This window comes from Malania oleifera, chromosome 1, assembly GCF_029873635.1.
Source record: "Malania oleifera isolate guangnan ecotype guangnan chromosome 1, ASM2987363v1, whole genome shotgun sequence".
Classification (NCBI taxonomy): domain Eukaryota; kingdom Viridiplantae; phylum Streptophyta; class Magnoliopsida; order Santalales; family Ximeniaceae; genus Malania; species Malania oleifera.
Window position 1 is genome coordinate 48,393,154 of NC_080417.1, and position 72,089 is coordinate 48,465,242.

The window sequence follows — 72,089 nt, forward strand, 5'->3', positions numbered from 1 at the left end:
TATTATTCATTTTATAGAATGTTGGTTCAACAACAAATAAAAATTATAATTTAAGTTTTGAAACAACAAGTGATAAACTTATAATTTTATTTTTGTATATTAATGATAAATTAATTATATTTTAAGAATTAGGTAATTAGAACATGAGCTTGTAAGTTGTAAGGAGGATATGTATATCAAATTTTGAGCTCCAATACTTACTTGATATTATTCATATTATAGAACATTGGTTCAACAACAAATAAACAACTCAAAGTGCATGGCTGAATATGGGCAATGAGAGTCACTAGTCAACAATATAACAGTCATACGTTATAAATATACACTAATAACAAGATTATTTTTAATTAAAACCATTCAATAACCATCCATTTGTTGCCTCCTACTGTTACAGGCTCATATTTTTGAAATTTCATTAAGACATTATTTGACAAATAAATAATGCTTGCATGAAATTCAAGTGGTAACGCCAAATAAGTATTACGAATTCTGCATGCACAAATTGTATGATCTATTACAATCAATACAAATAAATAAGTGACTTGAAATTCCTTATGTTGAAGTGTTGAATTTAATAAATGCTGATAATAAGTGTTGGATTGGGAAAGTCATGAAAATTATAAGTGGCCTTTGATTGTATTTAAATAAGTGTTATTATTAATTTTAAATATAATTTAAATTAGAATTATTAAGATTTTTAGTTAACAATTTCAATAATAATTATTTTTAATTAAAAATAATCTTATTATTAGTATACATTTATAGCGTATGATTGTTACATTAGTTTATGGTAAAAATAATATTTTTAATTAAATTAAAAATTTTAATTTATTCTATGTGAAAATTTAAATTAATAAATGATTCTTCGCTCCAAAAATTAAATTTATTATTATAATAATAAATAAATAAAAAAGGAGAGCACAAAAAATTGAAACAATCCATGTTACAAATTGTAGTTAGAAAGATTTTTAAAATGACATACTTTGGATTATTGATAAAAAAAAAAAAATTGAATGCACAGTAAATCTCGCTGTTTGATATATCGAGATTTAAACTAATCTCAAATGATAGCCCAATTGAGCGTTGACTCATGACAAATAAATCTCACTACTTGGTACAGCGAGATTTTTCTAGGAAAAAAGCTAGTCTTGACACGTGGCAAATCTCGCTGGACCAAGTAACGAGATTACGTGAGCGTCATTTTGGGAAATATTTTCCCGAATATGGTATTATTTAATATATTATTTTAAAATAATGATAAACCGGGAAAAAACTCCTTAAACTTTATATTTTTCTTGTTAACTAAAATACTCAATATAGTGATATTTTAATATTGTTAATAGTTATTACATTTTCTTGGCAGCGTATAAAGATTTAAAAGCAAAGCAAATTGCCCATGTATACATAACACAAATTGGTATATATAGCAGAAATTATTAGTTATATAATATAATTTTACAATGTATATGTATTTTATTAAATAAGTAAATTTTTTATACATTATAATATTATATTAAATCCAATATATATACTCCATATACCTAATATTTTTTCCTACATATAATGTTCTTTCATATTATACATCTAATCTAATTACTAGATTTGTTCTCATAATAATGAGGATAGCTATCTTTCAAAAATCAAATCATTAAAATTTTTTTAAATCACAAAAAAAATTATATTATTTGCTAATAGATATTCACACATAAATATATAAATATAAATGTTTATATTATTTCAAAAGCCCTCAGTCACTGTTGAAGCATATAAAGAACATCAAAATAGTTATCTAAAATCTATGATGATTAAAATATTATAATAGAAAAAGGAAAGATAATTGTATGCAATCTTAAAATTTTTTAAAAAATAAACTTAAAAAACCCTATCTCTATCTTATTAAAAAAAAGAGAATTATTTAAATTTAAAAATACTCCTATTCCTATCTTATTGGGATTTTTTTTTTTTTTTGAAATGATAGTGCCTGAGACTTTTTAAATACTCGACTAATCCACTGAAATAATGGATCCGCCCCTCTATCTTTCTCCACTTAAATATAAAAGTATTATCTCAAATGGAAAGTTGTAACTCTCAATATTCGAACCGTGGTCATTTAATGAGAAGAGTCTTGCATTTATCACCTAAGCCACCCTTACGGGCTATCTTATTGGGATATTTTAATGCAGAGAATGAAAATAATATAGACATAAATTTGTAAACTAAACTAAAAAAAGTAAAAGAAAAAAAAAAAAAAACCTCTTTTACTCTAATCCCACCACAATTCTATTCAATCATTAATCAAGGAGAAATAATAAAATTAAAAATTTTGAAGCATCCATTGCAGCCTTATCGTTTTCATCTATCATACCTAAAGTCAATAGGTAAAAGATGCCGCAAAACTTAAAAAAATACTTGGTGAGTATGAGTACTACGCCTATAACCATATAATTTTTTTTCTTTTAATTATTTTAACTAATCTCATGCTAGATTATTATTTACAAATACTGAATATGGATATTTAAATCGAGACTTATATAGTAGATTGTTGGAGCCCATTGAAGCATTAGACAATAGAAAAAAAAAAGATAATCTATTTTTTATTCATAAATTTATTTGAATATAATTAGCTACTGTCTTATTAAAATATATTTTTTTATTTTTTAACTTTTAACTTTTATTTCCGAAAAAACATTAGCGTTATTTGTTGAGATTAGTTCATTAATTTCATAAATGCAGAAACTGTAAATATATTTTACATAATAAATTGGGAAATTTTCTTTTTCTATAAAAAATATTTTTATATAAATTTTCAATGTGAATTATTGAATATACCATTGACTTATTATTTATTACTTTGACTTATTGTGAAGCTGTCAACTTCTAATTATTGGAAATTTTTTGTATTAAAAGTTTTTTAGATATATCCACTTGTTTGTTTTTGGAAATTTTTGCAGCGACAATATTTAACATCACATTTATTTATATTATGTTTGAATTGATGTTAAAGAAATGTGTAATGATAAAGAATTTAAAATTTTTATTATTATAATATAAATCTTATGTAGTGTTTGAAAGCATGAATTTCGGACCTTAGATTTAGATTTGGGTGGATTTGGATTAATTTCAATACGATTTTATATTATATCTTATCTAAATCTAATACGATTGGATTTGAGTGTAAGTCATTGTCTCCATTAAGAAAAAAAAATCTTAATTCTACCAATGTCTTAATTAATTAGACAACTGTTATAAAATTTGTAGTTGTACATAAATGATGAGTTACTTTCTTATTTTTGATATATTTTTTATAAATTATCTTCAATTTTCTCAAATCTTTAGTGGCCTTGACATTTTAAGATTATAGTTCAAAAAAATAAAATTTTACTAATAAAATTATAAAATATGTATATTTTACCATACTTTAGCATAAGCACTACTAATAAGGAATAAAATATTATAAATTAAAAGTGCAAAAGATATTTTAGAAAAAGATGTCAAAAATCTTATTTCAAAACAATTTTTTGCCAGATGGCAAGTCATTCTTTCAATTTTTGATTTTCAAATTTAATTTATTAAAGGAACTTCAAACTCAATTCTAGATTTTCTTGCAAGAGATTTTTTACAGAGAAAGAATACCTCGACAAACAACCCATGACTATTATTCAAAAGTCACCTCCTCAAAAGATGTCCCAGTCTAAAACAAATATTCACCCCTTATCAAACCCTCAACAGTTCAAACTTCTTCATTCAAAAAAATTTTGGAAGCACAACAAAGTTCTTCTTCTTCCCCTCAAAAGAAGACTGCAAAATGGTACATTACAAAAGATATCATCGAAGATTTGTTTCCCATTGAACCTAAATGGAATTCATCTTCCCCCTTCGACCTTATAAAAAATTATTTCTTCAGAGGATGTCACTTTGTCACTCCTGACCATCTGAAGGATTAAAAAATTTTATGAATTAATTTTGATTGAAACAAACTTTGTCTTCATTGATCATAACAACAATCTGCAAGACGTTTCAAAAGTCAATTTTTCAAAAATCAAAATTCTAAAAATTATTACTCCTTCTAAACTACAAAGATTACATCGATGTTTGGTTCAATACAATGTTCGTTCGAAATTACAGTCATTCATGGTTTATTCATTTTGATCAAAAAATTTTAAAAGGCTTTCCGAAATGGTTTTTATCATGGTTCAAGTTCTTTGGTCCTGAAAACTGTATTTTTCCGAAAGCAATTCAAAATGATTTTGAATTATTTCAAAAGAATTTTCATCCTCCTCAAGACCAGTTTAATCAGTCTTTCATACTCCTACTTTTTTGTTCATATTTCATGATTACATGGATTTTTTGTTGGGACTACATTATAGTTCCTCCATAAGAAAACTCAATCTATTTTTCAAAAGTTGTTTGAAGAATTTATAAGATTAGATGGGCGGGACAAATTCACCATGCCAAAAGGCAAGGTTAGAGATTGGCTTGCTTGAGCTTCTGGTCAGAATTCTCCTGCTATCCCTGAAGGTTCTTATCTAAATGTCAAAGACAAGAAGAAGGTCTTTGAAGATGAAGATACTATTTCATTATGCTCAAGAAAGTCAAAGTCCAATAGTATGAAGTCCAAATCAATCAAAATGATTGCTCAACTTAAATCATCTGATTCAGATTCATCAGATCAAGATTCTCCCAAAACCGTTGATCTCAATCTCTTAGATTCAGACATCGAAAGCTGGTATAATTTTATTCATAAAGTTGATCCAACGACCGAGAAAGCTTCAAAATCAAAAGATCCCAAGTCATCAAAAAAGAAAGACTATTAATAGAGAAAAGTTACTACATCAACATCTATTTTTCAAAAGAGGACAATGACTCATCATCTCATTATCTGCCATTATCAAAAGAGGACAAAAGCTTCAGTCAAGACGTTCTTATTGCCATCAAATGCATTTGCTCAAAAGGCTTCATTTTACAGCTAGGTGTCTTTTCTCCAGCTTTGTAATTAGAGTGTTCGTAAGCGGAGTGTTTTACAACTGTCCACCTTTAGGCCAGCTTTGTAATTTTTTATTAGTCTGTTCAGAAAGTGCTGTGTGATAGTGGACCTTCCACCCAAAGGGGACCGTCCATGTGTCGTTATCACCATTACTTTTGTAAAGTCTTTTGTTTTTAGTGTCGGTCGAAGTCCTATATGGAATTTTTAAAGTAGTCATGAGTGGTCGATGGGGGCCCAAAGTGTACTCACACTCATTTCTCTTTTCGAATTCCAAATGTTTGAAGTTCGGCCTCAAGTCTGTAAATAAGGTCTTCTTTCTCAATTGTAACTCACACCAAGTTTGGGGATTCTCTTAGAGTATCCTAAGCCTCGAGCTTCACCAAACTTCTCTCTCTCTCTCTCTCTCTCTCTCTCTCTCTCTCTCTCTCTCTCTCTCTCTCTCTCTCTCTCTCTCTCTCTCTCTCTCTCTCTTCGTCCTTAGGTTTCTGTCATGTAGAAGATTGATCTTAATAAAAATTAAATTTAAGTGTTTTATTCAATGTTTTTGTTTGTTTGAATGAATTTTATTTTCATAAGTATGCTCTGCGACAAGTAAAAGATACTACAAAACTTTAAAAAATACTTGGTGACTATATGAGTACTACGCCTATAACCATATAATTTTTTTCCTTTTAATTATTTTAACTAATCTCATGTTAGATTATTATTTACAAATACTGAACATGGATATTTAAATCGAGACTTATATAGCGGATTGTTGGAGCCCATTGAAGCATTAGACAATAGGAGAAAAAAAAGATAATCTATTTTTTACTCATAAATTCTTTTGAATATAATTAGCTACTGTCTTATTAAAATATATATATATATATATATATATTTTAACTTTTAACTTTTATTTCCAAAAAAACATTAGCATTATTTGTTGAGATTAGTTCATTAAATTCATAAATGCACAAATTGTAAATATATTTTATACAATAAACAGGAAAATTATTCTTTTTCTATAAAAAATTATTTTTTTATAAATTTTCAATGTGAATTATTGAATATACCATTGACTTATTATTTATTAGTTTGACTTATTGTGAAGCTGTCAACTTCTAATTATTGGAGTTTTTTTGTATTAAAAGTATTTTAGATATATCCACTTGTTTGTTTTTGGAAATTTTTGCAGTGACAATATTTAATGTCACATTTATTTATATTATGTTTGAATTGATGTTAAAGAAATGTGCACTGATAAACAATTTAAATTTTTTATTATTATAATATAAACCTTAGGTAGTGTTTGGAAGCATAAATAGATTTATATTTGGGTGGATTTGAACAAATTTCAATATAATTTTATGTTACATTTTATCTAAATCTAATACGATTGGATTTGAGTGTAATTTATTGTCTCCACTAAGAAAAAAAAAATCTTAACTCTACCATTGTCTTAATTAATTAGACAATTGCTATAAAATTTGTTGTTGTACATAAATGATGAGTTACTTTCTTATTTTTGATATATTTTTTTATAATTTTCTCAAATCTTTATGGCCTTGACATTTTAAGATTATAGTTCAAAGAAATAAAATTTTACTAATAAAATTATAAAATATGTATATTTTACCATACTTTAAAATAAGCTCTAATAATAAGGAATAAAATAATAGTAATAAATGAATTATAAATTAAATAAAGTGTAAAGTAATTCGTTGAAGAGACTCGTCACTTTATTTATTATTTCTTGTGATTGTCTTGAAAAATATTTCCATGATTAATTGTTATTGTTAGTTTGAATTATTTAATTAAAGATGCATATGAGGAGTGAGTCACATACTCAGATCATTAGATATAACTTTTTTTTAAAAAAAAGGGCGGCACCTCCTATTATTTATTAATATGCTCTTACTTTTGACGGTGGAATACCATGGTTACACGATAAGCAAAAGGGAGATTACAGATAAATAAAATAAAACCCTTCTAAAAACACATCAAACCAAACAAAAGAAAAAACAGACCTATACCAATACCAAAAGGAAACCAACTAAACATACCTCATATAAGTCGTACCCATCTTATTCAGTTTATACAAACCTTTGATCATTCTAGGAAGTTGACTACTATTTGTAAACAAACTATTCCTCCCCATAGCATCTCATCGAGCCAAAGTATCTACCACTTTATTCCCTTCTCTATACAAATGATTTATAGAAAAGTCTATTCCCTCCAATAAACCAATAAGCTGCTCTCAAAAATCCCACAAATGCCATAAGGAGTAGTTACTAGATCTTATCCAATTTACTACAATATTCGAATCGCATTCAATGTCAATATTGGAATGACCCAATTGTTTGCAAAGCTTTATTTCTTCCATCACTGCTTTCAATTTCGCTTCATTATTTAAGTACCAAAATATTTTGAAAAACCAAAAATAAAAGAACTTGTAGAATCTCTAAGGATGCCACCACCACCCGTCGACCCTAGGTTCCCCAAGCTGCTCCCATCAAAATTTAATTTCAACCTCCCTTACCTTGGTTTTAGACATCTCACACCTTGCATAGTTTTATTCCTTTTATTTATAATTTGCATTTCTAAATTATGCAAAATCCGAACATCAGCATTCTTTAGCTAAGCCATATCTATCATGTTCATGCTTAAAACCCCCCACCCAGTACTTAATGGATAGTCACACATCTGTACTACTCTCCAATTTTCCCTCCATTCTAGCCACACATCTCCTTCTCCACAACCTCCAAACTACTAAACAAGGAATCAAACTCATCAATGTTTCCAATTTAGAGTATCGGGAAGCCTTATTAAATCACATTTGAACTCTTTCTTTCTAATTTTGGTGCCTAAAAAAAGGTACACCCACCTCCACCAAAAACTTCCTCCATACATCAGCCGCAAGATCTCTCTTATTTAAAACATGCTCCACATCTTTTGATTGTCTCATCTCACAACAATCACAAGCCGAAACAAGTGAAACCCCCACCCTTCTCACCTTTTCATCAACACTTAAACACTCAAAAGCAACCTTCCACATACAGATACTAATATTCTTTGGTAACCATTTGTTCCAAACCCACCTCGTCAAATCAAATTTTGGAGCTCTAACTCTGATAGCATCCCATGCCGACTTTGTATTGAAGCAACCATTTTTTTTTCCGGCAGCCATAGCAGTATGTTTGAAGAGTTTCTAATTTTTCCAACTCTTTCCATCACTTTTTCCGCTTTATTAAATCCCAAAATCATTTACAAATTTTTCACATCCTACGCATTATTAATAACCAAATCTTTTAATCCGATATGTGAATGTGCACCATCTAGACATTCTGAAAACAAAAGTCCTAAATCCAGAAACTTATTATACCACAATTTTACATCTCCTTCTCTAACCTTCCACTTAGATTTACTTAACAGTTCAGGTATACATTATAGAATTTTCCTCCAAAAAGAAAGATCTGATCCATGTGGCCTGTAAAGAACAATATGTCCTCATTTAACGTATTTAACTTTAAAAAATCTAGCCCATAAAGAATTTTGAGTTAATAATTTCCAACCAAACTTCATAAACAACGATCGTTGCACTTTTGAAATGTCCCTTACTCATATGCCTTGCTTCTCCACAGGAACACACAATTTCTTCCAAGATCTCAATTTCATTTTTTCTTTTCCATCCTTAAATCCTCAGAAAAAAGAGGCAAACATACCTTGTATCTTTTTTATCACCAGTTTCGGGGCATTTGGAATAGCTAACAGATGCAAAGACATGCTCGAAAGCACATGTCTCAACAAAACTAGACGACCTCCTTGAGACAACATTCTACTTTTTCAGCCCTCAATTTTATTACTGATTTTTTGAATTAAAGGGTCAAAATGATAGCCCTTCAATTTACTATCCACGATCGGTACTCCCAAATACGTAAAAGAAAACTTACCTTCAATAAAACTAGTCTCTTGTAGAATTTCTTCCTTCCTCTAAGCACCCAGCTTCTTTGAGAAAAAAAAAAAAACTTATTTATCTTTATTCACCCTTTAGCCAGTCCAATTTTCATATCCCTTGATCACCTCCATTAGCTGTCTAACAGGTTTTTTACCAGTATTAGCAAATATAACAATATCATCTGCGTACATTAAATGCAATATAATGGGTGCACCACTTGGATGTGCAAATGGTAAAATCTGCTTCTTAGACATCTTTTTTTGGATTAATTTAGAAAGAACTTTTTCCATGATGATGAAAATATACGGGGACAACGGATCACCCTGCCTCAAGCCCCTTTTTGACTTGAAAAAACTCTTGTAAGTGTCAGGCATCATACTAGAAAACCATGAAGTAGAAATACAAACTTTATAAACAATGATCGTTGCACTTCCGAAATGTCCCTTACTCCTATGCCTCCCCCCTCCACAGGAACACACAATTTCTTCCAAGCTCTCAATTTCATTTTTTCTTTTCCATCCTTAAATCCCCCCAAAAAAAGAGGCAAACATACCTTGTATCTTTTTTATCACCAGTTTCGGGGCATTTGGAATAGCTAACAGATGCAAAGACATGCTCGAAAGCACATGTCTCAACAAAACTAGACGACCTCCTTGAGACAACATTCTACTTTTTCAACCCTCAATTTTATTACTGATTTTTTGAATTAAAGGGTCAAAATGATAGCCCTTCAATTTACCATCCACGATCGGTACTCCAAAATACGTAAAAGAAAACTTACCTTCAATAAAACTAGTCTCTTGTAGAATTTCTTCCTTCCTCTAAGCACCCAACTTCTTTGAGAAAAAAAATAACTGATTTATCTTTATTCACCCTTTAGCCAGTCCAGTTTTCATATTCCTTGATCACCTCCATTAGCTATCTAATAGATTTTTTACCAGCATTAGCAAATATAACAATATCATCTGCGTACATTAAATGCAATATAATGGGTGCACCACTTGGATGTGCAAATGGTAAAATCTGCTTCTTAGACATCTTTTTTTGGATTAATTTAGAAAAAACTTCTTCCATGATGATGAAAATATACAGGGACAATGGATCCCCCTGCCTCAAGCCCCCTTTTGACGTGAAAAAACCCCTGTAAGTGTCATGCATCATAATAGAAAACCATGAAGTAGAAATACTATTCTAAATCACCTTACAAAACCAATCTGGAAAACCAAGAGTATGAAAAATCTGATCTACCACCTGCCACTCCACTCAATCATACACTTTGCTCATGTCAAGTTTTAGTATCATGCTATAATTGGTGTGATCCCAAGAGGGGGGGGGGGGATGAATTGGGTTTTAAAACATTTTTCACTAATTTGAACAATTACATCGATTCACCACATATCATATCTCATTCAATGTTCATGTGTGTATGTAAAATAATTTTAATAGTGAAAGCAAATATACACGTGTGCAGTATCTTATTTAAATCAAATGTGTGTATGCAAATAATTTTAACATTAAATAAACATTCATATACATGCTGAAATTAAAGTGCAGGTATTTAAATAAGATAGAGAGAGCGACACTAGATTTGTTATTGAGGTTCGGCCGAACCAGCCTACGTCCCCGCCTTGGGCATACCCTCCAAGGATTCCACTATACCTGCTCACTTAATCGGGCGGAGCAGAAGCCTTTTACATCCTCTCCTTAGGGGGCGAGGAAAATATCAGCTCAATTACTAGGTTAAGCCAAGCTAGTCTCACTTACGGGGCTGAGACTCCCCAGCTCAATTTCAGGCAGAACCGAACCGATCTCACTTACGAGGCTGAGACTCCCCAGTTCAATTCCGAGTTGAACCCAACCGTTAAAATAAAAATATTTTTGTACATATGAAAAAGCTTCTAAATACAAGCATGGATGTACACATTAAACTCATAAAAATACACACTCCAATTATATGAAATAATGCTGAGGGGAGTAAGAGTGCTTAACTATATTTAAATCCTAATGAAAAGTTTTCTCCAAAAAGATAATAATATAGGAGAACCTAGAGTTTTGCTCTTCCAATGATTTTTGCACAAATAGATTGTATATGAAAAGTGAGTACTATATTCTCCGACAAAGATTTATGCAAATGAGAAATACTTGAAGAATCTAGGAGTTAAGCCCAAGAAAATATTTGTGCGACAAACAATTTTCTCCCAAAAATATTTATCAAAGAAATAATAAGGAGAAACCAAAGCTATACTCTCAAAAATATTTTCAAAAATAAAGAATAAGTGAAAGTAAGTATGTAAAATAAATGTTCAAAAATAAATATGCTCTCTTCAAGAGTAATTTTGAAATGAAAGAGTGGAAGAGAATTGGAGAGTTTTGTATAAAAATTTGGTCATAAAAAAATGATTTAAACAATAAAAAATATTTTGGGGGAACTTTGATTAACAATGGATTAGAGAGAAAATTTGGGTTAATCAAAGTTGCTAATTTGAGTTATAGAGGGGGCATTTATAGATTTTCAACAAATCTGACCATTGAGGGACACGCTCGGTATTTTAGAAAAGTTTACTTAAATTTTAATGACGTTTTAGCACTTTTAAAAAATTCCAACCCGAGAGGTTCGGCCAACCACTTTTGTGATTCGGTCGACTGTGGAGCCAAGTTCGGTTGACCAGGGAATTTTTGAACTATAGGTTCGGTCGACCAGACTTGAGGTGATTTCCAAGTCTGCGTGGTTCGGCCGACTGGGTCAATTTGAATTACGAGGTTTAGTCGACCGGGTGGCTGGTAATTCTCACGTGTGGGTTCGGTCCACCAGGGCGTTGGCCGTATAGATCTGGTCGGTCGACTGGGAGGTCAACTTGTTGACCAGAGGAGGTTCAATCGACCGGGACTGCCTATATATATCTGGTCGGTCGATCGAGGGGTCAACCTATTGACTCGGTGGGAGTTTGGTCGACCGAGGAACTCAGTGTAACTGAGTTCGGTCGACCGAACATGCCATCCTTGGGCATTTCAGTCCTTTTCCTTTATTAAATTGACCCTAATTATAAGATGTTTAATGTTAATACTATAGAGCATATTTTTATGAATTATAGGGAGTCCTAAGGTCAGTCTAAGGCCTTTGAGAAATAACCTTAAAAATCCAGCGTCGATCAACCGCCCTAAGGTCATTCAGTTCCCTATGGTCAAACTACGATCATCTAAGCATATAATCCATATCATGTAGATGCATGCATTATTACAGACCAGAGATATATAAAAAATTAAATGCAATTACATAAAATAAACATTTTCTTCGCCTTTTTTCTTTTCTGATTTCATGGAATGCTTTTGATCGTATAGTCTTTAAGTCTTGCAAGCTTCCATCGCTATTTCCTTATGTGTGTGTTAAATTAATGGATCTGTTCACATGCTAAATACACACATAAAAAACATGTGCTTTGTCAGCATCAAAACAAGGATCGGACTCAAAAAGTCAACACATCATATTGCCTTCTCTCACCTGCTTATGTAATAATTTTGTCATCTCTTGAGCAAGCCCTTTCACAAAAGCACCTTACTTAAAAGATATTAAATTACCCATCACCAACGATAGCTTACCAACAAGGAATTTGGAGAAAATTTTATAGATTATGTTACAAAGGCTTATCGGGCGAAACTTATCAAAGATTGAGGATCCTTTACTTTTGGAATAAGAACTATATAAGAGGAATAAAAATATCGAGGCAACATATCACCTTTGAAGAACTCCCTTACTGCGTCCATCACATCATTTTTAATAATTTTCCAATAGATAATATAGAAAGAAGACTCAAAACCATCCAGTCTCGGGCTACTATTCACAGAAATAAAAGAAATGACTGCATATACCTCATCCTCAGTCGGTTCTTCCTTTAGCTGTCTTATAGAATCCTCAGAAACCACCAATGGGATAATACTATCCAGATTTGACCTTTGCACTGAACTATTCTGCCCTAAGAATTGCTCAAAATAATTCACTGCCTCATCATGAACCATCTGTATATTTTCCAGCATCGAACCATCAAGAAGCCCCATTGAGTTCACACTAGAGATACGCCTTCTTTGCACAATCACCGCATGTAAAAATTCTGAATGCTGATCACAATCAATTAACCATTTCATCTTTGCTTGCTACGCTAGCCTTGCCTCTTCCCTTCTATACCATACCTCCAATTCTGCTTTAGAAACAAGGAACTTTTCTTCAGCTGATTCTGAGTACTCTGTCTGCAGTAACTTATCATATTTTTCCACCCTTTCCTCCAATTCTTGAATGATACCACCAACACGACCAAAAGTCTATTTATTACATACCCTAAGCCTTTGTTTAATTCTTTTTAATTTACCCTCCAATTTACAAAGCCCTGAATCCGCCACAATATGTTCTCTCCAAGATGATTCAACCATTTTAAAAAAATCCTCATATGAAGTCAACATATTCTGAAATCTAAAAGGCGTCAGCCCATACCTCTCCATACTCGCACCCAGTTGTAATATGATAGGAGAATGATCCGAAGTATTTATTTTCAACAATGATGTCTTAGTTTCACTGTATTAGCACCCTGTCAAGTTTCGCCCAACTTCTCGTCAATCCCTGATGACCATTACACCAAGAAAATTGACTTCCTTCGAATATAAGGTCCAACAATCCACTTCTATTAATACAATCATTGAATTTAGTCATAGACGAACCCAAGTGAGGTCGATCTCCCACCCTTTCCTCATCTGACCATATTGCATTAAAATCTCCCATAACAACCCAAGCCATATCAAAACTCGACATCTCTTGAAGTTGTTCCCATAATTCTATTCTCTCAATATGATAACATTTAGCATATACAATGGTAAAAAGTAGAGAGTCTCTATCCTCTATTATCAAAACTATCAAACATTGATTTGAAGCACCCACCCAATCAACCTGAACATCCTCTTTCCAGAATAGTCAAATCTTCCCACCTTCCTCTACATTAAAAAAAAAAATTAGTAAATTGCAAATACACCGCTCACCTTCGTATCTTCTCCATATATTGAAAAGGTTCAAAAACAGTCAAAATCGAAACTTTTTGATCTTTCACAATTTGTTTCAATCTTCTCTTCGACGTGCCCAACCCTTTTATATTCTAAAGCATAACTTTAGAAATCATAAGTTCAATTTTTGAGGCACTGCTTTAGCCCTCTTAGACTTTCTCACTTGCCCATCATCTTTATTTTCTCCTTCCGATCCACCCACTGTTACATTACTTGGATCAGAGCAATATTCTTTTTGAGTATCAATGCAAACCTCCATATCTCCCTCAGATAACACCTCATAATTATCCCTACACACCACACCCTCCTCACCCCTCTCTCTTATCCACCTCCTCCACTAGAATCACCTCCCCATCCTTATCTTTTTCAACTTCTCTCCCCCCCCCCCCCCAATCATCAAAAACTCTGATTTCCTGGGCAGTCTTAGAACAACCACCTAGTTCTACCTGCACCCGTGACTTATGATCTTGAAAACATTCAGTTTTCTCTCCACTATTCTTCTCTACCAAGTTCCCTTCATCCACTTTATGTGTACCTACATTACTAACCTCATTCCCAACTTCTTTATTTTTCTCATTCACATTCGAAGGACCACTTACATCTCCATTCTTCTTCTCCTCCACCCTCTGATCCTGAATTTGTAAAATATGACCTTCCTCTTCAACTATCTCATTGTATTTTCTACCCACTTCTTTCCAAACCATCCAATCTCCCTCCTTCCTCATACCTACCTTCCTTTTATCCTTAAGCTTTACTCCAAACTTGCATACTACATCAGTGTGACCTTGCCTACAACATTTATTATAATAGAAACCCCTCTTCTCATATATTACCCTTTGCAATCTCTGCTTTTGTCCTACCACTAATGGAAAACCCTCCACATGATCCTTCTACAAATCTACTTCAACACACAATCTTGCACCAGTGGCTCGTGTTCTATATAATGTGGCATTATCCATACCCAAGAATCTACCAAATCTAATGGCCAAATTCTGTAAACAGTTCATTTTATATAAATGTAACGACAAACCTGGTAAGAAGATCCACTGTGGTGCGATCGATGACTCCTTGTTGAAATCAAAATTCACGAACCAGTTGAATAGCCGAAATTGGCACCTTGCCACCCATCTTTCTTCTCGTGGCCATGCATGAATGTAGTCCTTTTCATTCACCAAATGCAACAAAACGTGATAGTTGTCCATAAAACTTATCATTAGAACTTCAGAAATACCCCAAGATTGGATAATATGTCTTCGAAGGATATCAATAGATGACCTTGCAGAAAGAAATTTAAGTACAAACTTCAGATCCTCAGTAGCCTTTTCCATCTCTACATCTGAGAAAACAAAACCTAATTCTCCATTAATTAGTTTCGTCTTCCTCAAAGGGATTTTGAATTTCGAAGCTAGAATTGGCATCTTCAATGCTTCCACAAATGATTTTCCTCCCAGCGAAACCTTCCCCCTTTCCGACCGTATCATCCCCCAAACCACTCCCCGCAACCCATAAACCACCATCGACACCTCCCCTCAACCCTCCGGTAACAGCTACCGTAGATGGCACGACCATGGCTAGCGGCTACTTGTTTTTCATATTGAAAACCTAGAAAAAAAAAACCAACTTTTTATGGAGCGAGTAAATGGATCGCAGCTTTGTCGTCACCGTCTCTTTGTATAACTGAGAGTCGTTGCTTCCTGTGTTAACTCGCCGTCATTGTGTTACTCGTCGTCGCAGGTAATAGCTTCGTCATCCTAGGTTCACTGTTGCCCGTCGCAGCTATGTTGTCGCCGTTGCTTCAGATGAAACCGCATCGCCAGAAAACCCTCACTGCTTCTCCCTTGCACCGCTCATGCTGTGTCTTGCCATCACCGTGAAACAAACGTCGCTGTTGCAGGTAGCAGCTTCGTCGTCTAGGTTCGTTGTCGCCGCCCATCGCAGCTACTTTGTCACCGTCGCTGTGTTGGAACCGCATCGTCCGAAAACCCTAATTGCTTCTCCCTTCAAGTTAACAATGCTAACTAAGAAAAAAGTCTAGATAAAAAAAAAAAAAAAACCTTAAACAAATTAAAGTCTACCAAACAAAACTCGAGATATAAGTTATTTTTTATTTCATATACTTTACCCTTATTTAAATTCCAATTTGAATTACAATGGAACATTATTTAGGGGACCCCACAATCAGCCATTGCGTTTCTTTAATTTAATTCATGGCACCACGTTGGGCTCTCTCTTTGAGACCCGGTCTCCGCATGCCAATGTTCTTGTGCCTCTGTCTCACTGCCATGAAAATAAATAAAAGAAAAAAGAGCCTTCTCTTCTTAATTAATTTCAAATAATTTGAAGTAATTATTTTCATCTGAAAATTTCCAAACAACTGAAGATAAATAAATCAGACAGAATGATTCTGACAATACCCTCCTAATAATAAATACAGTAATAAAACAAGTCGGTGGAGACAGTTTTAAAGGAAACCTTCAATTTCATTTAAGTGGGTTGTTGAATCCCTGAATATTGCGGCCCTTTTGATCCTCTCTTTTTCTCGTTCTCTTTTTCTTTTTGGTTAAATTTAGAGCTCTCTCTATCGAGAACAGAGCTATCTGAAAAGCCTGAGGGATAAATAAAAAGAAGCATTGCTCTTCCGATGCTGATTTATGATCCTAAGGAAGAAAAGTGAAGGTCATTAAGAGACACAGGCACGCTCAATCTTCAGCTCATGCATTACCCATTGTTTGCTGAAAGATCGATGACGGGGTCCCATACGATTTAAGTGTTCCATGCAGGAGTTTTTTATTTGATTCGATTGGGGATGATGGGCTTGCCTGCCCTCGCCGGAAAAAAGTGCCAATGATGCCGTTGCCGGCCGGTGATGAGCTCTGCAGCAGAACTATCAAATTGGGTCTTTCATTTCGTGTCGAGCCTTGGAAATATCGGACACCCAGAAATTAAAGAAGTGATTTTTATTCTGGGTTTGGTGTTTAGAATTAATGGAGGACGAAGGATGGGAGGGTGGAGGAGCGTCTTTGGAAGAAACGCCGTCGTTTGCGGTTGCCTCCGTCGTTTCTGTAATGCTTGCTTTTGGGTTTTTGATTCACGGCGCTCTCAAGCAATTTGGAAAGGTGAAGGACCTACTTGTATCATTGCTTTTTAATTTACGTTATGATTCGTTTTTTAGTGCTATTTGGTAACCCCCTCATGTGTATTAGTTTTGACACATTATACTTGAAAGTATTTTTCGCACTGCTTTTTGCATCATCCCTTCATGTTTAATTGTTTTAATTTTATAGTTGTACTAAAAATTACTCATGGAGCATGGTAAAAGGCAATACGAAATACACCTTCAAGTATTTTATCAGCTCACAAATGGGCATTGCTGGTGTTCAGAATTTGTGCCACTGTTTTTATTTTTAGTGTGCTTTGGTTTAATGCTTCCCTTGTATGTGATTATCAGTGGCTGGATAGGACTAAGAGGAGATCTCTCCTTGCTGCGCTAGATAAAATCAAGGAAGGTAAGAATTGGATTGCACTGACAATTGGGTTTCATGTAATGTTTATATTGTGGGGCGACCAAGATTGCTCATCTTTTTTATGCAATGGCTTTATAGGGAATGTTTATCTTCTTACCTTCATTGTTGATATCTTTTTTATCATTTTTTTGGGCACTTCTTAAAAAAATATTAAGAAAAGATAAAATCAAGGAAGGTAAGAATTGGTTCACAGGAAATGTTTTTTCGTGTAATGATTATTATCTTGTGAGTCTTATGTCAAAATTGCATTATTTGGTTGGTTTTGGCAAGCAGAGCTGATGCTTTTTGGGCTCCTATCATTGATGATGGGTCATTGGACTGTTTTTGTGGCTAAGATTTGTATCAAATCATCGGCTTTCAGCAGTAGATTCTATCCCTGTGCTGTAGAAAGTGATGTTAGTTCAGTACAGCATGTTTATGTCTCGCGTTCAAATTATTTCAATACTTCAGTTTACCGTGATCAGCAGCTGAATGCTGTGCGGCATGATTATTGTCCTGAGGTAGTTTCCTTCCTGCAATCGCACCCATTGTCGTTTGATTCTTAATTCTGTTATGTTCTAGCGATAATTTATAAGCTCTTCTTAATGCTTTAGCTATTCTTTCAGTCTGTGTAATATGCTGGTCATTCCACTGTCATTGTAACCTTCCAAATCCAGTTTTGATCTTGCTCTTACGGTCCAGAAACTAGAGACAAGCTAATTGTATCAGAAAGAATTAATAAGAATCACTTTTCTCAAGAAAATCATTCCCCATGCAATGGCAGAAGTCTTCATGTTGTATTGACAAAGCCTGGTCTCTGGGTAGAGATCATTTAGGCGACAAGTATTATAGATTCCTTTCTTAGTTACTTCTCTGTTAAAAGTTGGTAATCAGAATTTAAAGGTTTCTGGAACACAAATACCGAGGCTTAATGGCAAGAAACGATTGAATTTAGGTATTTGAATTCAAAAATCCCATGCCAAATCAAGGATGTTATATTGTCAAAAGTCAGAACTAATGAACAAATATAATCATAGTTAAAACCATGTTTTCTTATAAAAAAGTTCTTCAGCTGCACAAACTTTTAACTATTATTTGTTTCTCAGGGTTATGAATCTTTTGCATCATATGAAAGTCTGGAGCAGCTTCATCGTTTCGTATTTGTTCTTGGTGTTACCCACATTTCTTACAGCTTTGCTGCCATCGCCTTGGCCATGATTAAGGTCAATATTATTTCTGAAATTTTATTTTATTTTTATCAACCTGGGACGTTAATCTTTTTCAGAAGAATGCTAAGTTTTATCTCCAACTTTATGCAGATCTACAGCTGGAGAACATGGGAAAATCAGGCAAAGTCACTGGCTGCTCAGTCTTCACAAGGTACACAATAATCTAGTTGGTGATCGTGATGATTTTTTTTTAAAAAATATATCCAAAATGTTTGCTTGAATACCTTTCCTAATTATAAATCTCTGCTCTATTTGCTGTACTCTGCTCTATTTGCTGTATTTTGATAGGATCTCCAAAGGCTCTCTCAAACAGCAAAAGAATGAGACGGCTATCTACTTTCATCTTTCATCACACTTCCCACCCATGGAGCCAGCACAGAGTTCTTGTTTGGCTGGTAATGCAGATGCTCAATTTTCAGGTTTTAGAAACTCTGAAAACTTAGCTCAACTGAGCATTATCTGACCTCCTTCATAACGAAACTGATAAAAGGCTTGTTCTGAAACTAGTTGTCTCCACTACCAAATGAATATGAAGCACCATGCAATTAAGCATTGACAAACACAATTTAAAGTTGCTAAAAGTAGTTCAGACGGATGGACTTTTTTTTCTTTTTTTGTCAAGAGCAAAATCATTTTTGAGATCACTGTGATCAAATTTAAAATGGTGGCTTGAGACCTATGGTTGCTTGCACGTCAAAATATTGGTGCCTATTAGCAGTCAATACTTGACATTACTTCAATTAATGTTATATTGACCAGTTTTATTTTTTAGATCACTGTGATCAAATTTAAAATGGTGGCTTGAGACCTACTCACACATCAAAATATTGGTGCCTATTAGCAGTCAATACTTGACATTACTTCAATTAATGTTATATTGACTAATTTCTCTTCATTCAGTCTGCTTTTATTTCTTAATTGACCATCTGTATGTGCTAAACAAATTTTCATGTTTGGTGTTGTTGTAATGTTTTTTTAATTTATTTCTTTTAATTTCAACAATGCCATTGCTTTCTTCTGATGCTTTTGCTTGACAAGTAATTTTTTTTTTCTTTTTCCTCTCTTTTTTCTTCTATGCAATTGCTTTTGCTTGTCTGTGTTTGAACATGTGCACTGGCACCCTCTCTTGGATTGTTCCACGACTTTACATCTACTATAATAATTTTGTTAAGAATTTCAATGTAGCTTTGTTTCAGCCGCCAGTTTTGGAGTTCTATAAATCGAGCTGACTATATGGCTTTGCGTCTGGGCTTCATTACTGTAAGATATTTTCTAGTGACATTCAGATGGAAAATTTCATTTCTAAACATTTTCCGTACAATGAAATTTTATGATATCACTGTGTCAGTTTTTATTCTAATCATATCCTTTACAATGAAATCATAGCCAATTGCTTCAACTTTTTGGGCGTGACTCAAAACCTAGGATTGTGTGGATGAATTAAATCCATTGGAGGCTTCTTGAGAAACTTCCTAGGCATAATTGAAGAATGAACTAGCTTTCATTGCCGAGTTCCAAAATTTAATCTAGAGATCACACTCACAAAAAATTTATATGAAAAACCTACATACTCCTTACTTTCATGATTCTTAAATTTCATTTGCTTAATATTATTATAAATTTGCTATATCTTTTTATCCTTTCTTTCTTGTAGACTCATGAGCTTCCCTTGTCATATGATTTCCATAACTATATGCTCCGAAGCATGGAGGAGGAATTTCGCGATATTGTTGGCATTAGGTACTACCCTATATATTTCTAAAGTTAGAGATTCCTATTCATTGAAATGCTTTGTTCATTTTTACATTTCAAACTCTTAAAGAGCGTTTGACTCAGGTTATCTTAAATGCTTTCGTGGAATCATTTTCTGAAAAAACTTATGCCCAGTAAGGCCAGTATTCTTGTGAGTATAAAAGTTTAGTTTTTGGCGTAATATGGGTATTCTAATGTTATTTCAATAGGATTACCAAAATAGCCTTAATCTATAAAGATGATAATAGTATTCACCTACTTGCAAAATTCATGTGTGTGTATACTAATGATAATAATTGTAATAATTTTTTATGATATATTTTAATAATAAATCATATAAATATATAATAGCAAGAACACCCACAACAACAACAGTTATTTAATCATAATAGTTAAAATAAATAACAATATTTTATGGTTATTATCTTAATTATTAGTGAATAAGAACGGCAATTTTGTTCAAGAGCAATGATGGTGGGATACTTTTGTCCCGTGAAATTGGACTCCCATGGAAATCCATGATTACTTAAGGGAGGGGTGGGTGTTGAATACCCATGTTTTGGAGGCATCTTACATGATCAAGCAATCCAAGATGCCTTCCACATAGAATTCCCATGAGTTCCCAAACATGGATGTCCAACATCCCAAACAACAGATTCTTGGGAGTCCTGCAGGAACAGCTGGGCCAAACGTCCCCTTGTTGATCACATCCCCATCCTTTTCATCAACTGTGGAAATGATTTAGATTTTTGGACATTGCTCGCTTCTTATAATCTTTCTTAGACTGCAATTTTAAGGACCCCTTTGGAACTTAGAAAACATTAGGGAAAGGAAAGAAAAATACAAAGGAATCCACTTTTTCATATTTGGTGATGAAAGAAAGTAAAAAACCAAATCAATGAATAAAAAAATGATTTTGCACATCATTAACATTTGATTTTCTAAATTTTAATGATATTATAATAAATTTTCATTTTTAATATTATGGATGCAGAGAGAAAATATAATGGAAAATTAATTTCCTTCTTATTTTCCTTTCCTTTCCTTTCCTTTTCCCGAACAAAACCCTTGATGCAAATGGACCCTAAGTGATGTATTCTGATAATGCATTTGTATCTTAAATTACATCAGTGCAAGTGGTTATTACAAAATTGAATACTGATTTTTTAGCAAATCAAGTGACAACTCCTTTTGGACAATGCTTGCAGTATTCCTCTTTGGATTTATGGCATATCCTGCATTTTCCTTGATTTTCATGGTAAGTATCTGCAAGATTCCAATATTCTTGTTGAGTATTACTGAATAACTGTTACATGAGGAGATTATCTCTACGACTAATGAAGGGGAGAGCAGGTAGTTTTCAATCAAAATTTTTCCTCATTATTCCTATAATGCGCTCAAGTTTGCAAGTTATCATTTAATTACAACATATACAAACTATGGATGCATAGTAATTTAATTTCAATTTTAAATTTGTAAAATATCTAACTTCCAGTTATCTCCATGTCTCCCTGTTATCTCCCCGTTCTCTCCTTTAACTTCCATCATTTCCTGAAAAAAAAAAAAAAAAAAAAAAAAAAAAACCAGTAAGTTTGGGGCTGTGAAGTAGGCACATAGTGTGTGCTCAAAGCTGATGTATATGAACAAAGTTGGTAAATTACCAACTTTTACTCTGGTTCCAGCATCATAGGGTGGACTACTAGGCAGTTTGAACTCTTAGCTGTGTAAGAAAGTACATTAGGTGGTTGCATGTCAGTGTATTTGCATTGCAGCATAGTGGGTAGTCTTAGGCCATTTGGAGTTGTATTTTCATTGGGCAGATTTCCCATCTGATGGAAATTGAATTGCCTCAGTTGTCTTATAGATGGCATTTAGTGGTGCACAGCAATAAGTGATACAGGATCAGTTTCAGGCTTTTATAAAATATGCTCCTATATATATATATATGTGCATGTGCATGTGTTGTACTGAAGTTGTGATCATGGCTTCCATTCTGTAAGGGTGCCCCAATCGTGGTGATGGACTTGCAAAGAAAACTACTTATAGAAATACAAAGACAATTCAATTTCCACTAGATTTCCAAACAAACCATTAGCATATCTTATAGAATTTTCTATTGTTGAAAACTTCTCTTACTTTCTTATGTCTGGAAGTAATACTAAGAGCATGAATTGCGTGAAACTTAATCAGGATCCAATATCTATTTTTGGGTTTCCTTCATTCCAGCCATTGTAAGTCCTCATTTATTTATTTTCGTTGCCTTCCCTGCGTTTTAAATGTCCAAGAGTGTTATCATTTTGCTAATGTCTCATTGTTTCTCCCTCTCCCTCTCTCTCTCTCTCTCTCTCTCTCTCATGTATGTAAAGTTAATCCTGCTTATTGGCACTAAATTGCACCGCATAGTGGTAAAATTGGCTGTTGAAATTATGGACACCGGTCCATGGATGGAAAACCGTAATTTTAACTTGAGGGATGAGCTCTTCTGGCTTGGCAGGCCCAGGCTTCTACTGTGGTTAATACAGTTGATATCATTCCTGGTGAGTGAAGCTAAAAAATAAATGTGTTACTTCAAAACTTATTCTATGAACTGAGATCTTCTCTACTCATGTGCATCTTATTTTCAGAATGCATTCGAGATGGCAACATTCATTTGGTCAGTGGTGAGTATTTGTTTCAATGGTTTCACTATTCTATGGCAACTGTTCCATGTTTACTGATCAAGTAAACCCAGGTTTACTGCTGAAAGTAACATAAAGATGGCTTCCTTAAATACCATAGATATCTGGGGCAAAGCCTGGGAAAAGGGGATTGCCATGCCTGCAGTAACTGCCAAGACTAAAGAGGTTTTAAGATTTCAGACAAGAACAAAACCGATCTGATTATTTTAGCTGCCCTTTCTTATTCCTTGATCAATGTGCTTCCTTATTTTAGCTGCCCTTTCTTATTCCTTGATCAATATGCTTCCTAAAAAATGATGTCAACATTTATTTTTTTCATTTTTTCACTTTAAAGTTGTTAAAGCTTGATATACATTGTTGACTTACAATATAATAGCTTAAGCTTTTAGGTAAAGTGGTTGTTTAACATTGTACTAGGACTGGTTGCCAGGAGGTCCTGGATTCTAGTCTCATTGCCCGCATTTATTATGTGGGTAAAGTGGTTGTCTAGCAGAAGCAGTTTAATTAGTTTTAAGAACCTCTAAAATAAGTTCGAAACATGAATGTTGTAGAACTGCATGCAAAATTTGAAATTAAGTCCTTAATTACATTGAGGTTTGCAATTGCTCCACTTTGACTAGCATCACATTCAAATAAGTTGTTTAAATTTGAGAAAGTGCTTGTGTACATCTTTCGTGAGCTTTGATAGTTTTAATTAATCTTATGAACACCTTGCTTGTTTTCACGGTAGAGATTTTGTGCGTATATGTGTGTGGTGTCACTAATTTATTTATTTTTTGTTCCAGTGGGAAGTCAGGGGACCTTCTTGTTTCATGGATAATAGTAGCTTCCTTGTCATTCGCTTGACATTTGGGTATATCTTCGTGATGATATTCTATTCAATCCTGATTAACCAAATATATATTTTGTCTTGTTTTTCCTGGAATTTTGATGGAGGCTCATTTCAAATAAAGTCTTATATTTATCACATATTGAAAACTGCAGGGTTGTCTCCCAATTCTGGTGTAGCTTCATAACGTTTCCACTCTATATCATTGTTACGCAGGTTTGTTATGATAAGAGGATTCCTCTCTTCTCTCTCTCTCTCTCTCTCTCTTTCTCTCTCATATGATTGGTTGTGTGGTTGCAGATGGGTTCAAGGTTCAGGAAATCTGTGATCTCCAAAGATGTAAGGAAGTCACTTCATGGATGGCAAATGAGGGCAAAGGCAAGGCATGGTTCCTCCTCTGCACGCATGAGTGCAACATCAACTACATCCTTGAAGTCCCCCTCTGCATGTACGAGTATGACATCAACCTCCTGCTTCAAGCCCCTGATAAACGAAACTAACAACATTGATAACCCTGTGTTTAGAAGCTTAGAATTGAGATCCTCAATATATGAAGATAACTCTTCACCGCTTGAATCAGTGTATGCAAAAGAAGATCGAACTTATAAACCATCACAAAGTGATAGGAAGCTCAGTGTTTCACTTACTTCTGCTCCAATCTTCGACAGTTATGATAGTTATGACGACGATGAGGAGATCGAGTGTGAGAATGGGCCTGATGCCAGTAATAATGAGAAAGATAGTTCATGTCTTCTTAGACCAACTTAAGCTCTCCCCTGATGCTCTCTCTCTCTCTCTCTCTCTCTCTCTCTCTCTCTCACTCATATGCTTAAGATTGTTTGAGAGAACATGCTTGTAGAAGCTATACATGGCTTTGTCATCTCTCGGTAAACTGTGATATTTGTTTAGATATATTAGGGTTGAGGAAAATGAATTTTCTTGCCATTTTTGAGTTTTCTTGCTGCTAATTTTACATCAAGAACTTAGATGTTATATGTATTTGTGCCAATATTAGGTTGGGATCAAGCATAAATGACCTTGTTAAAAAATTAATGAAGATTTTGGGGCAATGAATATCACATGTCATGACTTTGCAAATTGGCAAAAATAAAGGTAAGTGCAGTATCTGTAGTTTTCTAGTAAATAAGTTACTTTATAAGTTGCCTTACACTTTCTGTTTGTACTTCCTCTCTCACAGGAGTGGTAGTTCACATGTGAGAGCATGGTGAAACCTAAACCTCTTAAGAGTGGTTGTATATGCATTAACCCATGTTTTACACGCAAAAATGGCCGCTCTCAATTTATTCCATTCTAACACATCAAACAGTGGCAAAAATAAAATTATTGCATTTTTAATTTTATAATTTCAAGTGTGGTGTGCGTAGTTTTTTAATAAAATAATAATACAACAATAACACTCTTTATAAGTTATTTTACACTTTCTGTTTGTACTTCCTCCCACAAGAGTGGCGGGCTTTCACATATGAGAGTAAAATCAGAAAAGGTTTTCTTGAATAAATTTGTACAAGCCAATACACAATATTTATAATACAATCGGGAATTCTAAATATAGAAACAATCCCTTAAACTAATCTCTCTCAATAATATACAATCCTTTACATAAATACCTCCCTAAATTACTCCAAGATACTTGAGATTTCTATACTCCCCTCAAGTTGGATCATAGATATTGATTATATCTAACTAGCAGGTGAAATCATCAAAACTTTGTCAGGCTAACTCTTTGGTAAAGATGTTTGCTGTTTGTTCCTTGCTAGGTACATAAGTCATACAAATGATTCCTTCTTCAACCTTCTCTTTGATAAAGTGTCGGTCCATTTCTACATGCTTAGCCTTGTCATGTTGAATTGGATTGAGAGAGATACTGATGACTACTTTGTTGTCACTGTAGAGTTTGATAGGAAATTTCACCGGGATTTGTAATTCTTCCAAGAGTTTTCGTGACCACAGTCTTTCACATATCCCTTGTGCAACTGCCCTAAATTCAGTTTCAGCACTACTTCGAGTCACTACATTCTATTTTTTACTCCTCCAAGTCACCAAATTTCCCCATACAAAAGTGTAATATCCGGTGGTAGACCTTTTATCTTCCGTTGATCCTACCCAATCCGTGTCTGTGAAAATTTCTACTTCCTTGCTTTCATATTTCTTGAAGAAGAGCCCTTTACTCGGAGAGCCCTTGAGGTACCTAAGGATCTTGTACACAACATCTAGGTGAGTTTTTTTTTTGTGAATGCATGTGTTGGCTTACCACACTTACCCCAAATGCAATGTCGGGTCTGGTATGTGATAGATAGATTAGTTTTCCAACCAATCTCTGATACCTTTCATTTTCAACTGATATTCCACAGTCTTCAACTCTCTTTACTGCTTCAATTGGGGTTTTACTAGATTTGCATCCAAGCATGTCAGTTTCGATTAGGAGATCAAGGATATACTTTCGCTAAGAGACACTGATACCCTTTTTTGATCTAGCAACTTCCATTCCAAAAAAGTACTACATTCATCCCAAGTCTTTAACTTCAAACTCAACAACTAGGACTTTCTTCAATCTCTCCATCTCCACCGTAACATCTCCAGTTAGGATTATATCATCAACATACACAATCAGAATTGTTTTCTTACCACTTCCAGACCATTGGAAGAACATAGTGTGATCTTATTGCCCTTGTTGATATCCTTGGTTCTTTACGACTTTCACAAATTTGTCAAACCATGCTATGGGAAATTGCTTGAGTCCATATAGGGACTTCTTGAGTTTACATACTCTGTTTTCTTCACCTTTCGTAATGAAACCAGGCAGCATCGTCATGTAGACTTCTTCTTCTAACTCTTTTTTTTTTTTTTTTTAAAGAAGGGTGGCACCTTCATTTATTTATTGATAACCCTCACTTTTGGCAGAGGAATACCGTGGTTACAAGACAATTAATGGGAGGAACAAAAGACAAAGCTATAAAGGCCTCCCAAAAAAAACAACACCAACAATCCGCCAAAACAGGATTACAAGTCCAAGCAAAATAAAACAAAACAAAGACCTACAAAATAAATCTCAAACAACAAAACAAACAAGAGGTAAAGAACATAAAGCGTAAACCAAAACCAACAAGAAATCAGCTAAACATACCTCATATAAGCCGTAACTATCTTCTTGAGTTTATACAACCTATTGATAACTCTAGGGAGTTGACTACTATTTGTAAACAAACTATTCCTCCCCATAGCACCTTGACAAGCCAAGGCATCAACCACTTTGTTCCCTTCTCTATACAAATGCTTTATCGAAAAGTCTACTCCCTCTAATAAATCGATCAGCTGCTCCCAAAAATCCCATAAATACCACAAGGAGCACCTATTGGATCTTATCCAATTTACAACAATAATCGAATCACATTCAATATCAATACTAGTATGACCCAAATGTTTGCAAATCTTTATTCCCTCCAACACAGCTCTCAATTCAACTTCATTATTTGAACAAGAACCAAAATATTTTGAAAAATCAAAAACAAAAGAACTTGTATAGTCTCTAAGGATGCCACCACCACCCGTCGGCCCTGGGTTCCCCAAGTTACTCCCATCCAAATTTAGTTTCAACCTCCCTTGCCTCGGTTTTAGCCATCTCACACATTGCATAGTTTTAATCCTTTTATTTACAATTTGCACTTCTAGATTCTGCAATATCCGAAAATCAGCATCCTTTAACTGAGTCATTCCTGTCATATTCTTGCTCAAAACCCCCACCCAATACTTAATGGACAACCATATATCTGTAGTACTCTCCAATTTCTCCTCCATTCAAGTTGCACATCTCCTTCTCCATAGCCTCCAAACTACTAAACAAGGAATCAAACCCATCAATGATCCCATTCGAGAAAATTTGGTAGCCCTATTAAATCACATTTGGACTCTTTCTTTCCAACTTTGTTGTCTAAGAAAAGGGACACCTACCTCCACCGAAACCTTCCTCCAAACCTTAGTAGCAAGGTCTCCCTTATTTAACACATGCTCCATATCTTCTGGCTGCCTCATCTCACAACAATTACACGCCGAAGCTAGTGACACCCTCACCCTTCTCACCTTTTCATCAACACTTAAGCACTCAAAAGCTGCTTTCCACATGCAGATTGCAATTTTCTTCGATAACTATTTATTCCAAACCCACTTTGCCCAATCAAACTTTGGAGCTCTAACTCTGATAACATCCCATGTGAACTTTGCATTAAAGCAACTATCCTTTTCCGGGAGCCATAGCAGAAGGTCCGAAGAGTTTCTAAGATTTCCCACCTTTTCCATCACTTCTTCCGCTTTATTATACCCTAGAATCCTCTGCAAATTTTTCACATCCCATGCATTATTGATAACCAAATCTTTTAATCTGATATGTGAATGCGCACCATCTGGACACTCTACAAACAAAGGTCTCGAATCTAGAAATTTATCATACCACAATTTTACATTTCCTTCTCTAACCTTCCACTTAGATTTACTTAACAGATCAGGCATACCCTGTAGAACTTTCTTCTAAAAGGAAGAATCCGATCCATGAGGTTTACAAAGAGCAATATGACCTCCTTTCACATATTTAGCTTTAAAAAAATCTAGCCCATAAAGAGTTTTGAGTCAATAAATGCCAACCAAACTTTATGAACAAAGACCGTTGAACTTCCGAAATGTCCCTTACTCCTATGCCCCCCTCCTCCATGGGAACACATAATTTCTTCCAAGCCCTCCATTTCATTTTTTCTTTTCTATCCTTAAATCCGCAGAAAAAAGAAGCAAACATACCTTGTATCTTTTTTATCACCAGTTTTGGGATATTTAAAACAGCTAATAGATGCAATGACATACTCGAAAGCACATGTCTCAACAAAACTAGACGACCTCTTTGAGACAACAGTCTACTTTTCCAGCCCTTAACTCTCTTACTTATTTTTTGAATTAAAGGGTCAAAATGATAGCCCTTCAATTTACCATCCACTATCAGCACACCCAAATACGTAAAAGGAAATTTACCTTCACTAAAACCAGTTTCTTGGAGAATTTCTCCCTTTCTCTGAACACCCAACTTCTTTAAGAAAAAAATTGCTGATTTATCTTTATTTACCCTTTGGCCAGTCCAATTTTCATACTCCTTAATCACCTCCATTATCTGTCTAACAAATTTTTTTTCCAGCATTAGCAAATATAACAACATCATCCGCGCACATTAAATGCGATATAATAGGTGCACCACACGGATGAGCAAACAGTAAAATCCGCTTCTCAGACAGGTTTTTTTTTAATTAATTTAGAAAGAACTTCTTCCATGATGATGAAAATATACGGCGACAATGGATCCCCTTGCCTCAAGCCCCTTTTTGACTTGAAGAAACCCCTATAAGTGCCATGCATCATGACAGAAAACCAAGGAGTAGAAATACAATTCTGAATCAACTTACAAAACTAATCTGGAAAACCAAGAGCATGGAAAATCTGATCTACCACCTGCCACTCCACTGGATCATACGCTTTGCTCATATCAAGCTTTAGCATATATTACCTCCTCTCACCCGCCTAGGTAATAATTTTGTCATCTCTTGAGCAAGCGTTATATTTTCAAAAATACTCCTCCCTTTCACAAAAGCACCTTGTTCTAAAGATATTAAATCACCCATCACCAAAAAAGCTTACCAACAAAGATTTTGGAGAAAATTTTATAGATTACATTACAAAGGCTTATCGGTCGAAATTTATTAAAAGACTGAGGATCTTTTACTTTAGGAATAAGCACTATATAAAAGGAACAAAAAAACCAAGGCAACATATCACCTCTGAAGAATTCTCTTACCGCATCCATCATATCATTTTTAATAATCTTCCAACAAGTAATATAGAAAGAAGACCCAAACCCATTCGGTCCTAGGCTACTATTCACAGAAATAGAAGAAATAGCTTCAAAAACCTCCTCCTCAGTTGGATCTTCCCTCAACCGACCTATAAACTCCTCAGAAATCACCGAATGGATAATACCGTCCAGATTTGACCTTTGCACTGAACTATTTTGCCTCAAGAATTGCTTAAAGTAATTCAATGCCTCATCATGGACCATTTGCATATTTTCCAACACCGAGCCATCAGGAAGCACCATTGAATTTACACAAGAGTTATGCTTTTTTTTGTGTAATCACAATATGAAAAAACTTTGAATTCTGATCACCATCAATCAACCAGTTCATCTTTGCTTGCTGCGCCAACCTAGCCTCTTCTCTTCTATAACAAACCTCCAATTCAGCTTTAAAAACAAGGAACTCTTCTTCAACTGATTCTGAGTACTCTGTCTGTAGCAAATTCTCAAAATTTTCCACCCTTTCCTCAAACTCTTGAATAAAACCACCAACATGACCAAAAGTATGTTTATTCCACACCCTAAGTCTTTGTTTTAGCCTTTTCAATTTACCCGCCAATTTACACAACCCTGAATCCGCCACAATGTGTTCTCTAAAAAAAGATTCAACCATTTTCAAAAAATCCCCATACGATGTCCACATGTTCTGAAACCTAAAAGGCGCTGGCCCATACCTCTCCATACTTGCACACAACTGTAAAATGATAGGAAAATGATCTGAAGTATTTGTTTCAATAAAGATGTCTTAGCTTCACCATATTTTATAGAAAAAACATTATTAATCAAAACCCTGTCCAGTTTCGCCCAACTTCTCATCAAACCTTGTTGACTGTTACGCCATGAAAATTGGTTTCCTTCGAATTTGAGGTCCAATAATTCACATCTATTAATACAACCATTGAATTCATCCATAGACGAACCCAAGTAAGGTTTACCTCCTACCCTTTCCTCATCTGACCGACTAACATTAAAATCTCCCATAACAACCTAAGCCACATCAAAACTCGACAGCCCCTAAAGCTAATGCCATAAATCTCTTCTCTTAATATGATAACATTTAGCATATACAAAAGTAAGAAGCAAAGAGCCTCTATTCTCTATTAACAAAACTGTCACACATTGATTTGAGGAACCCACCCAATCCACTTGAACATCATCTTTCCAGAATAGCCAAACCTTCCCACCTTCCTCTACATTAGAGCAAAAGTTAGTAAATTGCAAATTCACCGCCCACGTTCTTATCTTTTCTATATTTTGAAAAGGTTCCGAAACTGCCAAAATCGAAACTTTCTGATCTTTCAAAATTTGTTTCAATCTTATCTTCGGCATGCCCAACCCTCTTATATTCCAAAACATAATTTTGTCAATCATAAGTTCAACTTTTGAGGCACAGCCTTAGCCCTCCTAGACTTTCTCACTTGACCATCATCTTTATTTCTTCCTTCCGACACACCCATTGTCACATTACCTGGATACGAGTGATATTCTTTTTTAGTATCAATGCAAACCTCCATATCTCCCTCAGACAATATATCATAATTATCACTACACACTACACCCTCCACCTCCCCCTCTCTCTCATCCACCTCCTCCACCAAAATCACCACCCCATCCTCGTCCTATTTAACTTTTTCCCTCCCCCCTTCATACACAACTCCGATTTCCTAGGGCAGACCTAGAACAACCTCCCAGTTCTACCTGCACCCTAACCACCCCTGTCTTTTGGTCTTGACAACGATTGACTTTCTCTCCCCTATTTTCCTTTGCCAAATTAACTACATCCATTTTTTGAGAACCCACATCATTAACTTCATTCACAATTTCTTTATCTTTCTCAATCCCATTCGACGGACCACTCACATTTCCATCCTTATTCTCCTCTACCCTCTGATCCTGAATCTTCAAAACCGGACCTTCCTCTTCAACTATCATATTCTCTTTTATACCCACTTCTTTCCAAACCAACTCATCTCCCTCCTTCCTTATACCCACCTTCCTTTTATCCTTAGGCTTAACTCCAAACCGACATACTACTTCAGTGTGACCTTGCCTACAACATTTATTACAATAGAAATCCCCTCTTCTCGTATATTACCCTTTGCCAATTCTGCTTTTGTCCTACCACCAACAGAAAACCCTCCACAGGATCCTTCTGCAAGTCCACTTCAACACATAATCTCGCACCAGTGGCTCGTGTTCTATATAATGTGGCATTATCTATCCCCAAGAATCTACCAAATCTAGTGGCCAACCTCTGCAAACAGTCCATTCTATATAAATGTAAAGGCAGACCTGGTAGGAAAATCCACTGAGGTGCGTTCGATGGCTCCTTGTTTACATCAAAATTCACGGACCAATTGAATAGCCGAAATTGGCACCCTGGCACCCATCTTCCTTCTCGTGGGCATGCATGAATGTAATCCTTTTTGCTTACCAAATGCAACAGGACATGATAGTTGTCCATAAAACTTATCATTGGGACTTTAGAGAGACCCTAGGATTGGATAATATGCCTCCGAAGATTGATAGATGGCCTTGCAGAAATAAATTTAAGAACCAACGCAAACTTCAGATCCTCAGCAGCCTTTTCCATCTCCACCTCTGAGAAAATAAGACCTAATTCTCCATTAATTAGTTCCAGTTTCCTCAATGGGATTTGGAATTTTGAAGATGGAACTTTCCTCTTCAAGGCTTCTGCAAATGATTTTCCCTTAGCGAAACCTTCCCCCTCATTGACCTTATTATCCCCCAAACCACTCCCCGCAACCTGTAAACTAGCGTCGACACCTCCTTTTGACCCTACGGTAACAGCTACCGTAGACGGCGCGGTCATGTCTATCAGCTACCTTTTTTCCATATTGAACGCCAAAAAGCAAAATAAAAATAATTAATAAAAAACCAAACCTGCTGTATACCTACATCTATGTCGCCGACGCAGGTTCATTGTCACCACTTCGTTGTTGTCGCCGTCTCAGAATCTCACAGTCCAACGTCTTTCGTTTATGTTGCCGACGCAGATTCACCGTCACCACTTCGTCATTGTCTCCGCATCAAATTCTCGCAACCCACTTTGTCATTGTCCCCATTGTTGTCGCTGCTGCTGCTCTTCGATGAGAACTGCTGCCACTACAATGCCTTGCGAAATGGCGGGTACTCGGCGGAGATGGCAGCGCTCTCCTTTCCCACGAGAGTCAGTCCCAACACCACTGGCCTCCAACAGCACCAACAAAGGCGCCTTGCCGAAGCCTAGAGACAGAGCTGTAGAAGAGAGTCTGAGGACCCTCAAAACTCCATCTGGGACACAGAACACCAGGGCGCTTTAGCACATCACAGTTGTCATCTTCCTCGTTGTGACGGCGGCTTTCACAGATCCCCTCCGTCGTCGTATTTTCGTATCAATGGCGGCTAGGTTCACAGAAATCCTCGCATGCCTCAGGAGGACCCCCAAATGACACAGAACACCAGGGCACTCCAACGCGTGTGAGAGACAGGGATCGCGACGACTAGGCTTTCACAGTCGTCATCTTCCTCGTCGCGACGACGACTTTCATAGGAGATGCTCCACTCCGTCGTTATCTTCTCGTTGACGGCGGCTAGGGTTCACTTATGGTCGGAACATGAATTTCTTCTTCTAACTCACCATTTATAAATACATTCTTGATGTTTAGTTGTTGTAGTGGCTAATCTAAGTTAGCTGCCAAGGACAGGAGGACTCGGACTGCATTCAATTTTGCCACTAGTGCAAATGTCTCCGTGTAGTCAATTCCATAGGTCTATGTAAACCTTTTTGCAAAAAGTCAGGCTTTATACGACCTATTTGCAGTCTATTGGCTTCTTCTCTTTTGGAAAATTCATAACGTCCCAAGTTCTATTTTTTTCGAGGGGCCCACATTTCATCCATGACAGCTTCCTTTTATTTAGGAATCTCTAGGGCTTCCTGGATATTCTTTGGAATTTTTATCCTATCTAGGTTAGAGGTAAAATCACGACACCTTGTAGACAGAGTTTTATAAGACATGTATTTTGACCAGGCATATAGAGTACATTACCTAGTTTGTTTTCTAACTGCAATGGGTAAATTGATGTCATCAGGTGCGGACTTATTAGAAAGAAATTCATGGCCATCTATTACCTGATTAGGATTAGGCGTGGAATCATGGTTGGTCGTAGCTATCACCGGTTCCAACTCTCTTGGTGCCTCAGGTATAGGATTCTCCCTATCCTTATTTTTGGTTTTCTTGAGTAAACAAGTATTTTTCTTGTTATTTTGTTTTTCTACTTCTCCCCCTGAGTTTAAGTGGTCTTTTACACATGATAGGTCAAGAGAAGATGCAATGGTAGACTCAGTATATGGCACAAATTCATCAATAGAGAAATCAAAGAACCGATCTTCACTCCACTTCTCCCCCTAAAGAGAGGGCTTTTGGAAGTAAGGAGTGGTTTCAAAGAACGTGACATCAAGGCTAACAAACAATTTTTTTGTGATAGGATCATAACATTTGTAGCCTTTCTAAGTAGGAGAGTAACTAATAAAAATGCACTTAATGGCACAAGGTTCCAATTTATCCTTATTGTGAGCATAAACATGTACAAATACAGTACACCCAAAAATTTTCAGGTAGAGATTGGAGTCGAGAGTTGGGAAAACATTCTTGATATTTTTAGAGAGGAGTGGCAAAGGAAAGAACCTGACTAGGCATTCGATTAATGAGATATGTAGCTGTTAAAATGACATTGCCCCAAAAATATTTTTTCATATTTGTAGTGAACATCAATGCCCAAGCTACTTCAAGAATATGCCTATTTTTGCGTTCAACAACCCCATTTTGTTGAGGGGTATCCACACATGAGCTTTGATAAACGATTCCATTTTCTTGAAGATAATGTCCCAAGATATTATTGAAATATTTTGTACCATTATCAGTATGTTAAATTTGAATGTGAGTTTGGAATTGTGTTTGAATCATGGAATGGAAACTGACAAAAATATAACAGACTTCAGTTTTATCTTTCAATAGGTAAACCCAACAAATACGAGTATGATCATCAATAAAAGTAACAAACCATTTTGTGTTAATGCGATTAAGAGAGCGTGAGGGCCCCCATAAATCACTGTGAATCATAGTAAAAGGTCTGGATGGTTTGTATGTAGATTTTGGAAAGGAATTATGTTGGTTTTTTTCAAGTTCACAAATCTCACACTGAAATTCAAAAGACGTTTTATTTGAACAGATGGAAGGAAATAAATGTCTTTGTTGACCTTATAGGTCATATCCCTGTTTTGATTATGACAAATACTCATGTATTGAATGGCTACCTAGTTTATCTGCAGGAATTCTAAGTGACAGATCATGATGCACAAAGAGAAGATCAAAGATTGAAGACCCAATTTCTATTGTATTGTATTTCATATTTATTCAAAGGGCCTTTAATAGTAAATAGGTTCTCTGGTTTGTAATAATTACATGCATGACCTGCATGATCTAGTACGTAAGCTCAAGCCAAGAATAACTAAAAAGCATCTAGAAAGACCTTAGGAAATATCCTTCTGTCGACCGACACAGGATTTTTTCGGTGTCTTCAAAAGGACCTAGAAATGACCCTAGGACACTCACGCATGCATATACATGAATGGTCATTTGAATAAGGTAAATGTATAAGGGAGTTGGAACCGAAATGCATCAAAAATGCATGTTCAGTCGACCGAACTACGAAGTTCAAATCCTCCCGGTCGACCGAACCAGGTCTGAGTCAACAGTTGACCAAGGCCCTGGTCGACCGAACCAGAATAGTTCAAAAAGCCCCGATCGACCAAAACCCTCTCTGGTCAACATTTTGACCATCTCGTCGACCGGGCCAGGTTTGTACACCAACTACCTGGTTGACTGAGGGTTCTCGGGAGAAATCCCAGCGGTCTCGTCAACCGAACCAGCCAGTTCAAAATGGCTTGGTCGACCGAACCTCGAAAAATTGAGAAATCACCATCTCCTGGTCGACCGAGCCCTTAGTTCAAAATTCCTCTGGTCGACCGAACCATATGAAACTTGGTCGACCAAAACATTTCTGGTTGACCGGACCTCTCGGGTTGCCCTGATTTTTACTACAATTAAATATTTTTTAAACAGGGTTAAAATGCTTTAAACATCATTAAGTTCCCTAATAATACCCAATAGGTCCCCAACGATCATATTCTCTCCTATGCCTATATATATGAGATCATTTTGTGAAAATGACAATGGATTAGCCACTTTGATTAGGGGAGAATTCTCTGAAAACTCAAAAGCCTATATTACTCATTTTTTAGCCTCATTCACTCATGGTTATCGTTTATTAGTGCCTACATCATTTGTAAGTGGATTGAGTGTTTGTTTTCATAAGTTTGCTCTCCTTACCTTGTTTGATTGATCTGATTTTATTGAGAGCTAAACCTTAGTATTCTTAGGGGACTTTGTTAATAAGTCTCTCCTAAGAAGGCTTTTATAAAACTTCTAAGTATTGCACACTCATTGCAATGTCTCAAGAGGTTTGTATTTGTTTTGGATTGCAAAAACTTCTCAAACATTTTCAAATATCTATTGTGCTTTTATCTTGAAAAACATTTGAAGAGAAATTTGTTTGTGTGATAAAATCTTTGTTGCAATATTCATCAACTCACATATCCTTTGCTGAATACAAAGATTGAATATCTTTTGCAAACCAAACATATATATTACTAGAGCATCATATGATTGAGAAAACCCGCTCATTGAAATATACATACATACATATATATTGTCTTTCTAGTATCTTTGTGTGAACTATTAGATTGAAAATATCTTGTGATACAAAGATTGCTTGTTTGACACTCTCACGTAAGTATTACATTGATAGAAAACATCTTTGAGAGTTGAACTATCTAGACCACACTGAGCTTACATATTATATCATTTGTGGTGTATGTAATTGCGCGTATTTGGGTACATATTTGCTTTACACGAAAGCACAATCACTGTACCATTTGATTGTAATACACATTTGTTGTATTTCTTGGCACGGGCCTAAAGAGGGAGACTAGCCCTAGAATAGTCCCGGATTGGCTTAGTCCTGATTAGGAAAGCTAGGTGCGTCGTCCTATTAAGGCGTGTAGGTTGAAGTCAGCCCCGCTAATTGACCTGGTTAAGGTTGAGGTTAGCCTTGTGTTAATTTGACCTGGTTGTAATCGATGTCGCTCCACCCTTAAGTAAGCTATTAGTGGAATCCTTGAGCTTACGAGCTTGAGGCAGGGATGTAGGCACAGTTGGCCGAACCCTGATAACATATCGTGTGCCTTGTTTATATTTCTGTACTTTATATTTACCGCACATGTATGTTATGGTGTGAATGATGCGTTTGATTTAATTTCCACATCATATTTATCTACTCATTTGGAAATTGCATACACAGGCCCTAGGTTGTATATATATTGTTGTTGGATAGATTAACTTAGGAGAAAAGTTTAAATTTCCAATTCACCCCCCCTCTTGGGAATACACCAATTCTAACAGTCTTAAGTATTGAAAATTTAGATGACCCATCCTAGAATGACATAACAAAATTTCACTTTCCCTAGAAACAGATGCAAAATCAAAAAAAGCAGTTTTACATTGTTTACTCGTATTTGCCTCCTCAAAGGAGTAGAGTCCCTCACACGCCTTAAAACTGCCAATTGTCTTCCCTGATGATAGGTCATGGAAAACACATAGAGAGGAAATGAATTTAGGAGAGCAATCAGAATTTTTTGTCAACTAGCTAATAGATAACAAATTGTAAAACAAATTAGGGATATCTAGGACATATTTTAGAATTATAGAATCTGATATTCGAATACTCTCTTTGCTTGCAACAGATGAGAGTAATCCATCTGTAATTTTAACTTTAAAATTTCCAGCACATGGTGAATAGGATGAAAATAGATAATAAGAATTAGTCATATGATCAGAGGCACTAGAATCAATTATCCATGGTGATTTGTAATGAGATATGGTATTTAAGGCTGTCAAAAAATTGCCTCAGTGGGCTAAAGAACCAGAGGGAATACTTATGCAAGACTGATCCGATGTTTGAATGGTAGAGAACATTTTACAGAGTTACTCCAATTGCTATGGATTGAATGCGCCACTTGGAGTGGAATTGTTATTTTTCTCACCTTATGGTTTCTCAGCTGGGTTATCAATAATAGCTTGGTAGCCACAATTTTTTTTTTTTTTATATTCTGTCTTGACTTCCAATCTGTAGGCTTCCCATGTATTTCCCAGCAATTATCTTTTGAATGACTCTTTTTGTGATAGTGCTCACACCAGGGTCTTCCTTTTTGCATCTTTTGGCCTATACCCGCAGGAGTTCTCGAGATTAGAGTCGACATCTTAGGCCCATTATTTTTGGTTGGTGCCTTCAACATAACCTTGTGATGACTTTCCTCTCGCCTCACCTCTGCGAATACTTCCTAAGTCGAAGGTAAAGGGTGTCAGCTGAGAATCCTCCCTTGCACCTCGTCCAAGTCATGGTTGAGTTCAACCAAGAATTCAAAGACTCGTTTATTCTCAAGTCTCTTCTTGTAGTGGGTACTGTCTCCAAAGGATTCCCATTCTTCCTCAATGCTCAGGTCAAGTTCTTTCCAGAGATTTGTCATCTCTATGTAGTAGTCGGTGACGTCTCTCTCTCTTTGCCGCATCTACCATAACCAAGTCTTAATCTCAAAGATTTGGGAGTAGCTTTTGACATATGAGTACGTATCTTTGACCACATCCCAGGCATCCTTTGCCAACGGTAGGAACACGTACGTCTTGATGATTGAAGGTTTCTTGGAATTCACGAGCCACGCAATCACCATGGAGTTCTCAGACTTCCACTTCTGTAGAGCTGTAGCATCGGTTAAGGTGGGCTTCTTCCTTTCATCGGTAAGGTATCCTAACCTCCTTTCATTGTCAATGACAAGTTTGATGGACTGGGCCCATTCACGAAAATTTTTTCCGTTTAGTCTCTCCACCGAGAGTGGAAAGGACGAGTTGTCCAGCCTGTTTGAACCCATGGTGGAGGTGGCTTTAGTCTCATCGTCAAGAGTTTCAGAGGTGCTCGACCCTTTGCTGTTGTCGGCTCCTTTCGCCATTGCTAACTAGGATTTAGAAACCCTAGCTCTGATACCATGAATGTTAACTTTTTGAGTCTGATCTCTGTTTCGATTATGACAAACGACAAGCATCTCATTTGTGCATTAAGTGTGAACAGGTTTACATCTCGGGAAGCACAAGTAACGGATGCCTAATGGAAGCCGTAAGAGTGCCTAAACGAGCAGATCCCAGTGTATTCCATGGTGTATTTGAGGAGCAAAAGGGTGAAGACTTGTTTAATTTTTGGGTTGTAATAGTAATTAAGGATTATTTGTGCATGTGTTATATATGATTTAATTGAAGCTCAAATATGACCTTAGATTGACTATAGGACCTCCAAGTAACATGAAAAACCTTTTCCATAAAATGCCTAACTTATAAAAATATTTTAAAATGGTTTTGAAGTTAAAAAAAGGCAAAAACTAATTTTTACAGAGGGGTTAGTTGACCAGCCAAATGACCAGACAGAATAAATAAGCATTTTTCTCAATCCATAACTTCTTATCTTAACAAGTGTTCAATATAAAAGTTGTGGGATTTTCTCTTATCTATCTATTGATACTAAGAAGGTCCAATTTGGGATCGTATAGAAAACGTTATGGCCAAAAAACTGAAAGGTACATAGTAGAAAAATTTTCTTCATGTTTCTTCCGTTTCATTAATGGGCATTTTTCTCAATACATAACTTCTTATCTTAAAAAGTGTTCAACATAAAAGTTGTGAAATTTTCTCTTAAATGTTTTTTGATACCAAGGAAGTTCAATTTGGAGTTCTATAGTAAAAGTTATGTCTAAAAAACTAAAGGGTGTTCGTGCAGAAAGTGCCCCAACAGGCAAAAACGGCTAGTCTTCCCCCGATGGCCATAAAACTGCTAGTTTTGGTTTTAGCCTAAAAATATCAACCCCAAGAACTTGTAAAAGGTGAAAAAAAAATCCCTTGGTAGTATACTTGCTTATTATTTGTTTCTCCCTCATTTTTTATAGCCCTTCGTGCTTTAAAATTCATATTTCTCCTACTATTTTATTTTGAAAATTCTTCTTGGGAGAAAATCTTGTAGGTTATTGAAGAATGCTTAGAGCATATATCAACTCATATATTCTTGCTTCAAAAGCTTCTTTTTTCTTGAGATAATTTTGTTTTAAAAGGCTTAAGCATATATTATCTTTCATATATATATATATATATATTGTGCTTAATAGCCCCTTTATTTTCATGTTTTCCAAAGACCAAAGTTTCTCCTCCACTCTTCATTTGAAAATCTTTTTGGAGAAAAATATTTTGGGGGGTTTTGTTTTAAAAAGGCTTGAGCATTTATATTCAAGTGTTATATATATATATATATATATATATATATATATATATATATATATATATTACTTGATAGCCTTTGTATATTTTTCAAAGTTTAAATTTCTCCCATACTCCTTTTATTTGAAAAATTATTTTTGGGGGAAAACCTTTTAAGGGTTTATGGAGGGCTTAAGCTTATATTAACTTTAGTAATATGTAACGCCCCGACCCGCCACGTGGGCCCAAGGTGCTATTTTAGTGACGTCTATGTACCTGATACCATAATCATTATATAATTGCAGCGAAAATAAATAAAATAGTCTCCACAATCCATTACTAGAGTTCTATGTTATTAACATACAACATAGTCTCCCGATGCTCATAATACAAATCGTAGTACAATACCAAAACTACTCAGTCCAAACACCTATATTACATACTCAAGGGCTTCAAACTCAACTTAAATATAGTAGAGTTCTTACAGACACTCACAAAATCTAACTGGCTATCAGCCCACCTCGGAGATCGCTAAACTTGACCTCGAGATGGTTCTGAAAAGTTGATTTGCACATTGGGGTGAGACACTTTTTAGTAAGGAAGATTAAGTTAACATTAGTGTGTGGTTAGCATGCATTTAGTGTTTATAGAAAACATCCCTACTCCATTTAACTGTCGTTTTCATAGTATAAACAGTTCAGTAAATAAGTAGCATAATTTACATAAATCTATAGATATGCATAAAATACATTCCTTGGGACTAAACACCATTTAATTCCCCCATGCGTTGTGTGGCCTAAAGGCTGGACGAAGCCCGGGAGGATCAACCAAGACTAAGTCAAATCATACATCTGCCACTAACTCCGACTGCAGGCATCTGCAACTTGCTTGTGAGTCCGATTACCTTACCACTTCCTAGTCCGGACTTTCAGGGAAGGTACACCCTCTACTGAGGCTAATCGGCTGAGACCACCCTACACTTCTATCCAGAACAGTGTGAGCACACATGGTCAAATACTGAATCTCTAGCAATGGTACCGTGCTCATAAACAATTCCTTGTATTTTCAATATTTCGCAAACATTCAAAAACTCGGTTATACAATAAGCTCAAAATATCATTCAATTGCCACACAATTTCAGCATACAGTATATCCCATTTATAACGTTAAACCAAACTTTACACCGTTCATTTTAACTCAAAAATACCATATCATATATCCTAGGTTTGAAAAGTCCATTTTGAACGGTTGGTTTTCGAAATAGCAACTAAAAACATAAATATACATATATAGCATTTCAATCGGTTCGATTTTAATAAAATCCCAACTTAACTTAATCCCCTTACCTGTTTACTGACAGAGTTCCTACAACGCTCCTATAGCCCACCCTACAGCAATATGGAACCCAAAACCCTAAAAACACATTTTCCTAGAATAATAAACTCAAACCCCAGATTAACACCCATTAAACACCCTTAGGCCTACACTCCCCATTTAAACAGTTATATGTTAGATAAACAGTCCATTTCTACCTGTACCTCAACTTTGGGGTGATGCCTAGAAAGACCCCATAAAAAAATCCACTCCGCTAGACTTGTAGAGAAACTCCCCTAGATCTCGTGGTAACTTCTGATCGTTGATTCGGGCGACGAACGATGAAGAATCGTAGAGAGAGAGTGAGGGGCATGTTTTGAGAGAGAGAGAGAGAGAGAGAGAGAGAGAGAGAGAGAGAGAGAGAGAGAGAGAGAGATTTTTAACTTTCTTAATCAAGAAGTAATAAAAAATGTATTTATAGGTCGTTGACTCGACTAGATTTGTCGACGAAATGGAGTCTTCATCGACGAACTGCAGAAGGGAGTTCGTTGACAAAGGAAGGGTTTGTCGAAGAACCTTAAGCCTGAAATTTCTCTTGGTACTTCCTCTTCGATGATGCTTGAACTTTGTTGTTGGGATGCAGAAGACCACTCGTCGATGAAAACAGGGAATTCGTCGATGAGTCCTACTATTTCCCTTTTTAAAATTTCCTTCCTTCTTTTCTTATTTATTTCCTTTATTTTCTGGTTTCAGGTTTCTACAATCTCCCTCCTTTATAAAAATTTCGTCCTCAAAATTGCTAACTGATACCGATCACAACCTTAATTCGCAATCCCTCTCCAGCGAAGAGTCGGTAGCCACCCACATAGCGGCCCCACCCCAAGTTTATTAGATACCCGCACTTATGGTGAAGGAACACCATGGTTACGTATAATGTCTCGGGAGATTACAATATAAAAAAAAAACTCTCCCAAAGACCATGCACTAAATCATAAACAACTAATAAAGTAAACAAATTTACTTTACCTGACCTGCAATTAAAACTAACACTTACCTTTGTTACCTATTGATCTGCCTAGGGTTAAACCTCTTTGAAAAGTTGTGGGTTTTTCTGGTATATTTCTGTCTCTAACTCCCAAGAAGCTTCCTCTTCTGCGTGATTCTGCCACAACACTTTCACCAATGGTATATCCTTAGTACGCAGTTCTTGTATTTTTTGATCTAGAATCTAAACTGGTACTTCCTCATATGCCAAAGCATCCCCAATCTCCAAAGGCTCATAACTTATCATGTGCGAAGGATCTGGAATGTACTTCCTCAGTATTGATACATGGAAACCATTATGAACCCTAAATAATGCTGGGGGTAACACCACTCGATAGACAACTGAATTAATCCTTTCCAAAACCTCGAATGACCCAATGTACCGAGGGCTCAACTTGCCTCCCAAACCTCATCACCCCCTTCATCGGAGCAATCCTCAAGAATATCATATCACTGATCTCGAACTCTAACTCCCATCGGCGAGTATTTGCATAACTCTTCTGCTGACTCTGTACTGCTTTAATCCTCTCCCTGATAAGCTCAACCTTTGCAGAGGGTTGCTGAACTAATTTCGGCCGCAAAATTTGCCGCTTGCCTACCTCATCCTAGTACAACAAAGATTGGCACCGATGACCATACAAAGCCTCATGTGGTGCCATCTCGATATTGGCCTGATAACTGTTATTATATGCAAACTTTACGAGCGGTAGATACTGAATCCAGCTATCCCCAAAATCCAGCACACACGCCCGCAGCATATCCTCTAAAATTTGAATGGCCCTTTCGGATTTCCCATCTGTCTGTGGTTCAAACGTGGTACTAAGTGTGAGTTGAGATCCCAAGGCGTCCTACAAACTCTTCCATAATCAAGAAGTGAATCTCGGATCTCGATCTGAAAGGACGGAAATCGGAATGCCATGGAGTCGTATAATCTCCTACACATAAAGCTCTTCCAGCCTATTCATAGAGTAACCGAATCTGATTGGAACAAAGTGCGCAGTCTTCATCAGCCGATCCATAATAACCCAGATAACATTCTGCCCGTGCACCACCGAAGGCAACCCTGATACAAAATCCATTGAGATATGCTCCCACTTCCACTTAGGGATGTCAAGTGATTGAAGTGGTCTCGCTGGCCTCTAGTGCTCTACTTTTACCTGCTGACATGTCAGACACTGCTCTACAAATCTGGCAATCTCTTTTTTCATGTTACTCCACCAGAAGGATTCTCACAGATCTCTATACATATTCGTGCTCCCTGGATGAACAATACAGATAAGGCTATGAGCCTCTTCCTAAATAGTCCTCTTAATCCCCGTGTCATTAGGCACACACAGCCTAGCGTGAAATCTGAGAACTCCATCCTCTGAAACATTGAAGTCTGGTTGCTGCTCACTCCGTACTTTCTCCATAATTTCCATTAGTTTTGCGTCTTTCGTCTAAGCGACTTTAATTTTATCCTATAAGGTTGGTTGAATAATCAAACTGGCTATGATCGCATGTGGATCCCCATCCACTATCTCTACACCCAACCTCTCTAGTTCCATTCTGATTTGATGTTGTACCATAACCTTTGAAACTAATGCACTTATTGACTTCAACTCAACGCATCAGTTACCATATTAGCTTTTCCTAGGTGGTAAATAATGGTACAGTTGTAGTCCTTTATCAACTCAAGCCGCCTGTGTTGCCTTATATTCAACTCCTTCTGGGTGAAAAAGTACTTAAGGCTCATATGATCAGTGAAGATCTTGCACTTTTCACCATATAAGTAGTGCCACCAGATCTTTAATACATATACTGCTACTGCTAGCTCCAAGTCATGCGTAGGGTAGTTCTTTTTGTACTCCTTAAGTTGGCGAGAAGCGTATGGGATAAACTTTTCCTGCTGCATCAAAACACACCTGAGTCCTTTCTGGGATGTGTCACTGCAAATTACAAATCTACCATCTCCTAATGGAATGGTCAACACTGGGGCTGTGACTAGACGCTGCTTCAATTTCTAGAAGCTATACTCGCACTCACTAGTCCTGTCAAACCTACTATTCTTTCTCATAAGCTGTGTTAAAGGACTTGATAGTCTGGAGAAACCGTCAATGAACTGGCGATAATACTCTGCTAGACCCAAGAAACTTCTAATCTCATGCATGTTCTTCGGTCTCGCCCAATCAACTACCACCGCTACTTTGCTTGAGTCGACTAAAATTCCTTCCTTGGACACTACATGTCCCAGAAATGCAACTTGTTCTACCCAAAACTTGCATTTCTTGAATTTAACGAATAATCTCTTTTCTCTAAGTTCCTGAAGTACTAGCCTCAATTGAGCTTTATGCTCTACAGGACTCCTCGAATAAATCAGGATGTCATCAATGAACACCACGATGAACTGATCTAAGTACTCGTGGTACACCCTATTCATAAGGTCCATGAATGCTGCAAGTGCATTCGTCAAACCAAATGGCATAACCTGAAATTTGTAATGGCCATACTAGGTTCGAAAAGCTATCTTCGATACATCTTCTGATTTCACCTTCAAATGATGGCACTTGGGTCGCGTATCAATCTTAGAGAAAACCTGAGTGCCCTTCAGCTAGTCAAATAGGTCGTCAATACGAGGTAATAAGTACTTATTCTTCACTGTCACCTTATTACTGTCCCTGTAGTCGATACACATCCTCATCGACCCATCCTTCTTCTTCACGAACAACACCGGCGCTCCCCAAGATGATACGCTCGGTCTAATAAAACCCTTGTCCATAAGTTCCCGTAGTGCTCCTTTAACTCCTTTAGTTCAGTTGGATCCATTTGGTATGGAGCCTTAGAAATTTGCGCCATCCCTGGAGTTAACTCGATGGTGAACTCCACCTCACGATTAGGAGGCAACCTCGGTAAGTCCTCAGGAAACACATCTGAGAACTCCCTTATCACCGGGATATTCTCCAGCTTAGGTCCCTCATTCGGTGCTTCTTTCACACATGCCAGGTACCCCCGACAACCCTCCAAAAGTAACCTTCTTGCCTAAATTGCTGAAAGGATCCATGGTGCAGAGCACACACATGACCTGAAAAAATTTAAATTCCTGCTCCCCTAGGGGTCTGAACACTACCTAGTTCCTATGGCAGTCTATGCTCGCTTAACTAGATGCTAACCAATACATCCCAAGAATAATGTTGAATCCATGCATATCGAATACGATTAGACTAGCAGGAAGCCTTCTCCCCTAAATCTCCACTAGGTAGTCTCTAATCACCTTGTTACACTCTACCACTAACCCTGTCGGTGTGACTACAGCTAACTCGGCATCTAACGGCTGTGTTTCTACCCTGCATAGTTTAATAAATCTCCGAGACACAAAAGAGTGTGTCACACTTGAATCAAAGAGCACAAAAGTTTTATTTGAAAGCACATAAATGTTACCTGTAACTACATCTCCTGCGTGCTCAGCGTCACCCGGAGTCATAGGAGACACTCGCGCCTGGGCGTTGCCCCTCTGATGACCACCTCGAGGTGCCTAGTTACATATTCCATGCTGATGCTATGGAGGTGCATAATTCAATGTCACGTAACAGTCTCGTGCCTGATATCCTGCCCCACCACACCGGTAACAGCTAGTTGATCCAACCTTACACTCGCCCCTATGCCTTTTATGGCATTTGGGACAGGTAGAATGCTGAAAATTCCCCTGAGGGGCTTGAGATTCCATCTCCTATCGCTGGCCCATAAAATTACCAGGCCACATTCATGAACCTTGGCTGGTGCTGGATTGAACACCTTGAGGCAAGGGCCTCTTCTTCTGGTTTGCTGTTCTCTCATCTTCCTGAATGCTGGCCTCAACTGCCATGGCCTTGTCTACGAGCACAGAGAAACTTTGAGTCAATAACGCCACCACCTATGTGCGTATACCCTGCCTCATACCTCTCTCAAACATCCGAACCTTCTTTGGCTCATTTGGGACCATGTGCAAAGCAAAATGGGATAGCTCCACAAGCCTGGTCACATACTACTGCACAGTTATAGGCCCTTGGGTTAGATATAGGAACTCCTCTGCCTTCACTTCTCAGGTGGCAACAAGGAAGTATTTGCTGAAGAAAACCTCCCTAAAATGGCTCTAGGTAATAGATGCATGTCTTGGACGTTGTTCCTCCACCAAATTTTCTGACCTCTATGACCTCTTTACTTCCCTTACCAATTTAAAGGTGGCAAACCACACATTCTGTTCTTTCGTGCACTCCAGCACACTCAACAACTCCTCCATCTCCTAAACCCAATCTTCAGTTGAAATCGGGTTCAATCCTCCTAAAAACACTAGTGGATTTGTCTGAGTAAACTGCTGAAATGTGCAACCTCTATCAGCCGATAGCTGATTCTGCTCTTAGGATTCCCTATGAATTTCCTTCCTAGCCTGCCGTGCTATACTGTGCAGCACTGTCGAGGCATCGACGTCATCTTCACTGGAGGTATCCACATGATTATCCCCTCCAACCATGATATCCTTTCCCCTGTAATCTATCATGAATATAGGATAGAAATCGACATAGAAATTCCACATTTATCATAGTTGATGCAAGTATGGAATGACGAATAATAAAACTCATGAGTTCAAAGAAATCATTTACACTATTCTATTATAAAACCGTCAAGGTATTGGCCTCTAACCATAACACTGACACTACGCACGTACTCTACCGTCCTAACATCCCAACCTAAATTTCAGAGCTCTAGTCTCACAACCCAGAAACGAAACCATCGATGGATTTACCATGGTTTTCCTAAACTTGTCATTTCAGGAAAAACATAGAAGACCGTCAACGAATCTAAGCTTCCAGACTAAAACCCAACCTAACCTACCCATTCCTATCCCTAACTTATCTTAACCTATACTTTGGTAATTATCAACTATCAAAGTCTGCAAAACCTAGCAAACTTAGGCTCTAATACCACCTGTAATGCCCCGACTCGCCACGTGGGCCTAGGGTGCTACTTTAGTGACGTCTGCGTACCTGATATCAAAATTATTTTATAATTACAACCAAAATAAATAAAATAGTCTCTACAATCCATTACCAGAGTTCTGTGTTACTAACATACATCTAAGTCTTCTGATGCTCACAATACAAATCGTAGTACAATGCCAAAACTACTAAATCCAAACACCCATATTACATACTCAGGGGCTTTAAACCCAACTTAAATACAGTAGAGTTCTTACTGACACTCACAAAATCAATCTGGCTATCAACTCGCCCCGGAGATTGCTAAACTCGACCTCGAGATTGTCCTGAAAAGATAATTTGTATATTGGGGTGAGACGCTTTTCAGTAAGGAAGATTAAGTTAACATTAGTGTATGGTCAGCATGCATTTAGTGTTTATAGAAAACATCCATACTCCATTTAACTGAAAATAGCTATTTTACTTTGTACTCATTTTATATAGATGAAAATACCTGTCTCGTTTCCATAGTATAAATAGTTCAGTAATAAGTAGCATTATTTACATAAATCTACAAATATGCATAAAAGACATTCTTTGGGACTAAACACCAGTTACTTCCCCCATGGTACGGGTTGTGCAACTCGAAGGCTAGACTAAGCCCTAGGAGATCAACCCAGACTAAGTCAAATCATACATCTGCCGCTAACTCCGACTACAGGCATCCACAACTTGCTTCCAGATCCGATTACCTTACCACTTCCTAGTCCGGACTTTTAGGGAAGGTACACCCTCTACTGAGGTTAATCGGCTGAGACCACCTTACATTTCTATCTAGAATAGTGTGGGCTCACATGGTCAAACAATAAATCTCTAGCAATGGTACCGTGCTCATAACATAACTGGACCTAGGGTTCCTAAATCATATCATACAATTTAAGTAATAAAAACTATATTTCAAACTCATTTCATATAAAACCCGACATATTATAAAATTTTCGACCCTTGGCCGTCATATAAAACTCAGCTCACAGCGGCTATATCAAATCTCGGCCCTCGGCCATCATATAAAACTTGGCTCATAGTCACTATATCAATTCCTAGCCCTCGGTCGTCATATAAAACTCGGCTCACAGCCGCTATATCAATTCCCTGTATTTCACAAACAGTTCTAGCATTTTGAAAACATTCACAAACTCGGTTATATAATAACCTTAAAATATCATTCATCTACCACACAATTTCAGTATACAGTATATCCCATTTATAATTTCAAACCAAACTTTCCACGATTCATTTTTACTCAAAATACCATATCATATATCATAGGTTTGAAAAGTCCATTCTGAATGATTGGTTTTCAAAATAGCAGCTGAAAACATAAATATACATATATAGCATTTCAATTGGTTCAATTTTAGTAAAATCCTAACTTAACTTAATCCTCTTACCTGTTTACTGAGAGATTTCCTATAATGCTCCTGTAGACACCCCATTTTTACCCAGGCCCAATATATGTATTACTATTATTATTATTATTATTGTTATTTTATTATTATTATTATTTTACTTTATTTATTCTTATTATTATTATTATTATTAATTTTCACTAATCTTATTATTATTATTATTATTATTTTCTTTATTATTATTATTATTTTTCATTAGTATTATTAATATTACTTTTATTTTTATTTTTTATGTCTATTTTATTATTATTATTTATTATTTTCATTATTATTTTTATTATTTTTATTATCATTATTATTAGTATTTTTATTACTATTATTACTATTATCTTATATATTATTATTATTATTATTATTATTTTTCATTATTATTATTATTATTACTTTTATTTTTATTTCTATTTATATTGTTTATTATTATTATTATTTATTATTTTCATTATTATTGACATTATTTTTAATATTAGGAATTTTACTATTATTATCATTATTTATTTATTTATCTTTGTTATTACTATTATTATTATTATTTTATTATTATCATTATTTTTCCCTTATTATTATTATTATTATTTTTATTATTACCATATTAATAATTATTTTCATATATATTATTTCCAAAAGAAAAATATACCATAAACTAAAAAGGAAAGGGGAGATTTAGGGTTTCTAATTTTTGCTCATAAAAAACCTATTCTTCTCTTCAAACAGGGGGGCGCTGCACACAGCCGGCAACAGGAGGCCATTCAAAAAAAAAAAAACCCGCTTTCTCTCCACATCTTCTTCTCGTAGCCGCAACCACAACCCTAGAGAACCCATAGCCATTGCAACAATCCTCTTCCCGCAGCGCAAACCCCTACATAACAAAGCTGAACCCAGCAGCTCCGGCATTCCATCTCACGGCCACGACACCCACACGCAGCAATCACCCAATCTCCCGCAACCCAGTCACCATCTCAAGCGACTCCGCGACAAGGAACTCCTATCCTCACGGCTGCATCATCATCCAAGTAGCAGTTCCTCCTCTCCACAGCAACATCATCATTCACATGGCAACCCCGACACTCACACAGCCACAAATCCCACTTCGCCGCCTCAGTTTCATGCACCAGCAATATCAAAGCCCAGGTCGACGAATCGCCAAAGCCACACCGTCAAGGTGAATCAGTAGCTCCAGCTCTCATCATCACCATCGTCATCACCAGAAGACAAGAGACCTTCTGCAACGCCTCTCGGAACAGCAACCACCAGCCGGCACGCCGTCGCCGCCAACCAGCTCTCCGGTCACCTTCTCCAGCAGCGGTTTCTCCCAGGTAACTCTCTGCACACACACTCACACACTGGAACACGCCCTGCACACTCACTCACAGCAGGACACACACCAACACACACCACCGCACACTTTTACACACAGCAGAACACACACATACACAGCACACACATCACGTGTATTTTTATGTTATTTTATTATCCTTTTATTCATTTATTCAGCTATCAGTTTTATTATTTATTTTTATGTTTCTTTTCTTATTTTGATCTGTTTTGATATTTAAAGTTTAAGACTCCATAGGTGCATACATTGATATCCTATTTGTTATAGTATGTAGTTAATATTCATAGCTAGACCTTTTATTGTATAAATGTTAAAATTTTAAATATTGAATTTTAGGTTTCATTTTATTGCGGCAATATTTAGATTTTTCGTGGTAATTACTATAAATATTAATTGGGTTGCTCTTATTTTTGTAGGTTTGGGTTTGGTTTCAATTTTGAATTGTGTGTACGTTAAATAAGTAGTATTGAATAAGTTTTCCTTTTCTTGTTGTCATATATTTATTTAGTAAATAATATATTCATATTTAGCGTTTTTCTCTTATTGTTATATTATTTTTTTTATAATTAGAAATTCAAATTTAAATTGTATATTATCAAAGTAAGGTTTTTATTGTCATCATATCATGTGTAGATATTGTTTAGGTTTTCATGCATGTCTAGGTTTCTTTACACAATTTAGGGTTTTAGTTATTCTTGCACTTACTTTATATGTAATAATTGTATATATGGGGTTGTGTATTAATTTTGGTTGCCATATTGAATAGGTACATATTAATTTTGACGATAATTTGTTTCCATAAGTTCAATTATTTTCTTACCCTTTTCATTGGTTTCCATACGTTAATTTTAAGTTCGATTTGTTTCTTTAATTAATTGTTGGCATATGTGTGTTGCACATCTTTGACAGCGTGTTAATATTAAGCTAAAGATCCTATCAGTAAAATATGTATATTATTAGTTAACAATATTTATTATTATGACTGTTAATATTATTCTTATTACTATTATCGTTATTTATTATTATTATTGTTATCATTAAGGTATTTTTTATTATTATTGTTAATATTAGTATTATTATTACTATTATTTATTCTTATCATTATTAATATTGTTATCACTATTTTTAGTATATTGTTATTGCCTTATATGTTTATTTGCATATTCATGCACATTCTATTGTATACTAGCTTACATATTTTCATATTATTATTGTGTTTCAATTTTAGGTTTTTCTATGTTCCCATATCATACTTGTATATACTTGCATAATATATTTGTAGTTTGAGTTGCTTCCGTAATCTTGTTTCCATGTTGATATATTGTATGCCATTTATTAGGTTTAATTATTTCCATATTTGAATTATTGTATGTCCATAATATTCTATGTAGGTATCATCCTTACTATTATTAATATTGTTATTACTATTATTATTTATTATTACTACTATTAATATTCCTATTATTAGTATTATTATTGTATTTTATTATCATTAATATATTATTATTACTATTACTATTATTATTATTATTATTATTATTATTATTATTATTATTATTATTATTTATTGTTATCATTATTGTTATATTATTATTATTATTCTATTTTGAATTATATGTATACTCAATTGTGTTATTTTTAGTGTTTCGTATTTATATTAACGTGTTATTATTTTATTATTATGATATTTTTATTATTAACTATTTTCGATTTTAATCCCTATGATTTTATTGCGGGGGTATGAGCCTTCGGGCATTACGTACCCTAAGCTCTGAGGGAATATATGTATATATATATATTTATTTATTTATTTATTTTCTCCATGTATTTATAAACTTATAAAAAGGAGTAATTCAAAGGATTATTAGATTAACTTAGGGATAATTTTAAATTAATTAGGTACCGTTCGTAAGAACGGGCGCGTAGGGGGTGCTCGTACCTTCCCCTCGCGTAACCGAACTCCCGACCCCAACTCTGGTAATGTAGACCGATTCTACCCCTAACGGGGTAGTAATCATGTGTTCTAACCGCACTAAAGGTTAGTGGCGACTCCTACACCATATTTTTCCTGAAAATATTAAAATGATTTTTAATTTCGCCGTCCGGGGCACACGCGCTCCCGGGACGTCGCAACAGCTTGGCGACTCCGCTGGGGACCCTAGAGAGTCGAGCCATTAATTAATTGAAAATTATCCCAAGTACAAATTTAATAAATCTTTTAATTACTCCTTGTTTTGTAAATATAGTAATTCGTAAATAACCTTGATTAATTGTAAATATTTTGCTTCCATAATTTACAAATAACCTTACTTAATTAAAAATATTTTGTTTCCTAATTTTGTGAACATTGATTGTAAATATTTTGTTTCCAAATATTCTGAATAAAGCATATTAATTGTAAGATATTTTGAATAAGTGTAAAAATTATAGATATTTTGTATATTAATCGTAAATATTTTGTTTCCTTATTCTTTTGTTTCCAAATTTTTTGTGAATAAACATATTAATTGCATATATTGTGTTTCCTTATCTTTTGAATATATATATATTAATGGTAGATATCTTGTTTCTATATTGTTTATAGCATGTGAATAAATGTGGGGATAGTGGGATTAAATTAAAATTTGAATTCACACACTCTCACGCTCTATACCCGAGCTTTACCTGCTAAGATTAGATAGGGGTGTAATAGCGTTTGTCCCTTCGTAGCTTAAGCTTGATGGGACCCGCGAACCACCCCGCTCAATGCGAGTTTTGTCCGGACCCCTATGGGGGAGGATGAAATTTCAAATTGGGGACCTTTTTGTCAATAGGGATTAAAGCCTACCCACACGTAATTGTCCATAGTTTTCCCTTAATTAGGATAGAGCCATGAAGAAACCCTATAAAATAGGTGTACCTACCCTGGGTTGGGACAGGAGCCACATCCTTCTCTATGTATAGTGTGTTGTATATAAGCTATAAGATACTTTGTATTATATCATACATTTGACATCCATACATACTACTTAGCCAGTATTCTGGAAAAGCCCAATAATGAGACCATGGCCCATCCTTTCAAAAAATGAAGCACTTGGCCCAAGCATTTTAAAATATGGGTTGGCCCAACCCTTTTCAAGTAACTCGGGCCCAATTTTTTGAGAAATAACAAGTATAGGCCCAACCTTTTCCTAAGTAAAAACTCGGTCCAGGCTTGATTTTCAAAATGGGTCAAATCCAGATTTCCATAAATGGGCTTCGGCCTTATTACCCTAAAAATCCGGGCCCATATTTTCTAAACAATCCAAGCCCAAATCCTTTTAAAATTAGGGCCTGATCCCATCATGAAGTATATTGAAGCCCATATTTTAAAATACTTGAGACCCAAGTGCACACTAAAGTCCACAAGTCCACACTGAACAAATCCAATGGGTTGACCAACCTGGGTCAACCCCAACCTCAGATCATAATTTGACCCCTCATAGAATCTGAGGTACATGGACCGTCATCAAGGAAAAGAATGATTGATGGAAGAATTAAATTGAAATTGTGGCCCATCAATGATTATCTTAAAATCTCTCATTAGTGGGATTTTTCCTAGAATGCTGACAAAGTAGTTAGTTAGGTTACATTACATCCATGCATTCATGCATAATTTCATACATAATCATGCATGATAGGTCACATGCACGGTCATATCTCTATGGGTATGTGTAATTACGCTAGTTACATCCATGCACAAAAATTCTTTGCATCCATGCATTCATGCATAATTTCACACATAATCATGCACGATAGGTCATATGCATGGTCATATCCCTATTTGTATGTGTAATTGCATTAGGTACCTCCATGTACAAACATTCATTGCATCTAAGCATTCATGCATAATTTCAAACATAATCATGCACGATAGGTCACATGCATGGTCATATCTCTATTTGTATGTGTAATTGCACTAGGTACATCCATGCACCAACATTTATTACATCTCATGGTCATGCATTAGATACTCACACATTCATGCCTTACATAATCATGCATTCACGATTCTAAAAAGGGAAGGTTTTGGTTTACAGTGCCTAGCCACAGAATTCGTCTGAGCAAGCAACATTGAGACTGTCACGCATCAATACAATACCAGGAGAAGGGCAAAAGAAATGAGTGAACAATTGGAAGGTAGAGTCCTGGGCATAGAACAAGGACAGGAAGAATTGATTGAAAAAATGAGTAAAATTATGGAATTGTTGATGAACAAGGGAAAAGCAGTACAGAATGATCCGGAGACGGATATAGGCCCCACCCATCCTCCAGGGTTTACCCCAGTTCACGGACAAGCGTCAGCTCCACTACCTGGCGTCATGGGGGATCCAATGCCAGATATGCCTCCATTTATCCCAACTGTGCCAGCACAAGGGTTTCCAGTGGCAGGGGCTTCCCCTTAGCAACTCCTGATATGGGGATAAATAGATCTGAGTCTGAACGTCATTACGACGTGCTAGAGGAACGCCTGAAAGCTATTGAGGGATCCAATATATTCGACTCTGTAGATCCCAATGACCTGTGCCTCGTGCCAAAGGTCACCCTGCCACCAAAATTCAAAATACCAGATTTTGAAAAATTTGATGGGACCCACTGTCCTCGGACCCACCTGCGCCTGTATTGCCAAAAAATGGCTGCACATACTGATGATGAAAGGTTGATGATGCATTGCTTTCAAGATAGTTTGACTGGTGCAGCTATTAGATGGTATATTCAACAGGATCGAGCTCGAATCCGTACTTGGAAAGATCTGGCAAATTCATTTATAGCTCAGTACCGCCATGTAATAGAGATGGCACCTGATCGTATGACCCTGCAAAGCATGCAAATGAAACCTAATGAAACATTCAGAGAATATGCATATAGATGGAGGGACATGTCCATCCAAGTGAACCCTCCGGTGGAAGATAGGGAGGCTATCTCCCTATTCGTGAATACATTGAAAGATCCCTACTTTGGGCATCTCTTAGGGGCAACCCCCCATGACTTCATGGACATTGTTTCTAGCGGAGAAAGAATCGAAACAGCCATCAAAGTCGGAAAAGCCAGAAGTAGTGGCGAAGAAACTAGTTCAGACAAGAAATGGGCATATAGGAAGAAGGATGATGAAACTCATATGATTCAAGGGCGACTATACCAAAGAGGTCATAACCAAGGGTTTAGAAGAAATATTGTTAATCAAATAGCGCATGTAGGCACAGGGTCTCAGTCTGTTCCCTATGGGCCTACGCTCACACAGAAAAATCTTCAAACACAGAGATATGGTCCTAATAGGGTGCAACCAATTCCCATGTCCTATTCGGAATTGCTCCCCCAATTGCTCGAAAGAAGGCTTATTTCAACAATCCCTGGAGTAGCCGTACGACACCCTCTACCACAATGGTATGACCCGGACGCTAAGTGCGCGTATCACTCCAATTCTCCAGGTCACACCGTTGATCGCTGTTGGACATTTAAACACAAGGTACAGTCGTTGAGGGATGCCGGTTGGTTGGTCTTCGATGATAAGCAGCTAGGAATCCAGAGTGATCCCCTACCCAATCACGGGGAAAGAAATGGTTAATATGTTGTAGGAGCCGAGGTCAGGCAAAAGAATCTGTCAAGTTATGGATCCTAGAGTTCTCGTAAGGAGCCCAAAGGGAGCAAAAGTACACAAGGGGCAAGTTTTTGATTATCTAGTTTGTTTCATGTGATGATGTCATTTTAATTCCCTATCTTCTGGAAGTCTGTCGACACTATTGTCTCGGACAATTTTCCTTTCATCAATAAATTGAATTATGCATTCTTTTCATATCACTTGTGTCCTGAGTTCAATTGACCAAGAGTTTGTTTGCTGATGTTTCGTGTAAAGATAAGGAAAATAATAATACCAATATTCATAAGCCAGAGAGTGACGTTAATTTTGAAAACCAAACACGGGAGGTGGAATCAGAAGAAGATAAAACAATTTTCCTCACCCTATGAAGACAGATGTTCTCGAAGGAATTCAGCAAAATATATGTAGTGCCAAGAGTTTCAAGTCAATTCATTATTCATGTTTTGATCAAATGATAGATGGCCATCTTTGGCCGACCAGTTATTCCTAAAAAGAACCAAATATTGATTTACCAATTGCTAACCAAGTTGAGCTTGATTGTTAAACTAGCCTTTTCTTAAAAGTCAGTTCACCAAAAAGTTAACCTGGGTTGGGTCTCCTAGCGTTTGGCAAGTCATATGAGACAACAATGGGCTATCGAAATGATGGCAGGCCATTTTTCTGCTATCCAAAAGAAATTCAAAGAAGAAATCTCTTGCAAGCCCTTTTGAGCCTGAAAAATTCATTTATTAATTAACCCGTCGAAGGATCAAACCCCACACTGGGGCAATTTTAAAGGATTAGTCCCAAATGAAGTTCAAACAAAAATGAAAAAATCCCTTCATGAAAGAGAAAAACAAAAGGGAGCAATAAAAGAAAATGGAAAGAGAAAGAAGAAAAGAGAAAGAAAATAAGGGACATACTACGCATGTGATCCTAGACCAAATTACCCTTGATGAAAATGATGATTTTGAGCCCTATTTAACTCTTTCTTTCTTTAACCTATAACCCCCAGCCTACATTATGGTCCAAATGAAGTCCTGACCAGATTGGTATACATTGTTGTCTCTAATGATTTGTCAGACTCAATAACGAGTCTGAACTACGTAATGACCTGATCCTGAAAAGGTACGTAGGCAGCTTGTTTGAATAACAAGTTCGGTCAACATCTTGCAAAACGTCTCAACTTGAACTGGGGGCGTAAAACATTATTTGGGGTGGTATTTTTGAGCCTTAGTTTCCCTTTTATTCTAAAAACCTGTATCCCTTAGCCTATGTTTCGTCCCGAGTCTTAAAGACCATCTTGAGATCAAAACATGAGTTGAACTTGACTAAACTAAAGACAACGTTTAAATAGGTGAAATTTCTAATGGTTTCACAGCATGATGAAACAAAAGAAGAGAGGTGGCCATCGATAAAGTTGGGACAGTCGAAGAAAAGATCAGCCATTCAGTTTGGTAAATTAAACATCAATATCATATGGCTTTTGAATACTGGTATAAATTTTTCTTGTAATATCATTGAAACATGGTAAAACATCTATTTTTGGGTGGTTGACCTTTTGATTTCACAAGTTGGTGTCATAATTGCATAATCATTCCTCATTTCAATGGGATGGATAGTCAAAGAGTTTCGGAACCAATAGTGTGCTTCTTACAAAGGAGGTACTCGTTGAGGAAATACGATGTACATAGAATCAGTCAATTTAACTGGGGCAAATGTCATGTCAGGCTCTAGATGTCTGCTTATTCAAGAAGAATCTAACAACCAGGCCCAGATCAGTGACAGATAAACTCATCTGGGGCAAGTTTCGATTTGAGTTTCAGTGGGACTTATTCAAGCACCTTCTTATCAGATTGGATGAATAGGAAAACAGGGCCAAAAGTTGTTATAAATCCATTCAACTAGGTAGATTCTGTGATGGAGTTTCATTTGAGCCAAGTTGACCACCTCCATTAAGAAATTGGGCCAAGATCAGTTATGAATCCATTCAGTTGGGGCAAGTTTCGAGGGGCAACGTAGTCAAGATTGATCAGTTGATTATAGGCACATTGGAAAAAGAAAGTTCATGCATCGTCATGTATTTCATGCATTACACGGAAAAGTGCATACATTTTATATCATACAACATGCCTGCATATCCCCATGTTCTAGTGTCATATCAAACACCTTGCATGCATGCATCCCCACATAACATCATTCATTCACACCTGTCTTGTCATCCTTGTCTAAGCAATCCATGTTTCATCTAAAAAACAAAAGAAAAGGAAGAAGAAGAAAAAGGGGTTGGGGCAACTGGCCTAGGTACCAATCAATCCATCTACCCTGAGACTGGGGCAACTGGCCCAGGTCTTGTTCAAGTCTTTCGCTTCCAAATTGGGGCAATCGACCCTAGTCCAAATTTTAGCATTCATTTTGAAGCTGGGGCATCTGCCTTCAGGACCAAATTCGGTCGTATGACTCTTGGGATCCTATACCCGAGTACTCATCATCAATTCAAAATTTCATCCGGCTATTGGGATCCTATACCCGAGCATTCATCAGTAATTCAAAATTTCATCCGACTCTTGGGATCCTATACCCGAGTATTCATCATCAATTCAAAATTTCATCCGGCTCTTGGCATCCTATACCTGAGCATTCATCATCAAATTGACAATTCATCTTGCTCTCGGCATCCTATACCTGAGCATTCATCATCAAATTGACAATTCATCTTGCTCTTGGGATCCAATACCCGAGCATTCATCGTCAATTCAACAACTCATCTGGCTCTCGGTATCCTATACCTAAGCATTCATCATCAATTCAAAATTTCATCCGGCTTTTGGTATCCTATACCTGAGCATTCATCATCAATTCAAAATTTCATCTGATTCTCGGTATCCTATACCTGAGTATTCATCATCAATTCAAAAATTCATCTGGCTCTCGGGATCCTATACTCGAGCATTCATCATCAAAATTTCATCGCTCTCGGTATCCTATACCTGAGCATTCATCTTCAATTCGAAACTTCATCTTGCTCTCGGGATCCTATACCTGAGCATTCATCATCAAATTGACAATTCATCTACCCAAGTATTCATCATCAATTCAAAAATTCACCTTGCAAACCGGGATTCTACACCCGAGTCATCATTAACCATCGGTCCAAAATTCCCATCAAATAGTCATCAAACTCTTAGAATCCTATATCTAAGAAGTTCTCGAGATCCTACACTCGAGCAATTAGCAGACTCTCGGAATCCTACATCTGAGAAGTCCTCGAGATCCTACACTCGAGCAATCAACAAACTCTCAGAATCCTACATCTGAGAAGTCCTCGAGATCCTACACTCGAGCAATTAGCAGCCTCTCAGAATCCTACATCTGAGAAGTCCTCGAGATCCTACACTCGAGCAATCAGAAAACTCTCAGAATTTTACATCTGAGAAGTTCTCGAGATCCTACACTCGAGCAATCAACAAACTCTCAGAATCCTACATCTGAGAAGTCCTTGAGATCCTATACTCGAGCAATCAACAGACTCTCAGAATCCTACATCTGAGAAGTCCTCGAGATCCTACACTCGAGCAATCAACAAACTCTCAGAATCCTACATCTGAGAAGTCCTCGAGATCCTACACTCGAGCAATCAGCAGCCTCTTAGAATCTTACATCTGAGAAGTCCTCGAGATCCTACACTCGAGCAATCAGAAAACTCTCAGAATCCTACATCTGAGAAAGTCTTCGAGATCCTACACTCGAGCAATCAGAAAACTCTCAGAATTTTACATCTGAGAAGTCCTCGAGATCCTACACTCGAGCAATCAACAAACTCTCAGAATCCTACATCTGAGAAGTCCTCGAGATCCTACACTCGAGCAATCAACAAACTCTCAGAATCCTACATCTGAGAAGTCCTCGAGACCCTACACTTGAGCAATCAGGAGACTCTCGAAATCCTACATCTGAGAAATTCTCGAGATCCTACACTTGAGCAATCATCAAACTCTCAGAATCCTACATCTGAGAAGTCCTCGAGTTCCTACACCTGGTGCAAGTCATCCTCCGTGAACTATAGCTCGGGTTCCTACACCCGGTGCAAGTCACCCTCTGTGAACTATAGCTCGGGTTCCTACACCCGGTGCAAGTCACCCTTCTGTGAACTATAGCTCGGGTTCCTACACCTGGTGCAAGTCACCCTTCTGTGAACTATAGCTCGGGTTCCCACACCCGGTGCAAGTCACCCTTTGTGAACTATAGCTCGGGTTCCTACACTCGATGCAAGTCATTATCATGTGCTTTCAAGCATACATGCAAATCGGTTTTCAGAAATCATTTTGGTCTCTTTTGTCACAACGGGCCTGGTCCAAAATCAGCGTCTTTTATCTTTGCAGGCTTGTTGCTACAAATAACGTAGGAGAATTCCTACTTTTTGCTTTGAAGCGACGAAGCCTACAAAGAGGGGCAGCTGTAGACACCCCATTTTTACCCAGGCCCAATATATGTATTACTATTATTATTATTATTATTGTTATTTTATTATTATTATTATTTTACTTTATTTATTCTTATTATTATTATTATTATTAATTTTCACTAATCTTATTATTATTATTATTATTATTTTCTTTATTATTATTATTTTTCATTAGTATTATTAATATTACTTTTATTTTTATTTTTTATGTCTATTTTATTATTATTATTTATTATTTTCATTATTATTTTTATTATTTTTATTATCATTATTATTAGTATTTTTATTACTATTATTACTATTATCTTATATATTATTATTATTATTATTATTTTTCATTATTATTATTATTATTACTTTTATTTTTATTTCTATTTATATTGTTTATTATTATTATTATTTATTATTTTCATTATTATTGACATTATTTTTAATATTAGGAATTTTACTATTATTATCATTATTTATTTATTTATCTTTGTTATTACTATTATTATTATTATTTTATTATTATCATTATTTTTCCCTTATTATTATTATTATTATTATTATTATTATTACCATATTAATAATTATTTTCATATATATTATTTCCAAAAGAAAAATATACCATAAACTAAAAAGGAAAGGGGAGATTTAGGGTTTCTAATTTTTGCTCATAAAAAAACCTATTCTTCTCTTCAAACAGGGGGGCGCTGCACACAGCCGGCAACAGGAGGCCATTCAAAAAAAAAAACCCGCTTTCTCTCCACATCTTCTTCTCGTAGCCGCAACCACAACCCTAGAGAACCCATAGCCATTGCAACAATCCTCTTCCCGCAGCACAAACCCCTACATAACAAAGCTGAACCCAGCAGCTCCGGGATTCCATCTCACGGCCACGACACCCACACGCAGCAATCACCCAATCTCCCGCAACCCAGTCACCATCTCAAGCGACTCCACGACAAGGAACTCCTATCCTCACGGCTGCATCATCATCCAAGTAGCAGTTCCTCCTCTCCACAGCAACATCATCATTCACATGGCAACCCCGACACTCACACAGCCACAAATCCCACTTCGCCGCCTCAGTTTCATGCACCAGCAATATCAAAGCCCAGGTCGACGAATCGCCAAAGCCACACCGTCAAGGTGAATCAGTAGCTCCAGCTCTCATCATCACCATCGTCATCACCAGAAGACAAGAGACCTTCTGCAACGCCTCTCGGAACAGCAACCACCAGCCGGCACGCCGTCGCCGCCAACCAGCTCTCCGGTCACCTTCTCCAGCAGCGGTTTCTCCCAGGTAACTCTCTGCACACACACTCACACACTGGAACACGCCCTGCACACTCACTCACAGCAGGACACACACCAACACACACCACCGCACACTTTTACACACAGCAGAACACACACATACACAGCACACACATCACGTGTATTTTTATGTTATTTTATTATCCTTTTATTCATTTATTCAGCTATCAGTTTTATTATTTATTTTTATGTTTCTTTTCTTATTTTGATCTGTTTTGATATTTAAAGTTTAAGACTCCATAGGTGCATACATTGATATCCTATTTGTTATAGTATGTAGTTAATATTCATAACTAGACCTTTTATTGTATAAATGTTAAAATTTTAAATATTGTATTTTAGGTTTCATTTTATTGCGGCAATATTTAGATTTTTCGTGGTAATTACTATAAATATTAATTGGGTTGCTCTTATTTTTGTAGGTTTGGGTTTGGTTTCAATTTTGAATTGTGTGTACGTTAAATAAGTAGTATTGAATAAGTTTTCCTTTTCTTGTTGTCATATATTTATTTAGTAAATAATATATTCATATTTAGCGTTTTTCTCTTATTGTTATATTATTTTTTTTATAATTAGAAATTCAAATTTAAATTGTATATTATCAAAGTAAGGTTTTTATTGTCATCATATCATGTGTAGATATTGTTTAGGTTTTCATGCATGTCTAGGTTTCTTTACACAATTTAGGGTTTTAGTTATTCTTGCACTTACTTTATATGTAATAATTGTATATATGGGGTTGTGTATTAATTTTGGTTGCCATATTGAATAGGTACATATTAATTTTGACGATAATTTGTTTCCATAAGTTCAATTATTTTCTTACCCTTTTCATTGGTTTCCATACGTTAATTTTAAGTTCGATTTGTTTCTTTAATTAATTGTTGGCATATGTGTGTTGCACATCTTTGACAGCGTGTTAATATTAAGCTAAAGATCCTATCAGTAAAATATGTATATTATTAGTTAACAATATTGATTATTATGACTGTTAATATTATTCTTATTACTATTATCGTTATTTATTATTATTATTGTTATCATTAAGGTATTTTTTATTATTATTGTTAATATTAGTATTATTATTACTATTATTTATTCTTATCATTATTAATATTGTTATCACTATTTTTAGTATATTGTTATTGCCTTATATGTTTATTTGCATATTCATGCACATTCTATTGTATACTAGCTTACATATTTTCATATTATTATTGTGTTTCAATTTTAGGTTTTTCTATGTTCCCATATCATACTTGTATATACTTGCATAATATATTTGTAGTTTGAGTTGCTTCCGTAATCTTGTTTCCATGTTGATATATTGTATGCCATTTATTAGGTTTAATTATTTCCATATTTGAATTATTGTATGTCCATAATATTCTATGTAGGTATCATCCTTACTATTATTAATATTGTTATTACTATTATTATTTATTATTACTACTATTAATATTCCTATTATTAGTATTATTATTGTATTTTATTATCATTAATATATTATTATTACTATTACTATTATTATTATTATTATTATTATTATTATTATTATTATTATTTATTGTTATCATTATTGTTATATTATTATTATTATTCTATTTTGAATTATATGTATACTCAATTGTGTTATTTTTAGTGTTTCGTATTTATATTAACGTGTTATTATTTTATTATTATGATATTTTTATTATTAACTATTTTCGATTTTAATCCCTATGATTTTATTGCGGGGGTATGAGCCTTCGGGCATTACGTACCCTAAGCTCTGAGGGAATATATGTATATATATATATTTATTTATTTATTTATTTTCTCCATGTATTTATAAACTTATAAAAAGGAGTAATTCAAAGGATTATTAGATTAACTTAGGGATAATTTTAAATTAATTAGGTACCGTTCGTAAGAACGGGCGCGTAGGGGGTGCTCGTACCTTCCCCTCGCGTAACCGAACTCCCGACCCCAACTCTGGTAATGTAGACCGATTCTACCCCTAACGGGGTAGTAATCATGTGTTCTAACCGCACTAAAGGTTAGTGGCGACTCCTACACCATATTTTTCCTGAAAATATTAAAATGATTTTTAATTTCGCCGTCCGGGGCACACGCGCTCCCGGGACGTCGCGACAGAAATTAAGCAGGTCGTCACAGTATCATTAACTTAAAATACCATTGTCTAGAAGCTCGTTAAAGTCCATAAATTGACTTCTTTAATTTTTAAACCATATGCTCCTTTCCTTTAATCATTAAACCTTCAGGAAGGTCCATATGCACCTCTTCATCTACATTCCCATTTAGAAAAGCAGTTTTCACATCCATTTGGTTTAACTCTAAATCAAATTGAGCCACCAAAGCCATTATAATTCTAAAAGAGTCATTTTTCAATACAGGAGAGAACGTCTTTTTGTAATCAACACCTTCTTTTTGAGTGAAACCCTTTGCTACAAGTCAATCTTTATATCGTTCAATATTACCATTACAGTCGTGTTTGGTCTTAAAGACCCATTTACACCTAACTATTTTAAAACTCCTTAATGCTATTTCCTGTGATTGTTCTGCAATTGGTTCAACGGTGACATTTTCATTACAAAGTGACAAATCACCAGATTGTTGTTCAATATTATCATACAGTTTAATAACTGGAGGAACAACAATATCTGTTAAAGGTCTAGATATCAAGATAGGAACCCGAATTTCTTTAATGACCACATTATGTGGTACATCACTCCCACTAATTTCACCATTCTTAAGGAACTTGGCATTATCGGTTTCAATAATTCTCATATTATGGTTAGGACAGTAAAACCTATATCCTTTAGACTTTTTTGGGTAACTAATAAAGTACCCACTTACAGTTCTAGAATCCAACTTCTTTTTATGTGGATTATAGATTCTAACCTCTGCTGGACAATCCCAAACATGAAAGTGCCTTAAACTTAGTTCCTTCCTGTCCACAATTCAAAAGGAGTTTTCTGAACTGCCTTACTAGAAAGCACATATAAAGTTGTCTTAAGGGCCTCAGCCATAATGAAATGGGTACAAATAAGTTACTTAACATACTCCTAACCATTTCCATAAGAGTACCATTACGCTTTTTAGCCATACCAATCTGCTGAGGTGTACCAGGCATTGTGTATTGCACACAAATATCATGCTCTTATAGGAATTTATCAAATGAACCTAGATATTGTCCAATTCCATTATACCTACCATAATACTCACCACCTCTATCAGATCGAATGATTTTCATCTTTCTATATAATTGTCACTCAACTCTAGCAATATTTGTTTTAAAAGCATCTATTGCTTGAGACTTTTCATGCAACAAATAGATATAACCATAACATAAAAAATCATCAATAAAGGTAATAAAATACTTTTCTCCACCAAAATACGGTGAGTCAAAAGGCCCACATACATCAGTATGAACAATCTCCAAAAGATTTCCACTTCTCGTGTCTCCTTTCTTTATATACTTGGTTTGCTTTCCTTTAATGCAATCAACACATACATCAAAATCAATAAAATCAAGGTTTGTAAGAATCTCATCTTTTACCAATCTCTCCATTCTTTCTCTGGATATATGACCTAGTCTTTTATGCCACAAGAAAGAGGAATTTTCAATTACTCTACTACGTTTAGTTCCAACATTATGATGCAGGGTGAGGAGTGTTTCAGCAAAATTTTCATTAAGATTAAATTTATGCAACCCCTCAGACAAAACACTAGAACCAACACACAAGCCACTTTTCATAAGACGAAAACCTTTATGTTCAAAATACAAACCACAACAGTCATTATCAAGTCTTGACATGGAAATTAAATTCCTATAAATAGTTGTAACATAAAAGTTATCAAACAGGTCTAAACAATTACTCAACTCTAAAAACAAATGGAAGGTTCCAACACCAACAATAGGAACTTGATTTCCATTCCCCAAGACTATAAAGTGCTCATTGTCCTTTATGTTCTGGATCGTTAGGTATCCCTGCATTGAATTTGAAACATGAACAGTAGAACCAAAGTCAATCCACCATGTGTTAGAAGGAACTTGTATCATGTTTGATTCGAAACATAGATAAGCTAATTGCTTACCTTTATTTTTGAACCAAGCTTTGCGTTTCAGGCAGCTTTCCTTTAAATGCCCATAGCCATTGTGTTCCTTCTTGCGAGCCTTATTGCCATAAGAAGTACCTGCTACCTTCAATGGATCTTTCTTTAAACGTTTCTTTGATTTGTTTCCTTTACTTCCAACTGCATGACTTATGACATTAATTGAATGTTGTCCTTTTTTATTAAACCTTGCCTCTTCTTGAATTAACATGCATGCTAGTTCACTCAAATTCTACTTTTCTTTAATAGTGTTATAGTGAATCTGAAATGGCCCATACCGAGGAGGCAAATAATTTATAATAAACTGAACAAGGAAGCTCTCATCAACATTCATTCCTAGAGATTTGAGTCTAGCAGCTAGATTAGTCATATTAAGGACATGTTCGTTCATTCCTCAGCTACCATCAAACTTTATGGTGGTAAGTCCAGCCATTAACCTCCCTGTAAGAGACTTGTCTACTGAACAAAACTGATCTTCTACAGCTTTAAGATATTCCTTTGCATTTTCAAGTTGAGGAAGTGTTGACTTAATATTAATTTCTATACACATTCACATTCACATAATACTTAATCTGTTCGACCTTTCCCATGACCTATACAAAGCTCATTGCTCCGAACTACTTATTTCAGAAATACCAGTCGGTTTATCTATTTGTAGAGTTATGTCGAGATCCAGAACACCAAGGTGAAACTGAATCTGTTCATTCCAATCAGAGAAATTTTTCTTATTAAAGATTGGAACAGAAGAAGCTAGTGAATGTAGTGAAACAAGAACAGAAATTGCGATAAAATGATCACAATGTTAATGCTTTGAGTAAAACATTACCATTAGTAAATTGCGTTCAATCTTTGGATTAACTTATGCAATATACTAATATTTAAATTTACTGGTGATTTTCACCCACCCAAACATAACTAATAACCTTTCAAAGTTCAATTGGTCTATCACCTTTGGGCATCCATCCCAATCTCACTACCATTCTTTCAATTATCCTAACTAATTCAATGATTACTTGAAAGTTGGTGTACCTTTGGGTCAACCATAATAATCAAATAACCATTCTGTAATAATTTTTGGGAAATCATATTTCAATTCAATGTTTATAACTTTTCTTAGCAGGATCACTTTGATGCAAACATACTAACCATAAAATAAACATAGATTGATACCTTACTTAGCAAAAATTGTCCAAGTTCATAGTAGATAACCAATTCCCCACTATAAGAATTTTACTTGCTTATCTTTTATGTAAAATTTGACAGCTCATGCATGCATAAACATAATTGTTCTCCAAATACAAATGAGTCCTGAACATGTCATCATTATCATTTTACTATTATTAAACATGTAAGCGCTCTATTCTTAATCAAGCAATAAAATGGTTTGCTTGCATTTCATTTAACAACCCACTTTAGTATCACTGTCAAAGGAAAACCATCGACGGTTTCAGGCTACTCAGACAAACTGTCGACGGTTTTTCTAAAGCTTAGAAATCAGTATTTCAATCTGTTGACAGTTTCAAAAAATTCGTTAACGGTTTTGTTCGGCCAACAAGTTCCCAATTCAGAACTATAATTTTTCAAACCAACAAAACTCAATAAATCCATCAAATATCACATAAATTTTCAGGAATCATATATCATATAAATTTTCTTTTCGATTCTAGAAAAATATCATGAACACAAACTTTCATACGAAACAATAACGAGATCATAAGGGGTTAATGGAAACGATCTTTATCATGAAAGGAAGATCACGATAATTTCAACATGAGCTCTAATACCACATGTAAGAAGTTATACTATTATTTTGCTGTAAACAAGATCTTCAATTATCATGATCTACATGTATATATGTTACCTTTGATGCGGAAAATAAATAAAACCATAACGTAAACATACCGAGATCGTTCAGGGTGTATACAAACCAAGTAGAATGCTTCAAGAATCGTTTCTCTCACTTCATCCCGATCTCTTTTTCTCTACTTCACCAGGTTTTCTGAGAGTATGGCTAATGAAGAAATAGATAAGGCAGAGAGAGGGCAATTCCTATATTCTTTTCTTCCTTTTCCTTACAAATTATTCCCATGAAGCTACTCCCCATAACAGTAGGTAATATACATATAGGAATCCCTTCAACTTCTAGCCATTAAATCTCACCTTATTTTCAAAGCTAATCCCTTTAGTTAATCCATAATTTGACCATTCATTGCCCTTATCATATGGAACATATATCCTTTATGTGGGACCCATGTCATTCACGTGGGACATATCCTTTGGGACATATCCAACAAATTCTTCATAATATATTTATTAAATTTTCTTTATTGACTACCTCCTTTTAGATCATAATTATTATAAAAAAGGAAAACATGAACTAGCTTGTTAGCCATCAGCAAAAGTGTAGGTTCTAGTTGCTTAAATCATTCCCTCAATTAAGAGATTTTATAACCCTTCTCAGACCTTATAGATTAAATAATTCTAGGTAAAGTTAGTGCTCATAAATAAATTTTAAGTATCCTTGTGAAGACTCCATCGTACTTAACAATTAAACTACTTATTTACATATTTTATATATTTTAACCATTAAAAATGAAAAAAAAAACCCTCAATATATATATATATATATATATATATATATAGAGAGAGAGAGAGAGAGAGAGAGAGAGATAAAAATGATTTTCTAGCTCAATTATTGTCATGGGTGCACACAAACATATAAGCACATACTCAGAATATTTTACCAAATAATTACTTGTGCCTAAAAGTTTTAAAAAAAAAAATACGTGCATTTGAAAACTATGTACAAATTTGGATACTGAGGAGCACGTAATATAAATTTGAATTTTTAATTTCAATTTTTTGATCTTTAAAAAATATGAAATTTCATATCCATGTATTCGAAATATGAATCGAGCTAATTTTTTTTTAAATTATTTTTTGAATTACTTTGAAAAATTATTCTTTTTAGTCTTAGTGTATTCCCAAGAGGGGAGGGTGAATTGGAATTTTAAAACTTATTCCTAAGTTGAAGTAGAAGTTAACAGTATATCACAACCTAGGGTCTTTCTAAGCAATCCTAAATGCGCAGATAAATATAATATGCGGAAATTTAAATCATGCGCATCATTTATACTATAACATACACATGCAAGAATATAAATTGCAAAAATATAAACAGACACACGATATGTTATCGGGGTTCAGTAAATACTACCTATGTCCTCGCCTCTAGCTTGCAAGCCTAAGGATTTCACTAATGCTCACTTAACGGGTGGAGCGGCACCGTTTACAACCAGGTCAATTAGCGGGGCTGACCTCAACCTACACCTTACCAGGATGGTGCACGCCACTTTCCTAACCGAGTCTGAGCCAGTCTGGGACTATTCAACAGGGTTAGTCTCGCTCTTCAGACCTGCGCCTAGAATACAACAGATATAAAAATATGCATACAAACAAACGCTTCTTACATAAGCAGATATGTACCACTACGCACAATATAATTAATGCACCTCAAAATGTATAAACTAAAAGCTCGGTGCTCTACGTGTGCAATCAACACTCAAGGTTATGTCTATAGTCTATCAAGCACAAGAGTGTTTTACAAGCTATTCTTTGAAAGCAAAGTATATCAAATCTCAATATCAGATTAGTGTTTCAAAGATGTTAGCAACAATATTCATATCAACTCAAAAAATATTTTCTTCAATGAAATATGACATAAAAGTTGTTTGAAAAATATTATAGCTTGTGAAAATATTTGTACAACAAAAATATAGTTATAGGAATCTTGCAATGACAATGCAAAGATCCTCAAGCGACATAGTTTATGCCAACATAATATTTATTTAATTTAAATATGTCGGATAAACTTAACTTAACTCCCCAAAATAAATATCAACCAATCAAGCAAACAATGGGAGTACTAGCCAATTAATAATATAGCAATAGCACACTAGATACTCTCACAATGCCAGGATTTATCGAAGGAATGAAGGTATGAGAGTATTTGTAAGTAGAATGGGCAAAATAAGGTTATGGATTTTCAGAGAATTTTTGCCCTAATATTTTTGCTAATCCCCACTAATTTTAACAAATTATTGGGTATATATAGAAATGGGGGGGGGGGGGGAAAAAACCGTTGGGGGACATGCTAGGAATTTTTCAAAATGTCTTAATTGTGTTTAGAAAAATCGACCATGTTTAACCGACTTAACTGCGATAAAAAAATAAGCAACCCGAGAGGTTTTAGGTAGCTAAACCTTAGTTCAGTCACCCGAATAGACTCAACTCAAAAAGCTATTTTCAAATGTTTGGGTGCCTGAGTCTAGGTTCGGTTGGCTAAACCAAGGCGATTTTCCTACTATCCGCAGTTCGGGTGCCCAGTCCAACATTCGGTTAACCGAACTCACAAGTTTGGTCACCCGAGGTCATTTTGAACTATAAAGTTCAGTTGCCTAGTTTGGTGAAAAGTACCCTAACACAAGTTAGGTCGCTTAAGGGCAGTACGTTCATTACTAGTTTGGTTGCCCTAAACCAGGTCAACTTGCTGACTTCCCAGCGGTTCGAGCACCCAAGGTGTTTTGAAGACCAAGGGCTCGATCGCCCGAATCCTCATGATTTTGATCCTTTAAGACCAATTTTAAACCAATTGATTCCCCCTATTATGTAAGTGATATGGGGACTGTTTGTGCATTTGTTTAGGGACCTAAGGTCTTTCTATCCTACAAGAAAAATCTTTCGTTGCTCGACCGAAGGGTGATCCCTAAAGTCTCTCTAAGGTCTTGAGCTTATAGTCCTACATGCATGATATGCAGATTATTACAGACCTTGGATGATTATTATTACAAACTCAGTGAAATGAAATATAGATTACAACGATTAAAAACATTTCGGGTCTTTATTTTCCTTAAGTTGTCATGTACCATCAATATGATCTTCCTAATATGGTCCTACACACAAACTTGGGCAAACATTAAATACCGAGTATTTGTCATAATTAAAATAGGGTATGACCCATGGGGTCAACAATCTCACCCTTTTTTTTATGATGAAAAATACTTGCCTACTTCTCTCCCTTTTGGCAATAGCAAAAAGGGCCTAGATAAGACATTTAAGTATATTGGAAAATACAAGGTAATTATCATTCAAATAAAAATATGGTTTCGGGAAATCTTTAAAAATTTCGGCAATATGCCGTTTGAAAATAAAACATTTCCCAAAAAATATTTGTATAAAAAATGACATGTTTGAGTTTTAGATAATAATTATCCACAACAATCAACTCAAACGGTCCAGTATGTCAAAAAAAAAAAAGCAATAAACAGGAGTATAACTATCAATATGCAAAAAATATGATAGTCATGCATTGCAAACCACAAACAAATTCACAAAACAGAAAATATAGCAATGAAAGCACACAAACTGTATAACTGGTCATTAAAAGGTTCAAATGACATAATTGACATGATTAGACTAGAAATATACACAAACCATTGCAATTGAACCATATTATAAAACCCATGAAAGATTTGAGTTAAAAGCACACAACATATTATATCAAATAGAAGGTTTGAACATAAAAGCAATCTAACTAGTTCGTATGCATTTCATGTAAGATCCATGAACTAGTTATGTAATGTAACAACCTTAAGAGATTTCATGGTATAAAATTTTAATACAGAGAAAGCACAAGTCATGAAGGCATTTAAGCACACAAGCAAGACATAAAATATATTCTATATAAGTTCATTTCTTACATTCATAAATGTATATAAATAAATAAATATATATATATACATATATACATATACATACATATATATATATATATATACATATATATATATATATATATATATATATGCATGAAAGTATATCCTCTTATGATATTTGCAAAAAGTACTGGGTGTGCTTGTTGAAAAAGAAACTTTAATTTAAAACAAGCAAGCACAAATTTTCTGGTTTGTCAATGAAGCACATACTATATCACCAGAAAACCACAACCATAATGATTAAAAAAAAATAACAATCACATGCAAAATCATATGACAAATCAAATGACTATGACAAATCAACATATTTCGGATTATGATTTTCAATAAAACATTTCATTCAATCACATGCCACACATGATTTCAAAAACAGATCTAAGAAAAAAATATTGGAGAACATAACAGAATGGGATTTAACTTGGGATGCTCTCCCCCACCGATTTGAATTTATGCTTAGATACAATAAACTG

General features: G+C 35.6%; 1 protein-coding gene across 2 annotated transcripts; it reads left to right on the forward strand.

Moving 5' to 3' along the window:
* The first annotated feature begins 16,420 nt into the window (after nucleotides 1-16,420).
* On the forward strand, nucleotides 16,421-24,900 carry LOC131155708 (MLO-like protein 4). Of its 2 annotated transcripts, XM_058109055.1 has the most exons (15): nucleotides 16,421-17,080; nucleotides 17,413-17,470; nucleotides 17,762-17,988; nucleotides 18,574-18,690; nucleotides 18,787-18,847; nucleotides 18,985-19,091; nucleotides 19,882-19,956; nucleotides 20,351-20,436; nucleotides 21,657-21,706; nucleotides 22,639-22,679; nucleotides 22,815-22,985; nucleotides 23,073-23,108; nucleotides 23,912-23,979; nucleotides 24,111-24,171; nucleotides 24,256-24,900. In XM_058109055.1, exons 1-15 carry the CDS (start codon nucleotides 16,949-16,951, stop codon nucleotides 24,721-24,723), a joined length of 1,758 nt encoding a protein of 585 aa, XP_057965038.1. In that variant the 5' UTR covers nucleotides 16,421-16,948; the 3' UTR covers nucleotides 24,724-24,900. The 2 variants fall into 2 exon arrangements, with proteins under 2 accessions (XP_057965038.1, XP_057965046.1); XM_058109063.1 differs by lacking the exons at nucleotides 22,815-22,985; nucleotides 23,073-23,108 and having other exon boundaries at nucleotides 16,427-17,080.
* The last annotated feature ends 47,189 nt before the right edge of the window (nucleotides 24,901-72,089 follow it).

Coding starts and splice junctions, on each gene's coding strand:
- LOC131155708 (XM_058109055.1), top strand. CDS start 16,949: ATGGAGGACGAAGGATGGGAGGGTGGAGGAGCGTCTTTGGAAGAAACG. Junction 18,848..18,984: donor GGCTGCTCAGTCTTCACAAG/GTACACAATAAT, acceptor GTATTTTGATAG/GATCTCCAAAGGCTCTCTCA. Junction 22,986..23,072: donor TACAGTTGATATCATTCCTG/GTGAGTGAAGCT, acceptor TCTTATTTTCAG/AATGCATTCGAGATGGCAAC.